Below are 70,705 nucleotides of genomic sequence, written 5' to 3'. Positions count from 1 at the left end.
AATAAATCCTTTTCCATCCAATTAACCTACTCATATATACTTATACAATTCTATATAGTCTTCAATATCAATCTTTCCACAAATTCTTTCAAAGATTTTTCCATCTGCATTGAAATTTGGCAAAGATTGACAAATATCTATCCAACCAAAAAAGTAAGGGAAAAGGTGTGTCCTCAATTTTCATTAATATAGTTACATTTGCTCTTACTTTCACTATGCATTGTTAATTTTGTTCTTTACTTTCATGGATATGCAATATGTTGCTCTATGTTTGTAACTTACACATGGAACTTTTGATGGAGACAAAGGAAATATTTACGGATCTTTTTATTGAAATTTATTAAGTGGTGACTACCAAGTGTGGCTATTTCTGAAAAGTTATAGGAAAATGAATTTGAAGGAAAAATAGGAATCTCTTTATCCAAATTTAGATTAGGTTATTTTTAAGGATATTTAGGCATTAACATTAGCTAGAATGTTCATATAGTTTTTAGTGTCGGTCCAACATTTACTGAGGTCTATAGCAAAATTGTGTAAGAATTTTTAAAAATTAAAAATAGTATTTTATAAAAGAGTTATATTTTGCTTTTGAAATTTGAACTATTTTATTTTTGGGCGGTGGCTAGAATGGTTCCATTTATAGATGAGTCCATGATGGGGAAATTAATATGATCCATAGATATAATAATAATGGCTAAGATTATTTAAGGGATACCTACTAGTTAAGTAAATTAGCAAGAATCATATATTTTCAATTCAATCCCTATATATAGATAGGACCACCATGATCATACACAATTAGGGCACCGAGCTAAACGTCACTTGTTTCTGGTCCTTGCTACCATTTCTCTATATGTACTTTGTTTATTGATGTCTTCTCTTTGTGCTCAACATATTTAAATATTTGGAAACTAAAAAAAACTACTATGCATTCCAAACTCAAGGACGGAGATTTTTGGAGTACCAAAGTTAGCTAGAATTTTTTAATGGGTAATTAATTTATTAATCATCCATAAGCTTTGTACATATAGAGCATTTTTACTCATTTTTGTCATTCTTTCATCAATTTACAAAATATAGAGCACCGAGGTTTTCAATTGAGGTGGGGACAAGGGCAGAGGTGGGGACAAATATATTGATACTCCTACTCGTTCCCAAAAAAAAAATTACTCATTTTTTTTTTCAATGTTAATATTGTGCAATAAATATGTTTTTACTTTATTAATTATTATCATACAAGTCTTCGTTGCCTAAAAAAATCATATAAGTCTCCATGAACATAACCCGATTGATAGAGACAATACATTATAATATGCAGGGATCGATGTTCAAACTAAGACATCCCACTTATTTGTATTAAAAGTAAATTCTAATCATTATGCTAGTTAACTAAAAAAGTTATCGTCATATTTTTCACTTCTTCTTTTCTATGTAAGTTGATAAGGGTGGTCGATCCACCCCATTGGCATATCTACTAGGACACCCTACTCTTTCAAGTTTGGTTTTTATGATATTTATGATTTTTTTTTTTAATTTCTCTTATATTCATTTCATTTGAGGTCATCCATATTCAAACTTTTAATCAATACAAATTAAGAAAACATGGAAATTGATTTATGGAGTTCAATATATATATATATATATATATATATATATATATATATATATATATATTTCATGTCTATAAAATTGGAAAAGTATTTTAGCATATCTATAAAAAAATTATCATTCGTGTCCCTATAACGAACAATAGTGTGCTTTTATAACATATAGTTTTCGTATTTGTTTAGAGACTACAAAATAATCAATATTTTGTAGAAAGTAAAACAAAGTTTTATAGGTTTTATGTCAAAGATATACTCAACCTTAATTAGTTTGATTGTCACAATGCACCGATTTTACTTTTTTGAAAGAAAGAACAAGTCAAATGCCTTTGACCATAAAATGAAGCTAAATTCATATATAATAACTAAGTGTTTTTGGTTAAATTAAATATAAAAGAAAATGCGACAATCTTAGGATGGCAATAGGTATCTCATGGGTAGGATACTATAGTACCCTTTCTCATATCCGTATTTGTAAAAAATATATGTACCCAAATCCGTACCATTGTGGGCAACAATTTTAGTTCCCTTTCGCCCGTACTCTCTGGGCACCTGAATGCCCATACCCGCACTTTAACTATGAAAAGACAATAAAAAAACATCACAATTGAAATAAAACTATGATCCAAAAAATTTCAAATAAATTAACTACTTTTTAGGCTTAGGTTTAAACTTAAATAGCTGAATAAATTAATTACTTGTACACTAAAAATAAATAAATCATTTATCATATTATATAAATACATATACGCGGGTTGCGGGACTGGGTTATAGTGCCAATACCTGAGCTCACACCTATTTAAATTTGCGAGTAATTACCCAAACCCATGAAAATGGGGTTTTACCCTATCCATTACGGGTGTCTATCAGGTCTGGGTCCAATTGTCATCCCTTATCTTAATTTCAAAAAATAAGAAGTTAACTTCAGAAGTTCGTTTGGTGGTGTAGGAAACTTAAAGAGTATGCTCCTCTCTAAATCTTAGTTTTGAATTTTTAAAGTGTCAACAATTCTCGTATATGATCAGTCCAAATAAAGTCTTGTATATTTACAACTTTCTAGTGATTTTGTCAAAAAAAAAACTTTCTAGTGATTAAAACATAGAAACAAAATCAAAAGTATTTATTGTATATTTACCAAGACAAAAACATAAAAATCCAGAGGCTAAAATAAAAAACTATTGATATTTGTGCATATCATTTGCATATTTTGGAAAAATTTCACTTGTTGCCCCTTAATTTAATTTTTGATAACGATTACGTCAGTTATTTTTTTCACGTCAGTTTGTCCTTTTAATTCGTTTGCATATGAATCTTCAAGAATCAAATCTAAAATTCATATGAAAAAATGAGTTAAGGACCATGGACTTGAACACTAAGAACTCATATTGAAATAGAATCATGTATTTGAATATTGAAAATTCATATGTAAATTAACCAAATGGACGAAAATAACGTGAAAAAAGAAGAAGACAAAAGACAAATTCATACATGAAATTAAATTAAAGGACGACAAGTACGACCTAGTTCATCCTTCTCCAACAAGTTGACCCTAGTTTTCTCTGTCTAGGTTCTCTCTATTTTAATCTAAGTAAATGATTTTCACATAGATCTAGTTTTTTTTTAGTGATTTTGTCATCTGAGTGTGGTGTTGTGTCGTTCGTGGTCTTGTGTGACATTATTTGATTTCTCATCTTGCTGCGGTGTTCATTAGTTTTTATTGAAATATCGATTATGCAGTCAATAATTTGGACTTCAACGTTTTAGATCTGAAAGCATGAGTATTTCAGTAACTTTAAATTTATTATATTATTTGTAAGCATTTTGTCGTTGTACGATATTTACTTGAACGTTGTCAGTTTATTTACACATTCATCCTTTACGTTTTTAGGGATGTTGAATGATGAAAGCTATCAATTTAAATGAATAAATATTGTTTTACTTTTATAAAAAAATGTTTAAAGGACAACAAAAATAATTTTTCCACGTGTTTAAATCAAATAAAAGAAATATAGATAATGATGCACTAAAGTAATATTGATTTCCTAGACATATTTATAAAGAGGGAAAAAAGATAAACACCTTTGACCTGAAAATAGATTTCACCATAAAAGGATAAATAATAAATTTATTATATTTCCGAAATTAATAACATTAAATAAGGTCTCTGCTTCAAAGTTTGTGCATTCTGGTCCTTTTCTTTTTATCTCTATCACCTTTTTTCTTTCACTTTCTCTCTATCATTCTCACACTTTCTCTGCAGAACAAAAACTTCCAACATGGTTGTGACAGCCAAATTAGCTCGTAACGTTGTTGGTGTCATAGGTTTGTGTTTCACACTTTCATGCCATGTTTTTTTTTTTATTTCTTATAGTATTAACTTTTGCATGAAAAACATATACTTCTATATAAAATTAAAATAATAACGTGTATAGTTTGATTCATTTTTGCTTTGTTTATTTGTTCTTGTTGTTGCAGGCAATGTCATCTCTTTCGGCTTGTTTTTCTCACCAGCGTAAACTCTTTTCTCTATTTACTCTGTTTTTCTCTGTTTTTCATCATCATTCCAATCATCCAAACCCATTTCATTTTTATTTTCAAGATGAAACATATTTCATCAATAGGTCGGTAAGACCTAGTTCAACTGACGATGTTGTTAGGCTCGACATTTTTGATATAGGAGTTTGCTTAGTTTTGAATCTGAGAAATTTTGCTTTGTGTGAATGAATTTTCAAGTGATATTTTGTCACTCGGTTAGGAATGAAAATATTTCATTAATATTAAGTTGTTGTGATTAATTTCGGTTAAGATCAAATCAATCGAAAATGTCTGAATCGGTGTTTTAATGTTTTATAGAATAGTGTTTAACTTCTACATGGTAATGTATGATTAGATGACCATTAGATTATATCTATTAAACTGAAAATAATATTATCATAATTTTTATATTTTCTTTTTACTGTGTTAATATGTTTTTGTTTTCAGTTATTTTGGATGGTTTACTATAGATTTTAATGGATCACGTGAACTCTTGTATACTATGCATATTTTTTGAAGTATTCTGGTGGTTATAAATTCATTTCATAATATATATTTGTTTGCGATTATTTTTTATTTGTTCGAACTCCAACATATTACATGCAATGTCTCTATCAATTTAACGAAGCTTACGAAGACTAAACATATCATCTTTATTATAATTTTATATTTTTTATAAGAATTAATTTAATTTTTGTTTCATTAACGTATTTTTTTTTGTCAAGTAGTTTAATGTCCAAAATTCCACCATTTTAAGATTAACAAATAGAAAATCAGCGGTTTAAACCTATGCAATGTCCTGCCAAGCTATGAGGGCTCATTAACGTTTTTTATTTGATTGGAAATGTGTTTCTTAATTTCATTTATTGTAATATTTTGCACAATTCCAGAAGTGCAAAATAAAATGACTAATTTTAACTTATAAATTTAAATGTTGATGTACTATAACAAATAAAATGACACAAATAAAAGTGTTTCTTAATTCTATTTATTCACCATTCAAAAAGTCAAAATAATCTTCACCATCCAAATATCTAATTTTAAAATATAATATTATCAAAATACATAATTTAGAAAAATAGTAAAAAAGTTAACACATTTAAATCCTTCAAAAAAATTCAACATATTTTACAGTTTACTAGCTACGGTCTCAAATATAAGCAAATTGATTCAACAAAAGTGGATTAAATTTTGGTCAAATACATTAAATTTTGTTAACTTAACTTTTACTTATATTTGAGATCGAAAGGGAATACAACAACCTAAAAAACACACACACATTGTTTTCATTTACTAACATTTAATAATTGAACTGGTCCTTGACCAGGTAAATAAAAAATAATTTAACTAGTCAACAATGTTTGAATTATGACCAGGAGAGATAATATGTGCTCTATAATTTTCAAAAAGGATTATTACTATTGGAGGGAATTTAGGAAAAACAAATATCAGTCAACAAAATACTTTTGGAGGAGATATATTATATTTAAAAAAAATACGTGTACACCCTCCGGTCACAAATATAAGTAAAAATTCACTTTTTAGGTTCATCCAATAAATGATGTATGTAGACTATTAAATAGACCACATACATCATTTATTGAATGAACCTAAAAAGTAAATTTTTGCTTATATTTGTGACCGGAGGGTGTATTTTATTATTTTTTTAAGAGGGTAACTAATGTATTTTTTTTGATATTTTACTAATGAACTATATATTTATTTTACTGCAACAAAATTAATTCATTTCATTCATTAGAGTAGTAATAATACATGATAAAATATAATAAAAAATTTGACAACTAATGTAAGATAATGTCATTATATTATAACTAGTAAATGAACCACATATTTGCTTGCATTTGATAAAACTTATTCTAAAGTTTTTTGAGGAGAAAACTTATCCTAAAGTTATTAAAACAATTATATATCATTTAATACATATCAAACAAAATAACTTTCATAAAAAAGATCGTATATTTTGAAATTGGTTTGTCATAGATTAATCTTTTTATTGTGAACTTAGGAATGTACTAGTAGGAATACAATAGAAGCTACACCCGTGATTTATAATGCACTTTATCCATTTCTCCTAAAAAAAGTACTTTATCTATTTATCTTGTATTCTCTATTTCCATGTGTGTCTATAGTGTGAATTCAATCTCTTTATTCTTTTCTATTTATTTGCTTGTAAAAAAAATTGGTAATAGATGGATGTGATATATTTATTGGACTGTAATTGATGCATGGTTGGTGTAATTTATTAATTAATCAATTTAAAATCCAATAAATTTGAATTAAACAAATTCAGTACTCTATAATTTATTTTATAAAAAAAAACTATCTAATCCCTAAGCTAAGAACTTTTAGTGGATGAATATGATTGTTTATCACTTCTAGGTAAATGAATGAATGAATGGTTTAACATGAATTTATTGCAGTCCAACTTTCTATGGAATTATAAAGAAGAAGGCTGTGGAAGAGTTTAAACCAGATCCATACTTAGCAACATTGTTGAATTGTGCATTTTGGGTGTTTTATGGAATGCCTTTTGTGCACCCAAACAGCACTCTAGTTCTCTCTATCAATAGTGTTGGAGTTCTCTTTGAGGTTGTCTATCTTACCATCTTTTTCATCTATGCCACCAAAAGTGGACGGGTAAGTGTACATTTTCCCCCCTCTAGTTACATCATTGATTGATTCAATAGAACATATGATTCATAGTCATATGATTAAATGGATTGAAAGTATAGGGTCAATTTTTATTTGGGCACAACCCCAAATCAAAATTATTTAGGTATATATACACACAAATGAAAACAATTGAATGTTGTTTCATAGTCAAATATTATATGATTTATGTTAGAGTAATGACATTCATACATCAATTATGTTGAACTTGTTATATGATTCCATTTTGAGTAATGATATTAAACCACTTGACTACTAGTTAATCATGTTTAAAAATGTGGTTAATTCAGTTGAATAGACTATTAATTCAATTTAAAGTCAAAATTTTGGTTAATTAAACCACATATGATTGACAATGATTTTACAATTTTAGTTAATCATGTTTAATCATGCTTACGAAGACTATTAATTCATATTCTCAATTGAGCTAACCACAATTTTGCATGTGATTAACCATGTATCTTAGGTGTAGAAAAAATGAGTGTCCATAAACATTTTTGTGTTCCTATATTATGTAACTAATCGTTCTCTCTTCTCAATAATTTCAGAAAAAGTTGTTGCTTTATCTTCTCATTGAGGCTATTTTCTTTGCCGCCATTGTTCTAATAACAATGTTGGCACTTCATGGTACTAAAAAAAGATCGTTAATTGTTGGTGTTCTATGTGATGTCTTCAATGTCATGATGTATGCATCTCCTCTTACAATCATGGTAAATCTCAATTAATTCCATGATCATTTAAATTTGTATATTGTAAAATTGTGTCATCCTATTTTAATTACATATATCTCTTGATGTATATAATGAACAGGCAAAGGTTATAAAAACCAAGAGTGTGAAATACATGCCATTTTGGCTCTCTCTAACCAACTTCCTCAATGGTTTGTGCTGGACAACATATGCTCTCATCCACCCATTGGATATTTATGTCTTGGTAATTAATTTACTAGCTACATATTTATCATTTATCTTTGTTTTCCCTTTTATTTCATATACTACTAGAAAATTGAATTATCAATGGGATGACAATACATCGTGCCAACCAACATGAGCCTGTGACTTAGCTAAAATCGAACGTATACTAAACTATTTTAAAAATAAATAAGGTCGAAAAGTTCATTTAACTAAACATGTCAGGCTCAAGCCACCAAAAATGTCATATAGATTTGTCAGGTCGGCCTACTTAAATAAATAATGTTTTTAAACTTTTGTGCATTATATTCTTGTAGGTAAGCAATGGTATAGGAGTGGTTTCTGGAGTTGTTCAACTCATACTATATGCTTGCTATTTCTCTCGCAAAGGTGAAAACGATGATGATGGTGATTTTGAGTTGAAACCAACTGGAGTTCGTGAGATCTCCTCAAATGGAAGAGCTACAGCATGATGATGAATAACCCTATAACATCATAGCTTTATTTCTTCTGTATTATGTTTTTACATCTTTTTGCTATATACTTTGTCATGTCCTTTCATTTTCAATCATTTGGCACACTTATCAACTATTTACAATGGTAAAAATACTTCTTATATGAAAAATTTCACATAAAGTGAGTTTGATTGGCAAAGTAAAGATACTACATGGATCGACAGATATGCTGCGGCGGTTACAGAGAACCATCTCCGTTAAAGAAATGGTGGCTTGAACCACCGCGGTTAGCCCTTTCAACCGTTGATGTTAGCCTTTTTTTTGGGTTAAGAGCCATTTTTATATAGTGAGAGAGGGTGTCTTTCTTTTTGAGATACAATTTAGATTTATGATAATAAACAACCTTTTTTTATTCTTGAAAGCAAAACTAGTGATTGAAATCTCTGTGATTGTCACGACACATTTTTTTGTTGGGGTCTGTAGACGAAAAACTCACACACATTGTTTTGTTGGGGTCTGTAGACGAAAAACTCACACACATTGTGATGGTTGAGTTCGAACCCGGTGAAAAGATCTAACATAACAATTTCGTTTTGTCAGTTGAGTTAGACTTTACACACGCTTCAACAATAAATTTCGAGACATGTTTAGAGTTAGACTTTACATACGCCTTCACACTGAATTTAAACCCTAATTAAAAAAGATGGTAAAATCACAAATTACTCGAAGAATGAATCCCAAGGTTTTTCAACAAAGTTGCAAGTAGAGAGATGCTAAACAAGCTAAATTAAAAGTAACTTAACATGGTCGATACATAAAGCTTTGACATACATATAGGTTATGAAAATGGTGCTAAGCCCAACCCTATATGGATGCGGATGCATGCTTGGTTGGCTGATCTGACTTGTAATATATTTATTTATATCTTTTTTGAAATGTTAGTTAAGAGGATTTTTTAATTTATTCAGCAATGTAGATTGAGGTTAATGAAAGGAGTTAGATTTCTATAACATGACGAACTGAGTTGGAATCCTAATTGAAATAGGTTCTCATATTTAGTGTATGACACGTCTCAAATATGATTTCTATATTATGATTCAATTGCTAAAAAAAATTGAGGAGATTCAATTGCTAATTTTTTTTGAGTAGGAATAGAAAAATTTCTGAAAGATTTCTATATTGGTATTTTGTTCAATATCTCCTCAATAAAAACCAATTTCATTTCATAAATACTTCATTTTGACATTTTCTGATATAAGTTAATAGATTTCAACTAAAATTATAGTAACTTGTTTTTACCATTCACAACCCAAAGTAGCATCTCAAAACATCAATAAACTAATGACGTAGTTTATATATTAACATATATTTTTTAGGAAATATATATATTTTTTAGGTAAGATCATAGCTTATATACAAGTTATTTGCCAGCCTTTTTTTTCCCTAATCATCAACCTCTTATTTCTCGCATAATCACGTTAGCCACGCCAGCATCTCATCCATATAACTAAACAACTCGTGATCTTAGCTCAGTTGTTTGAGACAATGCATAAAATATGTAAGGTCCGGGGTTCAAACCCCGACCACTACCAAAAAACAACTCCTATATTTTCTAAATATGTTAGAAAATTCGTACTAATATCATAATAACCAAAAAAAGTATTTGAGACTGAAACTGAAGTAGAATTTTGCATACTGAGCAGCTTTTTATGTTTTATAAGTTAGGTATGCATCTATAATTTAGAATATATTTTAGTGGTCTTTACATTCGAGAAAAAACGAAATGGGCGGTTGTTTACTTCAAAAAAGGAAATGAAATGGGTGGTTATTTAAAAAAAAGTTGTACATCATATGCGAGAAAATTAAGCTTTAGTCTTTTTTATTATTCTTTCAAAAAAAAAAAGTCTTTTTGATTATTTTTTTTAGGGTTTTTTTTGTCATTATAATTAAGCTTAATTAAAAATAGACCACTTAATTAAAGCTTAATTTTCATTAGGTGTACAACTTATTTCTTTTTTTGAAATAATTACCCATTTTGTTTTTTACAAATAATCCACACTGATGAAAGCCAAATAATATTCAAACCCAATTGAACCTTTGACGAAAATCTCCCTAGACCTTTGAAAGTGCACGAGATGGTCATAAAGGTAACCATGAGAAACAGTTTTAAAGCTTAACCAATTTGCAACCAATGGCCATAATCTACTGAAAAAATCACATCTTACAAATAAGTGATCCCTGTCTTCATTGACACCACACCCTCCTGTGCATATTTGAATTTGATCATTCTAATTAAGAACATCCCTCTCGTGCAAGTTATTTTTAACGGGGATGCGATTGAGAAACAAACTCCAAACAAAAAGAGAGATTTTCAGTGGAACCACTTTTAACCAAAGAATGTTATTGTTGTCCTGTGAATTGTTTACCTCCGTCTCGATCAAGTAATTATAAGCACTACTAACTGAATAACATTTAGAAGAATGGAACTTCCAAACCCATGTATCTGCCACATTGTCTTGCAAAACAAGATGTGACCAACTCACTACATTTCCTCACCTGCTCTTCCTTCCTCCCATGCAAACTACCTCCTACGCCACTTTCACGCCTCTCTGCTCATCCCATCCTAATGAATACATCCACTATTATGGCTAATTTGTTCTCAACTAACTCACATAACCTTCTGAGCGTAACACTAAATGGCGTTCCCTCCAGCCAAGCATCCTTTCAAAATAGGGCAGAAAGATAAAAGTATGTTTAACTCAAAATTAACTTATCATATATTTTACCATCTAATCTTGCCTATGATCTCAAGCCCGGGTAAAAAGAGAAGATTGTGTTACATCTCGATAACCAACGTAAAATTTTGTAAAATTTTTGTGACATATACTTTTATAATAAAATTTTCAGCTAAAGTTATAGCTTAATTTTACCAATCTCAATTCAAATTAGCATCTAAGAAAGAAAAAAACTAGTAGCAAGTGAGATGCTACTAGAGCATATAAGCTAGTTTTAAGAGTCTTATTACATTATCCTATTTACAATTTTCTAAACATTTATGAACTTATTTCAAAAACTTATTAAAACAGGTATGACATTTTAATATATTGTTTTCAACTTTTTTTATAAGCTCTCAAAGATAGATTTATTTTTATTTTATCTTTTGTTATAAAAATAACTTTTGTATAAGCTGTTAATTAGGTCGTGTATCCTCACATGACCTTAATTTTTTTTATTTTATTTTGTGTTAACATTTGGTTTTTATGGGAGGAGAATCATAGTAATCCGAAGTTCGGATAACGAAAGTATGATCAATATTATTCTCATCGAAAGTCAAACTCGTCTTAGGAGGAGTCCGTTAACCTTAATATAATTTAATTTAAGTAAAAAATATAAGTGTTGAGCTTGTTTTTTTTGCCTAATCATGGACACGTTAGTTGCACGCCAGCATCTCAATATCCATGTAACTAACCAACCGCTAGATTTCCGCTATGGAATCAAAATCATTCAAACTCTAAAAATCCTAAATTTAATTAAACTAAAAGATAATATATAAGAAGTAATTAAAGAAACAGAATTCATCGAGAATTTCTCATCACACACGCTTATCTCATTGCCAAAAATTTAAATTTGGATGAGCTTAAATAACAACAACAATAATATTGGATTTTTTCTTCAAAAAAAAAAAAAACAATAATATAGGATTTTCTCTACCCCTCAAAAAAATGGATTTTCTTTTGTAACAAACAAATAAATATAGATTTACTCTACACACATTTACGTCGACTTGTCGATGACTGTATAAATGTTTAATAGAGATCAGACTATTCAAATTTTTTAATTAGAAATTTTAATATTTAAAAAAAATTTAAATTTGTTTAATATTTGAACCGTTCGATTTCGATCAAACAATTCCTCAATTACCAGTTTCATGAACGCATGCAGTCGAGCTAATCCAATTTTCATAATAATAAAGAGATAACTTATAATTTAAACTCCCTCAAAAAAAACTTATAATTTAAACAAAAACAAAGTAAATCCGTTTAATATTTGAATCGTCTGATCTCGATCAGATAATTCCGCTCCGCGTGTAGTCGAGCTAATCCAATTTTCATAATAAAGAGATAACTTCAAATTTAAAAACAAAATAAAAAAACAAACTATCACCGAAGATAATCGATCGCAACAAACTATGAGTAAAGATAATCACAAATTTTCGAAAACAAACTTTTTATTCAAGCAAAAGAAACACTATATAACCATCCTATAGTTTCACTCTTCTTCTACGCTCACACTTTCCACTCCTCTTTCTCTCTCTAAAATCCTCTCTCTCTAAAATCCTCTCTCTCTTTTCTCTCTCTCCTCTTTCAGTGTGTTTTCTGTTTCACATTCTTTGTGCAGAAAAAATGGTGAACCAGTCAGTGATTCGTAACGTTGTTGGTATCATAGGTTTGTTAATCACTTTTTCTTCTCTTTTGTTGATTTTAACTTTTTCTCATAATCGATTATCATGCATGCATGCATAAAGTATAATTTTAACTTTTTCTGATAATCGATTACACAAGTTTCTTAGTTCAGTTACGAACGATTGATTTTAGCTTTTTATGTTAATCGATTAATCATGCATGTTTCTGATTGATTTTTGTGAAATTTGAATGCAGGGAATGTTATCTCGTTCTTCTTGTTCTTCTCACCAGCGTAACTAATTAAACTCTCTCTTTCTCTGTTTACGTGAATATAGTTGTTTTGGTTTAATCTATGAAGTTTAATTATTATTAATTAATCATAGATCTATAATTATTAAATTGTTATTAATAAACTACATGAAAATTTGTTGTGCTGTAGTTTTGAATCGTTGCTATATCTGTGATTTTTTTTTTTGGTCAAGTTATATTTGTGATTTTTATTATTATGATTTTGTGGTATTTTATTCTATTTTAATGAAAGTATCATACTCTATTTTAAAGAAAGAATCAACCTTAAGTATACCAGCTATATTTAGATCAACGATGAGTTTGACATAACCATGGTTTATCGGTCGTCTTTTCAAAGCTTCAATAAAAAAACAATGTCACGTGGTGATTTCGTCAAACTCATCGTGATTGTAAAGATAAACTTCGAAAGCATACACTTGTACTATTAATTTTCAAAGCTTCAATAAAATAATGTTGTGACTTTGATTTCATCAAACTCATCGTGATTTTAATTAGTTTTCAAAGCTTTGCACTATTAGTTTTCAACTAGGTAAGAGATATAGGGTGTACTGTTTAATTAAAATAAAACTAGATTAAGATATTGTTTTCAACTTTTGGCATTGGAAAATGATAATGTGTTAACTATTGATTTGTTTGGCACTTCAACTTAAGGATTACTAATGAATTATTTGAATGAAATGCAGTCCAACTTTCTACAAGATTATCAAGAAGAAGGATGTGGAAGAGTTCAGCCCAGATCCATACTTAGCAACATTGTTGAATTGTGCATTTTGGGTATTCTATGGAATGCCTTTTGTGCACCCAAACAGCCTTTTGGTCGTCACCATCAATGGTGTTGGACTTGTTTTCGAGATTTTCTATCTTACCATCTTTTTTATCTATTCCAAGAATTCCAAGAAGAAAGGAAGGGTGCGTATGCTTTTGAATGTTCTGTTTTTTCTTTTGATCACCTAATTAGTTCATGATGTGTTAGGTTATTCACATAATAGAGTTGATTTGCTTCTTTGTTAATGTAACTATTTATATTCTTCTGCTACTCACTACTTTTTTTTTTCTCTAATTTCAGAAGTATATGGGGATTATTCTTCTCATTGAGGCTGTTTTCTTTGCTGCCATTGTTCTGATAACAGAGTTGGCACTACATGGCCATACCCAAAGGTCTTTAATTGTTGGTATTTTATGTGATTTCTTCAACATATTGATGTATGCTTCTCCTCTTACGATCATGGTAAGTAACTTCTATTCCATTAATTTATATTCAGATCATATGAAGATTATACTGTATTGTATAAAGTATTTTCTCTAAACTTGTTACATATGATGAACAGGCAACCGTTATAAAAACCAAGAGTGTGAAATACATGCCATTCTGGCTCTCTCTGGCTAACTTCTGCAATGGACTTTGCTGGACAACATATGCTCTGCTCCACCCCTTTGACCTTTATGTTCTGGTAATTTATTTAATTTATGTTCCTATATTATTGCTGTGACTTGTGAGTTAATAATCATATTTAGTTCAATTGGATGAAAGATCTATACTTAACCCATATTAATTAATATACATTTTTACTGAATATTGCAGATCAGCAATGGTATTGGAGTAATCTCTGGAACTATTCAGCTCATACTATATGGCTATTACTGGTGCAGGGGAGGAAATCAGATTGATGATGATAAGGGTGGTCCAGGTCCAGCTCCAGTTGCGACTGCAGTCTGATCTGATTATGGCACTTCTTTTTTTCAATTTTCAAATTAGGATGACATTACAAATTTGATTAGAGGTTTTATCTAGGTGATTTCTTTTACAATATGCATGTTAGACATGCATATAATTGAGAAGGATTGGCTATTCTTTACTTTTCCAGTTTCATTGAATTTATAGTTAATTTTTCAGAACCATGATTCCCATTTTTTAGATATATATCCCAAGTAACCTTCTTATAAGCATATTATATATTGATCTACACTCTCATATTCCAAGGTTTTGTTGAATATAACATCTAATATTTTATTAGTTAATGAAACACTAATAACAATCTAAAGGTGGTGGGTGTGCTGCACCATAAATGTCTTTTGATAATCTATGTTTCTTTTCAGAGATAAAAAGTTAGAGCTTAAGCATAGATTCAACTAGTGATATATTAATAGTATCCACCTAGTAGTATCTACACTTGAGGTACCATTCTGTGGACACAATGTTTTAATGGCCAGACTAGAATAGGTGAAATTTCCTTGATAATTTTTGTCAGAACAGCAACTCTGATTCAAAAGAACACATATATCATATAAAAAATGCAAACATCTCTGACTAAGTGGCTGCAGTTCCTTTCTATTATTCAAGCTTAGGGTTACAGATTACAACTTGTGTTTAAATACTATAGTCCAGTTTACACTTTACAAGATTACCCCTAAATCACGCCGCAGGGAGAAAGCCATTAACATTTTCTTAGCATGAGCCATACCAAACAATTTTCTTAGCATACTCTCTTTTGTCTATAAGGTTAGATCAATAGGTAGTCTTTTGCATATATGCAAGAGACTCACAGAGAAACTTGATATTTTCATTGCATTTCCTTGACCAAGATTCTTAATAGCTGCATAAAAACATCCATAAAACCGTTTCTTCTGAAACCTTTTCTAATAATTTCTCTGTTCAGCAATACTTAGAGTATTTCGTATTTCAAGTAGTGTTGCCGAACAGAGGCTATAATGTTATAGCGCTACAGCATAGCGGAGTTTGAACAAATCGCCATTACTCCGTGATACGCTATTTAGTACAAAGGCTGCACCTTTCACAACCTCTGTCATGGGGCGTACATCCATGCTCTTAGGTGAGAGTAGTTTTGTTCTTCAAGCTGTTCCTCCAATAACCTAAGTGGTCATTGGAAATAAACAAATTTCTATAAAATAAGTATATGTTTATTTGGAAAAGTGCATAAGTTTCCATTCATTGAAATATAACCTAAGTTCACAATAGAAAAAACAAAGCACTAATGCATCCATAAAATCATCAGATTCAATTCCATCTCTTTCATCTCCATCTAGTAAATGACTAGATATTTCTACTTCACAGCCTCAAAAAACTACTTTGTCTCAATTTGAAAATAAAAAAAACCACATGTTGGGAAAGGAAAATATGAAGCTCATAAACAAGGGGGGGAGTGTTATAAAATAATGTAAATAGGATAAAAATCCAAATTATGTCTCTCATCTAATTAAACTTATAGACATATTGGAAATTCATCGTACACATAAAATGCAGCCATCCTAAATGACATTTGCAAGAGAAGGACAAAAAAACTAAACTCAATGCAGCACCGACACTTTAGATTGAAGACGTGTTCAATGTCCAACATGTGTGAGAGTTGGACACTGAGACATATAATTATATTAAGTCACTTTCGTTTCGTTAAGTTATTACCGTGTCTATGTGTTAGTGTCGTGTATAATGCCCGATCTTCATCGACTAAGCTCCTCTAAAAAGTAAAATATATCCTTATTTTCCTTCAAAATTTATTATATGGTAAAAAAAACCAGCAATGATGAACTATGAAGCATTGACACATACTACAAGGTATGATAAAACTTATGGACTGGATGTAAAAAATAAAAATAATATGCATGATACAACATACTCCATCCGGTTACATTTATAAGCAAAAAACAACTTTTTAGGTACATTGAATAATTAATGTATCTAACCTATAAAGGTGACCGGATACATTAATTATTCAATGTACCTAAAAAGTCATTTTTTGCTTATAAATGTGACTGGAGGGAGTATCTTACTTATACACTATAGAATTAGTCTATCTCTAATATCTTTTTGTACGTACTATTTAAAATTAAACCCCGTCACTAATAAGTTTTAAGAGGTTTGCAAAAATGGCTTCACCAGACCATACGATGATATGGTCCCATAATTGAGCCATCATGGCCTACTAAGTTGATTAGGTATGTTTTAGTTGATTATATATGAGAACCACATTCTAACATAAGTAGCTGATGCGCGTGGTGTCAGTGTAGACGTTGTTAAGAACCAAATCAATGATCTAATGTGTCCGATGATTCAATCGAAATAAATTAAATTGATTTGATTTTTTTTTTCATTTGTTGAGGTCTAAATTGAATCAAAATAAGCAAAACAAATTATTACACTCCTATGTGAGTATTGTAAATTCCAAAGTACCACAATTAATTTTTATTGATGAAAAAATAAGTTGATTTGATATGATTATGTGGGACCATAAATAATTACTTGTGTTTTAGTTGTGTAAACTTAACCGGTAAAACCTGAATGACCTAACGACTCACATTTCAATTTATCATTTGAAATTGATATGTTAAGAAGCCATTTAAATATCCTTCCAACAATTTTGATTTAAAGAATATATAGTTATTCTGAATTTTCATGTACATGTACTTGTAGTTTAAGTAACAAGCTCTTTTATGAATTTGAATGAAAAAAGGAAGCACACTTTTCCATTTTTTCACCAATGTTAGTCATATGAATTGAATCTTTGACCATATATGCAATTCATCTTTTTCTTACGAACAAAAATCAAAAGCAGAATCAAAGCAAAAGGCATGAAGAAAAACTCACGATATTCTATCGATAAAACCAAATTTACATGTGAGATGTAGTTGATATGAGTTTAGTATACTTCATGATCACCCAACATTTACTCCTTCCATTAATTTAAGATTTAATTTTTTATGTTTGCGTTATGTTTTGAAGTTTTCTGAAAAACTATTTTGTTAACAAAATACTTTTTTAAGCTGAAAAATGAAATAGCTATTCTTATTAGCTTTTGGAGAATTTTGGTTTTAATAGACGAAAGAGAAAAACATAGTATATATATGGTGTCTATTATTTTCAATCATATTAATAAAAGCTATTATAACAGTAGTTCGGATTTGCCACTTCTACACACTTTAAAAGTGTTTGATTTAACCACTAGACTACAATAAAAAAAAAACTATTTTAGCATGCATAATTTTCAACTTGAATGTTTTTTCAACCACATTTATGTTTTTTTTAAATCTCTAAAGAATAATCTCCAAATTATTTCTATTTATAAAAAAAAACAAATTCAAATACCAATAAGTCAATTCAATCAAGATAAGAAAATACAAAACTTGATCACAACAAGAAAAATCATGATTTAATGGTGGCTTACTTCCGCCGCTAAGGCTATATTTGAGAGTTTGGAGGGTTTTAAATATAAGGGAAAATTGAAAAACCTTTCACATTTTTTAAAAGAGTATTGTTTTAGAGAATGATACATCAATGTTTAGGATTAATATATTTTTAATTTTACGAATATTATACTGACATAGATTAAATTTGAAGATTTTATATAAATCCTCCAAACCCCCAAAAACCCTCATTTAATATAATTTTTGAGTTCCACCAAATGAGGAGTAAGTAGAAAAATAAACCCCCAAAGCCCTTCCCTCTCAATGTCATCTATTTCTTTCACTTACTCCTTCCTTTTTTTCGTTCTTTTTCTTTCCAAACCTCTCATTTCCATTCCTTCCAAACTCGCAAACAAAGCCTAAAACACAAGTCATCGTGAGTTTAGCTCAGTTGGTGTGGACAATGCATAATATATGCAAAGTCCGGTGTTCAAACCCCGACCACCACAAAAAAAGCCTAAAACACAAAATCTATCAGTAATTTGCCATTACTTGGTGGATCATCGGCAATTGTGTTTTGTTAATATACGTTTATATATATATATATATATATATATATATATATATATATATATATATATATATATAAACCCTTAAACGATACATATATAGATATTAAAAATTTTGGTATTTTTTAAACGGTTTGAACCCCGGTAACAACGTCTAATCAAAACCATTTCATTGTCATAAATTCCTTGTAAGGCATATATGTACCAACCCCTTTCATATTAAGTCAATGCTCAATGGTTTCTTTCAAATACTTTCTAACTTTTGGAATCACGTCAAGGAAACAAAAAGGATTACAATTCACTGATCACATATCATTGATCAGTGAATACTTTCTTCCTTGTAAGACATATCATTGATTCACTGATCTCAATTCCTTTGTAAAAAACACTCACTTACGAGGACTTTTTTTTACTTTGCAATATAACCAAAAAGGATTTCAAATCCAACAGATACCACACTCAATGCTTGATACACGGAGTTTGTTAGAAATTAAAAAGCTAACTAACTATCCCTCCAAAAACATAACTAAATATCCCTCCAAAAAATAACTAACTAACCAACCACGTAATATCAAACTCTAACCAACTAACTACAATTCTCCTACATTCAACTTGAAGCTCACAATCATGTCTCTAATTTTTCTTTCATTAGTTTACTGGTTGATCTCCTTAGCAGCGATCACCTATGGTCCCTCTAATCTCAATTTCCATGTAACTGAGCTTCTCTCACAAAGTTCAACCTCACAATAAACAACACCTTATCTTACAAATTAAAAGCCAAGATTGCATCAAAAAACCCTAACAAGAAAGTCATTGTGCATTATCGGGTTATCAGTGCATATGCAAAGGACACACATACTAACTTTGCTAGCTTGAATTTGACATCTTTTGATCAAGGGCAAAAGAATACCACTTCTATTAATCTAGAGTTTGAAGGGAAGAGTGTGATCAAACTCAAACCTCAACAACTTGTTGAGTATAATGAATGGACACGTTTAGGTCTATCATCACTTGGCTATTGATTTGGATTTTACGATCACTTATAAGTTTGGATTTCACAATACTAGTCGTTTCAATCCACCAATTGTGTATTGCAGTCTTTCCATGACTACTGGTAACTCATCATCACCACTTTTATTTATTTATAGGGCATGAATTAATATCACCATGTCATAGAAAATTGACCGACAAAAATTAAACTCTAATTCATGTTAGGCGTATATCACATAATTATGAACGATAATGAATGAGTCAAATTTGATTAAAAAGTATAAGTAAGGTTTACTTGATTTCTTACAGAATAATTATTGAATCGGATTAAGTTACTTTATATCTTTTAAGGTGCTTTGAAAACAATGTCAAGTAACAACAATTTAACTCAGAAATTTAAGATTTATATTTATTTTGCCTGTAGATTCATATTTGAAATCAAACTCTTCCAGATATTAATTCACAAACAAATTTAAAGGATGATGACGTTTAACATGGACTAGATGCAAATGTGAACCTTGCTATCCTTATTATTTATTAATCTATCTATATATAAAAGTTGTCCCAAGCCTATTTTGAAGCCCTAATTTTTCCAAAACCCTAATGGCTACAATTACTGTTTTACCCTAACTAAATTGTTAATTATGAAGAAAAAAAAAAAAGGAAATCACAGGATAAACATAAAACCCTAATAAAAGGAAATCAAGGAAACAAATTGGACGGATAAACATCACAACAAAAAAAACGCCAATCACGGTTCTATATTGTTTCCTATTTTGTTTCCACACTAAACTATCTGCTTCTATAACAAATAAAGCCCCTAATAAAAGGAAATCATGGAAACAAATTGGTCGGATAAACATCACAACAAAAAAAAACGTAAATCACGGTTCTATATTGTTTCCTATTTTGTTTCCACATTAAACTATCTGCTTCTATAACAAATAAAGCCGCAAATCAGAAATCCTTTCTCCAATTCTTGACCTATGGCTGGAAGAACCATGGAAACTCTCCTCTCCTATCTATCTATATATAAAAGTTGTCCCAAGCCTATTTTGAAGCCCTAATTTTTCCAAAACCCTAATGGCTACAATTACTGTTTTACCCTAACTAAATTGTTAATTATGAAAAAAAAAAAAAGGAAATCACAGGATAAACATAAAACCCTAATAAAAGGAAATCAAGGAAACAAATTGGACGGATAAACATCACAACAAAAAAAACGCCAATCACGGTTCTATATTGTTTCCTATTTTGTTTCCACACTAAACTATCTGCTTCTATAACAAATAAAGCCCCTAATAAAAGGAAATCATGGAAACAAATTGGACGGATAAACATCACAACAACAAAAAAAACGTAAATCACGGTTCTATATTGTTTCCTATTTTGTTTCCACACTAAACTATCTGCTTCTATAACAAATAAAGCCGCAAATCAGAAATCCTTTCTCCAATTCTTGACCTATGGCTGGAAGAACCATGGAAACTCTCCTCTCCTATCTATCTATATATAAAAGTTGTCCCAAGCCTATTTTGAAGCCCTAATTTTTCCAAAACCCTAATGGCTACAATTACTGTTTTACCCTAACTAAATTGTTAATTATGAAAAGAAAAAAAAAGGAAATCACAGGATAAACATAAAACCCTAATAAAAGGAAATCAAGGAAACAAATTGGACGGATAAACATCACAACAAAAAAAACGCCAATCACGGTTCTATATTGTTTCCTATTTTGTTTCCACACTAAACTATCTGCTTCTATAACAAATAAAGCCCCTAATAAAAGGAAATCATGGAAACAAATTGGACGGATAAACATCACAACAAAAAAAAAACGTAAATCACGGTTCTATATTGTTTCCTATTTTGTTTCCACACTAAACTATCTGCTTCTATAACAAATAAAGCCGCAAATCAGAAATCCTTTCTCCAATTCTTGACCTATGGCTGGAAGAACCATGGAAACTCTCCTCTCCTATCACTGCCTAACTGGTAGACACTTCAACACATATTCCTAAATGTTTAACTCTTTGTTTTGTTTATATTTTTTTTTTTTGCCGTTTATACATAACAAAATTTCACTTTCGTTCCTTGCCAGGTCCTCTATTGAAAAACCCAGTTTCAGAATATGACAAGGCAATTAACAAGCTACAACTCAAATACAGAACATACATCGTCGAGTATGACTTCGAAACTGTGAGTATACTTTCCTTTTCTTTGACCTATCCTTTTGACAGTAAAATATCTTTTATTTTAGTATGTATTCTTTTGTATTTATTTCGCAATTAATCTTATTGATTTAGACATTATTTGTCTAATGTTATTGTAGTGATTGACTTTTTTTATATATTTCGTTGCCATCAATAACACCTTTGGTTAGAAACCCCAATATATTATTTCGTTGCCATCAATAACACCTTTGCCATCAATAATGCTGGTTTAGATATTATTTTAGCATAGAAACCAAGTCTTTAATGTTTATCCCAAATCAAGATATTAAACAATTGAACATATTTGGAGTTCATTCCATAGCTAACATATTAGGGTATTTAGATAGAAGAACCACCATAGCGCACATGTTAAAAAAAGAGAACCTAACAGAATACGTTTATAGCAATTACAATTTGGATCACAGAATATATTTCGTTGCCAGATAGTCATGGAATATAAGTTAGTAGGATCCATTTTTTTGCCTTTATAAAAATCCATTTTTTTGCTTATAATGTGTTGCACTTCTATAGTTTTGGTCTCTTATTTAATTTTTGGTGTGCACTTCTATATAATGATTTTTAGTGTGCACTATCCGTGTTGCTTATATAATTTTTCTTTCCTTATTTTGGTGTTCTTTGCTTATCATTTTTGCTCATTGTTTTGTCTGCTCTCTTTTCTGTTTTTGCTTATTATTTTTGTTCTTCCTTGCATATATAATTTTTTGTGTTGTTTGATTCTTATACTGAACAGAAATCAAAATTATATGTTCTTTGCTTATTATTATGATGCCGAGTACAATTTTGTGTGGGTCTGTTCCTTGCTTAATATTTTTTATGTCGTTTGATTCTTATACTGCCTGCATTTAAAAACAAACAACATGGATATCATTGATGGATCTTATAATTCTATAATTTATATTTATGGTGGTGTCTGAAATGGTAGAATATAACAATTTGTTCCGTTCAAGTTAATATTAAGTTCGTGGCTATGGAAATTTATGGTACAATTGTTCACTAAATGAATGGAAACCATTCACTAAGAAGTATAGTTAAATAAGCAGTTGTTTTTGGAAATCAGAATGCTATATATTTGTCTTCCTAATTTAAGACCACCATCTGCCTACTTGCTCATGATTTTGTTGTTTTCACCAGGGTGCCATATGCTCGCCGAGAATGTTTGGCGGTGATTTTGGAGATCGGATTGGACGCTTTGCAACATTGACTGATCCAAAGCGCAATCAATTTGAGGTCTTGGTCGATGCCTTCAATGGTAACTTTTTTTTAACAAAGGGATGGAAAGCAATTCGCGACTTTTATGGTATTGGTCTAGGTGCGTGGGTTACTCTGATTTTTGTTGGTGATGAACGATTTGATATGAAGCTGACTGATAGGTTTCACAATACTATCAACTATCCTGTTTTTGATCCACCCATGAATTTCCTTATTGACAAAACTAATGTCACGTCAACTTTCAACCAACATCTCCAGCCGAGAACATCTCTTCTCTGTTATCGTCACAATATTAGTGATATGCTTATAAGTTTCGAAAAAAATTATCTCAATATGATGTGACAAGGGGTGCTTTGGTACGATGCACTTTTCCTATAAACTTCATTTTGTTGTTAGTTTTTCATTTACTAGATGTAAATTCCTTCCATCTTTGGTTTTTGCAGATTCTCATTTACACTGAAAATATTGCTCAAATGCTGGATACTTCTTCTACCAATGTGAAGATTGTGGATGATTCCGGTAACGTATGGGACTGTGACTTAATTTTTGGTACTCTTCCTTACGAACACTGCAGGATTGGTGGGCAGTGGAAGAGGTTTGTGGAGGCTCGAAGGCTGCGTGAAGGTGTGAAAATCAGATTGGGAGCTCTGAAGGCAGGAATGAATGAGTTAATTTATCTCGATGTTGTTTACAATTAGACAATGTTTATATAATTGCTTGAGAACCTTGCAAACAATTTCTTTTAGCAGATCCACCATGTTATTTTAATTGCTTCGGAACCTTGCAAGCATTTACTTCTATCAGATCCTTCTAATTTTTAGATTTAAATTTTTGAAGTCTTTTCCATGTTCCAAACACTATCTATTATCTTCTTGCTGCATAGCAAAGTATCTCCTTTTTGGTGTCAAACTATTGTTCATAATGACACATCCCTACGTGCTTGACTTCAGATGTTATTTTTATGTATGCATTTAATGGACTCAAAATTTGTTGTGTGCTTAATATTTGTCAAAGATGGTGGTTTTTGGTGCTATTGAAAATACTTAATTTTAAAAAACAGGTGCACGTGTTTTTTGACATCACTGAATTATAAAATTTAACCAATTCCCATGCTTTTTCTTCTCATGATTTTGTTTTGGAGAATAATACCAAACTAAAAAAAAGGCATCCGATGCAATCCTTTCCTGCTTTTTCTTCTGATGCAATCTGTTCCTAACTAACAAAATGTGCTATTGTTCCTAATTTTTTGTCAAGAGATAATAGAAAAATTAGGAAATCATAACTGGACTGTGAAGAGATAAAAACAAAATGCAGCGTATGTGAAGATTCCTCTCCTACTTAACAATATTTCCTCTTTTTTATGGATGTCGACCATGACTTCGGAACAACGTAATGTATATGATACAATCATTACAATAGTCAGGGAAGACAAGCCTAGGTTTTTTTTCCTGTATGGTTATGGTGGTACGGGGAAGACATTTATTTGGAGGGCATTGTCAGCTGCATTGAGGTCTGAGGGTGAGATTGTTTTGGCATGTGCATCCAGTGGGATTGCTGCCTTGCTTATACCCGGTGGAAGAACTGCACATTCAAGATTCGGTCTCCCTTTTATAATCGACGAGACCTCAATGTGTGGAGTTACCCCAAATACACCGTTGGCATCGCTGGTGATTAAGGCTAAACTTATCATATGGGATGAAGCGCCAATGATGCACAGGCATTGTTTCGAAGCACTGGATCGATCCTTGAGAGATGTTCTAAGGACCGTAGATGAGAGAAACAAGGACATACCATTTGGTGGTAAGGTTGTTGTCTTAGGTGGAGATTTCAGACAGATATTACCGGTCATGCCCAAAGCTACCAGGCCAGAGATTGTCTACGGTGCAGTTAACTCATCTAATTTATGGAGGTATTGTGAAGTCCTTACGCTTACAAAAAATATGAGGGTTTTAAGCGGCGCATCTGAAGCAGACATTGAAGAGAGGAAGTTGTTTTCTGACTGGGTTTTAAGCATTGGGGATGGTACAACTGGGGTAATCAATGATGTCATATCCGTTGAAATCCCGTCCGACTTGCTTATTCCAAGTTCAGGTAATCCTATTGCATCTATTGTTGAAAGCACTTACCCAAATTTGTTAGGAAACATTGGTAAATCAGAATATTTTCAAAGTAGAGCAATATTGGCTCCAAAGAATACAATTGTTGATCAGGTTAATGATTATGTGTTAGACTTGATTCCTGGTGAGGAGAAAATTTATTTGAGTTATGATACACCTTATCATAAAAATCTAGGCGGTGACGCACTAGACGACATCCACACGCTTGAATTTCTCAACACCATTGTTGCCTCTGGATTGCTAAACCATAGGATTCGATTGAAAGTAGGAGTACCTGTGATGTTATTGAGGACCATAGATCAAAATTTGGGCTTATGTAACGGTACAAGATTGATTATTACAAAGATGGGTAAATTTGTGCTCGAGGCAGAGATAATATCTGGGTCTAATATAGGTGAAAAGGTGTTTATTCCAAGGTTATCACTAGAACCGTCTGATGCTAGAATTTCGTTCAAGTTTAAACGAAGGCAGTTTCCGTTGTCTGTCTCATTTGCAATGACTATTAACAAGAGTCAAGGTCAGTCTTTGAAAAATGTTGGTGTCTATCTACCGTCTCCTGTTTTTTCACATGGACAATTGTACGTCGCAGTATCGAGGGTTACTTCGAGGGATGGTTTAAAGATGTTGATCAATGACGAGGACGGTCAAGATACTGATGTGACATCAAATGTGGTCTACAAAGAAGTTTTCCGTAATGTGTAGCACTTGGTTTTGTAGTAATGTTTTTATTGCATTTTGGTACTATTTTTATGTCGACAGACGTTGGATTTTCTTTTTTCAATAAACTATGTCATTAAATTAATATGTCATGTTACCGTAACAGGGTCGATGTCGTGGAAATTGTTTAATATGGTGCATTACAAAGGTTTCTAACAATTTATTTTATGAATTGAATTATACTATTTTTTTGTTTCAAGTAAAATGATCCCTTTCACATTTGCGCTATAATTTTTCTTTTGTATGACCCGTGCGTTAGCACGGGTCGATGGTCTAGTTTTGTTAAATCTGCAACAACTAAACCTAATATTTTCTCTCCTAATACTAACCCTAATTTTTTTAGGTTTTGTTATTTTTACGTTTTGTTACATCCCTCAAATATTTTAACAAGCAACAAATTTTACTACTAGGAAGGGATTTACAATTTATGCAAATTTGTTTTTGTCATATTTGTTTTAGATTTTTTCGTTCTTCTATTCTTATATAGTTTATAATAAGTTATTCAACTTACCATCAATTTAATTTATTCGGCCATAATTATGTTAGTTGTTTTGGGAGTTAAACATATTACTATAACAAGCAGTGGTAGGATGATTTACAGTAGGATAGTTGACGTACGATAATTTACAAGGAAAATTATCATTAAAACGAAGTGCACAATATAAATGACATAAATATAGAAGGGAAATGTTAACGAGTGTTCCCATGACACTCTTTAAGCACTTTAAATAGGAAGTTTTTAATGAAAATTTGTATTTTGAATGCATTGGAAATTGTAATTGTTGACTTTTTACAAGAATAATTACTAAATTTAGGTTGCTTAAAGAGTGTCTCGGGGGCACTGGTTAACAAGACCCTTTAGAATCATGACAGATATTGTAAACTTACATACAGAACTGATAGGAATCAAAATACATTTGCTTTGTTTCAGTAATTTATAATTTGTGTGGTGTTTTTGCCAAAATCTCTTTCGTTAAAAAAATTATGGATTGCAGCTCAATGTCGCTAAAAATATTTTGAATCAATTGCATAATTTGCTTTTATAGTTTTATTTAAAATTATGACATTAAAAATATAAGTTGGGATTGTACTATAAAATTTTGCTTTTGTCTACTACATTTATAATGTCCTAAAAATATTATTAACAGATGACAATGAGGATTGTATTAACACCACTTCAAATGTTTTTATGTCTTCAAAAAAAAACACCACTTCAAATGTAGTGTATAAGGAGATTTTCCAAAATGTGTGAACAACCATTGTATGTTCTAAATTCTTTTATTATCTATGTAATGGATCATATCACAATATATTAGCTCCTCCATTTTTTATGACCCGGGCGGTAGCACGGGTAAAAGTTCTAGTTTTAATGAATTTTAATAACTTTTTGTTTGGTTATCATAAAATTATTTTTTACTAAAAATGAGAATTTTTTTTTGAAGGAAAAAATGAGAAATATTAGATTGTGCTTTGAAGAATATTAGAAATATCATATCATAGTTGGTTAAATTTGAAGAGTTTTAAATCCCTGATCACATAAGCAACCCTTATTACTAAACTGCTTTATAAGCAAAAAAATTAATCGACACTGTGCAATTATAACGTACAAACTTGGATATTCATAATAGCCTTAGAAACTTACAAACTTGTTTAGTACCATCACCACACAAATCACCTAATATTAATTACTTCAAATAAAAGTAACTATTGTAGTCAATACCAGAGAAAAAGGACAACTAAATACTAGCAATCAAATATTTACAGGTTTATTATACAAAGTCATGAATAGAAAGTTGGATCTTCACCATAGCAAGCACACTTTCTAGCAAAATCTTGATTTGACTATAGCAAGCACTCTTTCTATATCATCAATATTAGCTGTTAAGAGTCCCACATCGGGTTAAGAGTTGGCCTGACAATTTATTTATAAGTGAGAGCAATCCTCACAACGGTTTTGTGGGGTTGTGTTAGGCCCAACCACGATTTCTAAGATTAGCAACACGTTTAGCAAGGACATACAAATTCATTGTTCCATTAACACTAGATTTAGTGAGCATTTCCATTGCACCTTCATCATTTTGTAACTCTTTAACTATCCCATCAATCTTGTAATGCATTGATAGAACTTCGGGGTAACATTTATCTTTGAAAATGACCAAAATCTCATAATATAACCAGGAAACAGGATCACACGATAATTTACGGTCAATCTCCATCTTATACTCAAAATTATATTTTGAGTTCCAAAAGAAATCAGTTGTGTGGATCCTGACATTTAACAAACCAACAAGAGTCTTGTCTCCTTAAACTACATGAATAACAATGAAGAAGATAACTTCAGAAAATCGTGATTAGAAATCCTAATGTGATAACCTCACTATATCAAATGAAAAACCCTAAAGAAAAATTAGATTACAAAAAAAGAAAACCTATTAAAAATATGTATTACGACATTCAAGCACTAAGATGGTGAAGAAAAGAGAATTAAGGTTTTAATTCTAATTTTAGATTTCAATTTTAAATTTAGTGGAATTTCGTGGTATTGGCTCGGGATCTGGGAGTGTGCTCCTCCTCGAGGTCTCTGGTTTGATTCTCATCGGTGTCAATTTAGGTGGACTAATTTAGATTCTTCAATATGATAGTTTTCAATAGGATAGTTTTTCTAAAAGAAATTTGATTCCTAATGAATAAAATTTTAAGACGCATTGAATTTCAAAATGAATTTTGACCATTGGGGCCCACAATTATATAAGAACTCCTCCCTCGGCTTTTCTTTTTAAGTGTCGTTCATTTTTGCACATTTTCTTTTTATTATACCCTCGTTTTAATCTACCAATATATTCTTATTTTTTTCACACACTTTCTCCTTCCAACAAATTTAATATGTTATATTTCTCTCGTTGCAAACATTTGTTAGTTACTATCTTTTTCTCCAACAAATTCATTTTTTTTTGCTCACTCTCTTTCATAACAAACAATTGTCAATTTTCTAAATATTGTGCACTTCTCTTTAATTAATTAATTTAAGTCAATATTAAAATTATTTCAACTTCACATTAATTAAAAGCTAAGAAAAAAATTAACTTTCACTTTTATTTTATTTTTCTCTCAGATTTATCTTTTACTTTTCACTTGAAATTTTTAACCTTGAAATTTTTAACAATTACTACTCATCTTATTTATAGAATTTTAACTATTCACGTAACAATTATTGTACGTAACAAAATTTTGTTTAAATTTTAAGATAACAAAAAACAAATTTTGTTTAAAAAATAAAAAAAAAACTTTATTTAAAAATAACAAACTTTAATTTTCCAAATATACGAAATTAACTAGTTTTATTGAAAAAAGATTAAAGTAACACTAAATGTTACCTTTAAAATACCAGAACGGCAGTTAAATGTTAAATAGTAACGCTACATCCGCGAAGAAAAGGAAGGGACTAGGGAGGGAGTATATATAATATAAGAGTAGCTTGTTTCATTCTTCTTCTTAGTCTTCGCTCATTCAAGCTTTCTGTTTTCTTCTCTCTCCAAAATATCTCTCTTTCTCTCTAGAAAAGATGGTGAACGTTACGAGTCAGTAGTTCGTAACGCTGTTGGAATTATAGGTTTGTTAATCGCTTCTTCATCTTCGTCTTTCTCTTTGAATCGCTTCAATAATTTTGATTTGAGATTTTCACTGCAACGATTCACGTCGTGTGTTTGTTATGATTTAGCGTTAATTTGATCGATTTCAGAAATTTTTTAGTTTAGTTGAAGTTGATTTTAGCTTATTTTTGTTCATAATCTATTAATCATGCTTGCATGCATGTATGTATGAAGAGTAATATTATAACTTTTTCAGTTAATCGATTCCAGAAGTTTCTTAGTTCAGTTACGGTTTAACTTATTCTAATGGATGTTCTGTGTTTTGGATGCAGGGAATGTGATCTCCCTCGGATTGTTCCTCTCACCAGCGTAATCAAACTTTCTCTTTATCTTACTCTCTTTTGAACTTTTGTGATTCATGCATTTTGCACTGTGATACATAGTGTACTCGACACCGACACCACACGACACTCACACCACACGAACACGATGAAATTTTGAGAAAATACATAATTCAATGTAATTACAAGTGTCGTGTAAGTGTCACTGTGTCAGACACCCCAGACACGGCTTCAATCAAAAGTGTTTGTGCAACCGAGTAGGATATAGACTATAGTGTATATATACTTATTTAGTAGATTAGTTGATAGTCTCTAAATAACTACATACATTCGCATTTAAGAACTATAAACACTCTAAACAGTTTTTAGGAATTTTATTACATTTTGCCTAATTAGATACATAATAATATTTATAACATTATTCTTATTGCATGTTTAAACTATCATAATATAGAATTTCATTTAAACTATCATAAAATTATATGCACTTCTAAAACTATTGTGCATCTACATTTTCTTAATGAAATATTTGTGTATCTACATGACTAAACTGTGATTTTGTCAAATACACCTTGATTTGATTTATTTGGAAATTGAATGAATGAATGGTTTAATATGAATGTATTGCAGACCAACTTCCTATGGAATTATTAAGAAGAAGGCTGTGGAATATGTCAAACCAGGTCCACACTTGTTGAATTGTGCTTTTTGGGTGTTTTATGGAATGCCTTTTGTGCACCCAAACAGCACTCTAGTTCTCTCTATCAATAGTGTTGGAATTCTCTTTGAGGTTGTCTATCTTACTATCTTTTTTATCTATGCCAACAAAAATGGACGGGTAAGTGTGCCTTATGTTCCCCTCTAGTTACATCAATGATTGATTCACTGTGATTATAGTATTCCTTCATGAGCAATGCTATATCTCTAGAAAAATAACATCAAGAATTCTTCAAGAATAAAGAGCAGCCAATCACAATGCACTATTTGCCACAATTCAAGGAGGTGTGGCTGAAAAATAGGAAGTGGACAAATAAATCATCCAATTAAAATTTGCTGTGTTACTCTAACTTACTTGAAACTATTTTTCTTGAGACTATTTTTCTTGAGAAGTAGCATTTTCTTGAGAAGTAGCATTTTCCTTGAGAAGTAGCATTTTCCTCTAGTTACTCTAACTTACTTGAAACTATTTTTCTTGAGAAGTAGCATTTTCCTTCATGAATTCATGAAAATTTGCTGATTTTATTAGTAGATATCAAATATATATATGTAATCTTACTAATATGTTTTATGAATGTTCTGATTTTTTCCTTTTATGTCCATACCAAACTATTCATTGAGTTATTAGAGAATATCACTTTCAGTGATAACAGGTTTTTTGATTACCTAACGTTTGGTTAATTTGAAATCCCTACGAAAACCAAGTTGCTAATCGAATGGTTAAGGCGCTTTTTGTTAATGTAAACCATTACCATTCCTGTTATGCTACTAACTATTCTAAATTTTTGTCTAATTTCAGAACAAGTTGCTGATTGATCTTCTCATTGAGGCTGTTTTCTTTGCTACCATTGTTCTGATAACAATGTTGATACTACCTGACACTACCAAAAGGTCTTTAATTGTTGGTATTATATGTAATATCAACATGTTGATGATGTATGTCTCTCATCTTATCATCATGGTAAGTAACTTCTATTCCATTAGTTTATATTCAGATCACATCATATTTGATAAAATATTTTCACTAAACTCAATTTGATATTTTGTTACATATAATGAACAGGCATACGTTATAAAGACCAAGAGTGTGAAATACATGCCATTTTGGTTCTTTCTGGCATACTTCCTCAATCGACTTTGCTGGACTACATATGCTCTACTCCACCCCTTTGACATCTATGTCCTGGTAATTTATCTAATATGTATTCCTATATTATTGTAGTTCAATTGGGATGAAAGATTTATACTTAACTTAACCCATGTTAATTAATATACATTTGTATTTGTACTGAATATTGCAGATCAGCAATGGTATTGGAGCAATCTTTGGAGCTGTTCATCTCATACTATATGCTTATTACTGGTGCATGGAAAAAAATCAACATTGCAAATCTTTGGAGCTGTTCAGCTCATACTATATGCTTATTGATGATGATAACGATGTTCCAGTTCCGGTTGTGAATGTAGTCGATCTGATTATGGCACATTTTTTTTACAAATTAGGATGACATTACAAATTTTATTTGGGAACTATCTAGGTGATTTCTTTTTATAATATGCATGTAAGACATGCATATAGTTGAGAATTAGGATTGAATTTGTAGATGATTTCTCATAACCATGTTTCCCTTTTTTTAGATATATATATCCCAAGCAACTTTCTTATAAGCATATCATATATTGTTCAACAATTTCATATTGCAAGGTTTTGTTGGATATAGCAACTAGTATTCAATTATTTTTGAAAGGAAACATCCAATTATTTGACACCACCTCTTTTAAATTAATCTAGTATGTTTTCTTGATAGAAAGTAAAGTTATTTGAAGAGTGAAAGGTATTAAATGGTTACCTCTAACATTCTGAATTCATCCAATTATTTTTCTAGCAAAATAACTTGTTATGAAGTTTTAGAGAGAAATTGAGAGAGAAAAGAAATAGATACAAATGGGTTGTAATTCAATATTCTCATTTTTTTTTTGACAAAATTCAATATTCTCATTAGTAAATGAAAAGTGAACATTGCAATCATTTATGCTAAGTATATGTAATTAACTTGCAAAGCAAGTAATAAATTCTCTTACTAACTTCCTCAAAAGTTGTTAATCAAACCTAACTGTTTTAACTAACTTGAATTAAAATACAACATATTCTCCATCACCTTATTGATTGTCTTTCTCCTTTTACCACTAGATCAAATTAACCCTTGGAGTTAGGCCAAATTGATTTTGTAAAGAGAAGATAAAAAAGAGTTAATTGATTACTAACGGCATGCATCATCTTTTAATATTATTGTTAATATTAATTATTAACCATAAAATTCATGCACGTGCTCTTCTTATACTATTTATTGAAATATCGAAAGATAGTTAGCAAAGAAAGATTATGTGATCACTCCAAATTCCATTTCTAATTGTGAATTGCTGATTCAACTCAATCGACAATGGTATGATCCACTCTTCTCTAATCTTATCTAATCTATCCTTTATATTATCTTTCTGAAGAAATCTATTTAAGAAGTTGAACTCTCCTTCTTTTTATACAACTTAACATAGATCGAACCCTAGATCAAATGATTTTTCACTTTTGTTACAATATTATTATTTTTTAAAACACTTCTGTCATAACTCGCAATATGTTGCTTCAACAATTTACTTTCTATCACAAAAAAAAAAAAATTACTTTCGAATTTCTTATAACAAACTGTTAATCTTTACTTGATTTTTTTGGTAAAATCATGCATGTTCCCTTTATTTGATTATCTTGTAAGTTCACACTACCTTTCTTTAACCAGCCGTCTAAATTTAGAGGAGATTCCAAGAGGTTCAACAATAAACCAAGACAACCAGCAAATAATTTGACACGTCATCAAACATTCCAAATTAAGGAAGCTTTTCATATAAGCGACTTAAATCGCTCAGGTTTTTTTAAATACACTTTAGTATCAAAAACCTAATCAAATACTTTTTTTTCCTAAAGTATTTTTTCTTTTGAATGATTTTTAGGTACTCTTGATGCTGTCAAAGAGCTGATTCATGCCACCAGGTATTGTTATTTATTCCTAAGGTCAAAATGTTAATTATTAGTATTATCCTATGCGGTGTTTGTTTCCAGATTAATAAATTTGTTCTTAGGAATAACTTTTCTCGGAATAAAAGGATTGGTGTTTTATTTGAAGGTATTTTTAAAAAATGATGTTTGGTTAATGTTATACTATTCTCATAAACTTTTAGAATAGAGAGGTTAAAAGGTTGTGGTATATCAATTTATTCTCGTCTTTATAAGAATTTTATTCTCACATTTTCTCGGGAAAATTTTCTATTCCCTGTAATATTTTATACCTAGGAATAAAATTTGATAAACTTATAACAAACATACTTCTATCATTTTATTCTTTTTTTTTGGTCAAGTAGCCTAGTGGCTAGAAAAATTCACCTTAAAGATGAATAAGTGGGGTGTCCAGGGTTCGAACCCCGGCCCCTGCACATATTGTGCATTATCCCTTACCAAATGAGCTAAGCTCATGGGGACTTCTATCATTTTATTCTAAGCAATCTACAAAAATAACTTGAAACAAACACACCAATATTAGGTCAAAATGTTTATATCATATTAATTAATTTACTTTTTTTTAGGAATATTAATTAATTTACTAGGTTGTTTTCATAATACACATCTTATTTGTGTAGGACACTTGGATTTGAAATGACAGAAGAGGTATTATATTTGGAGTGAAGTTATAATTAGTTTTTCTTATTGAGTAAGAAAACCTTCTTATAATATTTGAAACTAACTCACCTAAATTTTTATTTATTCAAAAAATACTAATTATTTTTTCTATTGGTTGTTGCCTAGAAAAATAACTCCCAGTCTTTGTAAATGTCACAAGGAGTGGAGCCAAATCTCTCCCTGTCTCATAAACCAACCTCTTTAATTACAGGACAAATTGTCATTGACTAAACTAACCTTTATTTACATGACAAATTGTCATTTATAAAAAAAAAAAAAAAATCTGCTAAAACTTTTTAACTATTTAGAATGTCATCACCTCAATTCAATTCTACAATGATATTGAACACTTATCATCTAAAATGCACGGGATAAGTGGACATTGAATACAATTTTGTAGATAACTGAAATTCATGGTAGAAGTGGACATTGACTAAAATTTTAAAAGTAACACAAATTCACGGGATAAGTTGCCGCTAACTAAACTAACTTTGATACACGATATTTATAAAAAAGTGTTCCTGCAAAAACGTTCAAGCTATTTATAATGTCACCTCACTTCGATTCTATAATGATATTGAACCTTGATAAACTAAAATGCACGGGATAAGTGAACATTGACTAAAATTTCAAAAATAAATCAAATACACAAGATAAGTTGTCATTGACTAAACTAACCTTGATTTAAACAACAAGCTATCATTTATAAAAAAAAATGTTCCTGCTAAAATGTTTAAACTATTTAGAATATCATCACCTCAATTCAATTCTAAAATGATATTCAACACCTATCGACTAAAATGCACGAGATAAGTGGATATTCATTATAAAAATTGTAGATTCTGAAATACTTTGGAGAAGTGGGCATCGACTAAAATTTCAAAAGTAATGTAAATGCTCGGGATAAATTGTCGCTAACTAAACTAACTTTGATGCAGAAAATTCGTTGTTATCTATAAAAAAATTGTTCTTTCTATTTATAATATCACCACATTTCAATTCTATAAAGATATTGAACCCCCATAAACTAAAATGCACGGGATAAGTTAGCATTGACTAAAATTTCTTAAATAAAATAAAACACACGAGATAAGTTGTCATTGACTAAACTAACATTGTTTTATAGGACAAGTTGTTAGTTATTAAATTAAAAATTGTTCCAGCTAAATCGTTTTAAACTATTTAGAATATCATCAATGTGACAATTCATTACTAATACATATGATAAAATTATTATTATACACAGGACAAGTTATCACTCCTTAAAAGTTTAAATAATAATTATACACCAAACATTTTGTCACCGATAAAATTTTAAAATGATTATTATACACATGACCAAGTTGACAAACATATTCTAAAATTATATAAGTCGATATTTTTTTGGATAAAAATATATAAATTGATATTATTATTGTTAACTTGCATTTAAAAAGTAATGATAGTATCTTTTCTTAAAAAAAAGCAATGACTTTATCTAATTCCTATACTTTTCAAAGTTAATATTAATTAACTTTTAAATGGTCTAAATTTAAACTTTCACAAGTACATAATGTCGAATTCAAACTGCATAAAATCATCCACGACCAACCAGTACCCGTGCGGATGCACGGGTATGTTACTAGTATTAGGTCAAAATGTTTATATCATATTAATTAATTTACTTTTTTTTAGGAATATTAATTAATTTACTAGGTTGTTTTCATAATACACATCTTATTTGTGTAGGACACTTGGATTTGAAATGACAGAAGAGGTATTATATTTGGAGTGAAGTTATAATTAGTTTTTCTTATTGAGTAAGAAAACCTTCTTATAATATTTGAAACTAACTCACCTAAATTTTTATTTATTCAAAAAATACTAATTATTTTTTCTATTGGTTGTTGCCAAGAAAAATAACTCCCAGTCTTTGTAAATGTCACAAGGAGTGGAGCCAAATCTCTCCCTGTCTCATAAACCAACCTCTTTAATTGTTTTTAACATTTTTGTTTCGGTTGCCCTTCTCCTTAGAAACATTTTGTTAAATAATCAGTTTCTTAAAAAAAGAATCACTTTCATTTTTTGAAATAATGAATTTTGAAAGATCTCATAGGTTTGTTATAATTTTAAAAAAAAAACAAATTTTTTAAAAACAACCTTCAAATAAGAAGATATTTTTAGTAGTTTTTCTTAAAAACTGTTTTTAATACATGATTATTTTATAAGAAAAAAAAAAGTTATTTTCATCACGGTGGACACCCAAACACAAAAAAGCTTCTACTTTTTTTAAAAGTATTATCAAATTATCATTTTTTATATAATTTATTACAAACAAACCTATGTTAATTCAGAATAGGGATCAGAGGCTAATGGAATCCTTATTGCAGAATATCAATGTATATTACCAATAACATTGTCAAAATTTTCGGATGCCATTCTTTGTTAGAGTTATATATGCCTCTATCTATCTAATAGATTATCCACCACATCATTTCAGGAAATTGAAGAAATGAAGACAATTATGGATACAAATGGGAATGAAATAATCGAATTTATTGAATTTGAGGACATGATGGCGATCAAAATAATAGAAAGGGACGCTGAAGAGAAGCTTGTGAAAGCTTTTCATATTATTGATCAATATAAATATAAATATGTGAATCCTTTTATCTCTATACATCACTGGTATCTACAATATTAAAATCAAGAGTTTAAGCAAACTCGTTTGTCTAAATGAGGTTGTTCGTAGGCTCGTACGAGTTTATCTCATAGTAAAATAATATTTAAACAAACGAGTATATACATGACATACACTTAATACCATAATTACATCAGTAGTTTGAACTTACATTTTTGTCCTAACAAGGAATCTCAAATCCCCAAAAAAGGGTCATCATGTTGCAAAAAATAAAATAAAATAATAGTGTTGTACTTATAGATTTCTTCAAAATGTGAAGCAGTTATAACGAGTTAGGTCATAAATGAGATTCACTTTTTTATAAATACTTATCACTTATGGTTCTTAAAGAATGTTTATGAGGCAGTCGTTAACATTTTCTTTTAAAAAAGGTGTAAGTTGGCAGACTTGTAAGAGTCTAATTGAGTTTAGTGAATTAGTTGTGTAATTTCTGCAAGATTCAGTTGTGTCATTTCTGCAAGATTCAAATTGGTTTCATGTACAAGTTTGCATGCAGTGTGACTCGAATTTGATACCTAAATAGGGTCAGTGGCAGTAAGAGACCTATATCAAAGGCCTCAAAATGTTGAGGGCCAACAACATTTCCTTTTTGTTAGGGTCTCAATTTTTAAGATTAGAACATGGTTTCTAAAGTGTTTAAGACGACATTGTACCTTAACATGGGGAATAATGTGATTCCATGAATTAAAACACGATTTTAAAAACTTTGTTGTTTCTTCTTGTTTCTCATTGCTTATTTGTTGTCATTTGCAGGGTAATTTGTTGTCATTTGCAGGGTAAGATATCTGCAAAAGACATCAAGCACAGTGCAAAAAAACTAATGTGTCAAAATTTTAGAGAAAAAGAGATATGGGAGATGGCTGATGAAGTTTGCCGAAATAGTAAGTTACTATGTATATCTTTGCTAACTCTCCCGTTATTCTCTATCAAATAAATAATTAAGGTTAGTATTGATAAATAATAGTTTCGGAAATGATATTTGTCCCGAATAATCTAAAATATATACTCCCTTCGGTCACTATTATAAGCAAATTTCTACTTTTTAGATTCATTCAATAAATGATGTATGTAGTCTACAATATAGACCACATACATTATTTATTGAATGAATCTAAAAAGTCAAAATTTGTTTATAATAGTGACCGGATGGAGTATAGTTTATTAAGATATTTATGCCATATAAAAAATCAATTTAAAGAAAAATATGAAATTAATAAAATAATTATATGAATGTTGACCTTTTAAATAGAGTTTAGAGGGTTTCCTAAAAAAATAAAAAGATATTTAAGGTTTGAACCATCAATCTGTTCCTAGGGCTTAAGCGTGTCCCAATAGGTTTCTAGAAGCTTCTAGGGCGCTGTAAAATGACTTAAGACCCAGATTACTTGGGGCTTAAGTCACGCGAAAACAAGCCTATGAATGGCTATAAATATCCTTTTTGAGGGAACTCTCAAGGTATCATAAAAGCAGATTAAACCCTAGTTTCTAACATTGAACTCACTGCAAGTACAGGGTTTTACCAAATACCAACCCTAGTTTCCAATATTTCACTACCGGATTCAGTTCTCACCCATCACAATGTCACTACAGCTATCAAAGCGGCTGCAGCTTTCAATTTCAGGAGAAGACAGAATTAGTGCTCTTCCAGATTCACTTCTTCATCACATCCTTTCCTTCTTTCCAACCAAATTTGCAGCTACCACAAGCATCCTCTCAAAGAGGTGGAAAACACTATGGCTCTCACAACTCATCCTCAAATTCAATGACCGAAACTTTCGACGGGCTTCCACATTTTCCAACTTCATCAACTCAGTCATTGACCGTCGAGATAAAACCCTACCCATCCTCTCATTCCACCTCAAATGTCGACACTACCCTAACAATGATGATATCCACAATTTTCTTTATACCGCAGTTCAACTAGGAGTTCAAAACCTCGACATTGATCTCTGCTCCTTAAAGTTAAACTACACCGTGCCTTCTTTCATTCTAACGACCAAAAACTTGTCAGTTCTCAGATTGAAGGGCATAACATTGAATAAAATGTCAGAAGTTGATCTTCCCTTGCTCAAAGTCCTTAACTTGCGTTATATCACTTTCGCCTATTATGAAAATATCTCGAAGCTTTTATCCGGCTGCCCCATTCTACAGAATTTGGAAACAATATCTTTACAAGTAAAGTCACCTTATTCGGAGAAAAATAGACAAGTTATAAGTTTACCAAATTTGGTCACAGCAAATATTTTTAATCAATTTACTATTGAGTTTGATTGGTTTCATAATGAGGAAATTCTACGGTGCAGTCACCCAAATGACTTTTCCAATAAAGTCAAATCTTTTAAATCAGTTTGTCCAAAAACCGGCTTTAAAAGTCTAAATAAAATATGGAATTTATTAAAGGACCAACAGGGAAGTGTATTTTACAACCCTTTATTTTATGTCCAAACTATCAAGATATTACATTAGTTAAAGCACAAATTAGATGGTGTGATACAACGGCTGAATATTTTTTAGACAAATATTTATATGAAAGCCATGAAAATGAAGATCATTTTTTATATAATGAATATAAAGGATTAGCTCAAGATTTAAGGAATAAACTTAAAGAATTAGCTAGATGAGTGAAGAAAACAATACACTCACAACCAGAGTTAAAGCTTTGCTTGACGAAACCAAGAAATTAAATGAGAGATTTGAAAGACAAATTTCTTTTCTTGAAAACTTACCTCAAATTTATAAACAAAATAATTTGTTTACGAAAGATTATGAGCAAGGATTAGAAAGGCCCCATGAAACTTGGGTAAATATGGAAAAAGATTTTCCGTGTTACAATAAAAATGAGAACCATAAATACCCTCATATATATCATTCTTTTAATCCTCAGTTAAACAATATCACTGATATGATTAATTATTTAATAAAAAATTGTTGTAAACAACATCTTTCTCTTCAAGAAGGGGGGAAGAATAAGGAAAAAATCGAAATCAAAGAAAAAACCTTATTTGCTAACTATAAAAGATGAGTATAGAAGAAAACATAGAGTATCAACTCGAAAAATTAGATCAACTTATGGCTACTTTAGACATAAGTGAAAAAGATTCCATTAAGGAAGAACCTGAACCTAAAGATCTAGAAGATTTTGTCTACGACTTTAGTTCTGATGATGATTCAAAAGACGATGGAAATTTCGTTAAAATAGAACAATTAGAAATGGGCGAAAGCTCAGGAACAAAAAGAGGACCCTCTTATAATTGGAATACAGAATTCCATAGAGAATTTTCCCAAGCTAAATACCAAAGAATTCCTATGAATTATATTCCCAAACATAGTGTAAATGATGGAAGTGGAATTTTAAATATTGATTGTGTTGACAATCTTGTTCAAGCCATAAGAAGTTGGTATAATAAAAATACTATCCAAATACAGTTAGATAGTGATTTAAAAGGTCTAAGCCCAAAACAAATTTTTAATTATCTTTTGTGTAGAACAGAAGGTAATGCATATAAATTTCTGGCTGAAAAACCTGAAGAAGAACAAACTGCAGAAAACAGTATGGGAATGATCAATAAAATCTTTGAATGGCTTTTAAATGAATTCAAAGGATGGCAAGATACGGTAGATTCAAATACCGCCTTTAACACTGAAAAATTATGGAGAATAATGAATTTATCCATATGTAATCCTTGTTACATAGAAAATTATATTTGTGAATTTTCACAATTATATTATGACTTAAATAAGGACACTAGAGAAAACCAAAAGGTTGTCGAATTATTTTACCAAAAATTACCTATGTCAATGTCCCAAATAATTCAAACTGAATTTAACAGTGCAGTATCCTCAGGAACGGTTAAAAATACTTTAGGAGCTAGAATTTCTATCCTTAGAAATTGGATACAAGAACAGTGCCTAAACAAACAATCAAAACGAGATGCACGAATAGGGTTGTGCTGCGATAGAATCCAAGGGAAAATTGGAGCATATGGTTGTGAAAAAACTAGGAGAAAAAGAAAATATCCTAGAAAAAAGAAATTTAAAAGATTTTACTATGATAAAAAGAAACATAGGAAGAAAAGATTCTATAGAAGAAAAAGGGAGTACCCTAGAAAAAATAAAACCTGTCCTAAAGGTAAAAAATCATGCACATGTTGGCTATGCCATGAAACAGGACATTATGCTAATGAATGTCCAAAGAAAGTTTCTAAAGAAAAGAAACAAGTTTTAAACATGATTTATAGAATAGGTTATGAACCAGTAGAATCAGATTCAGATTCTGATTGGGAGCAACAAAGTTTCTATGAACTTTGTACAGATTCCGAAGATGAGCAAAACCAAGATTTTGAGTAAAGGGAACCCTAGTGCTACCTTTATCAAAATAAAACTTCGAAAGAAGGAAATTTTAGCCTATTTAGATACAGGCGCAACATTATGTTTCGGTAGACGAAGCATATCAAGAGATTGGAAAAGGTTAGAAAAACCCAAAGAAATAATTGTTGCAGACAAATCAAAACATCAAATATGGTTTGTTTTGAGAGACATTTCAATCACCATAGAAGGTTATGAATTTTTTATTCCAACAATTTATCTCCATGATTCAGGATTAGATTTAATCATTGGAAATAACTTTTTAAAGTTATATGCACCGTTTCTGCAAAATGTAAAAACTATTTCTTTACTTTGGAAAAATTTAGCAAACCCCAAAGAAAAGACCAAAGTTATAACTACAAAAATTATAACTAGAAATGAGATTATTCAATTAATTTCTGAAAATCTTATAAACCTAAAGAGTATTTGGGAGGAAGGAAAATTCTTTTTAAATCTTGAAGAAATAGAACAAAAACTTGATACTGTATGTTCAGAAGATCCTTTGGATAATCTGAAAAATACAAATCATGAACTTGTTACAATTAAATTACGAGATCCCAATAAGGAGATTAATGTAAGATATAAAATGCCTTATTCGGTACAAGATAAATTAGAATTTCAAAAAGATATAAAAGAACTTCAAGAAAAGAAGTTAATTACTCCATCTGCAAGTCCACATTCAGCACCCGCTTTTTATGTGACAAATCACAATGAAATAAAAAGAGGAAAATCTAGAATGGTGATAAATTATAAGAAACTCAACGATGCTACAATCGGAGATTCTTATAAATTACCACGAAAGGATTATATTTTACAAAAAATAAAGGGATGTGATTGGTTTTCATCTTTTGATGCAAAATCAGGATACTATCAAATCAGACTTTCAGAAGGAACTAAGCCTTTAACAGCTTTTTCATGTCCACAAGGTCATTACCAATGGAATGTCCTTCCATTTGGACTAAAACAAGCACCATCTATATACCAAAGATTTATGGATAATGCTCTTAGAGGATTAGAACATATATGTTTGGCATATATTGATGACATTTTAGTTTTTACAAAAGGAACTAAAGAACAACATCTTAAAGATGTAGAAATTGTTTTAAACAGAATTTCAGAAAAAGGAATTGTTATTTCAAAAAGAAATCACAATTAGCCAAAAAAGAAATCGAGTATTTAGGCCTTATTTTTAAAGAAAATGGCACTCTCGATTTATCTCCACATGTTCAGGAAAAGATTCAAGCTTTCCCTGATGAATTAAAAGATCGAAAACAAATTCAAAGATTTTTAGGATGTTTGAATTATATTGCCAATGAAGGATTTTTCAAAAATTTGGCAACTGAAAGAAAGATTTTACAGAAAAAGATATCTGAAAAAGTTCCATGGTCATGGACTGAACAAGATACTTTAACTGTAAAAACTATTAAAAGAAAAATTAAAGTTTTACCCAGCTTATACAATCCAACATAAAATGATTTTTTAATTGTTGAGATTGATGCTGATAAAACAACCTGGGCAGGTTGTATGAGAGCTCTACCTAATGGTAAAGCGATACTGAATCTTGATGATTTGGGAAACTATGTTGGTGATATAACCCATCAACAAGGAATGAAAGATACTGGAGCAACCCAGTACGCTAAGTCTAGTAGCTCAAAAGAGAAATTGGACAAACAATCTGATTTATCAGAAAAATTAGTATCAAAAGATACTAAGATTGATTATTCTTATGAAAATATTAAAAATAAGATAAAAGATGAAGATCTTTTACTTTGTAAATATGTTTCAGGATCATTTACAGATACCGAAACAAGGTATCCAATTCATGAATTAGAAACATTAAGTTGTGTTAAAGTTTTAACAAAATGGCAAATGGAATTAATTCCAACCAGATTTTTATTAAGAACAGATTCCAAATATGTAACCGGATGTTGGAAATATGACCTTCGCGTCAATTATAAATATGGAAGACTTGTAAGATGGCAGATGAAACTCCAACCGTTTCACCCATATATTGAATATATAAAATCTGAAAAGAATTGCTTTGCAGATGCATTGACAAGAGAATGGAAGCAGCTATAAAGACGCTACAGAATTCTCTCAGACAAAAACAGGAGCAAATTGCCTCTGCAAAAAATCGTCTAGAAACTCTTCTTTCTGAAGAGGGGGAGATGATATTAACAATTCAAAACCTTGAAAAACTTAGTAAAAAAGAAACATCAATAGTTTCAGAATCTAAAAATAGTGAAAACTGGGATCTGCTAGGTCAAGATTCTGGAAAATTCAACTACTATGTAAAATACTCAGCTCCAAAAGAGTCAAAAATCCCAATTGAATCAATAGAACCAAATGGATGGAATCCAACAAAAAAATCCTCAACAAACCCAACAACTGTCCTTGCAGAATTACCAAAGACATCTTGGGCTGACAAAGTCGAAGAAGATGAAAGAAAAAATGGAAAAGAAGAAGAATCCATTGATCAGCAAATAAGCCAAAAAATTGATAGTCAACTTGGAGGCAAAAAAATGGCTTATGTAGTTTTTGATGGACCCATGAAAGGAATCTACCAAAACTGGGAAACCACAAAACTTCACACACAAGGCAAAAATGTCAGATACAAGGGTTATGAAACTCTTGAGAAAGCAAAAGCAGCCTACAACGCTGTTTACAAAGAAGTTGCAACAGCCAATAACATAGTCCAACCATCAAAAATGGAGACAAAAAAGAAGATATCTGTAGATAAAATTATCTATGGAGAAAGACAGTTCGTCAAAGAAGTCACTATTGGAGACTACTACAAAAACTGGAGATGGCTAACCAACTATTCAGAAGAATTAAAAGCAGAATGTTTTTATCCTAGCAACAATGGGATAGAAGTCAAAGCTGTAACAGTTCCAGGCATAGGCAAGGAATTGGTAAGATCATTCTATGATTGTGGAATGATTAAAACAATGTATCTTCAAGAAAACACAGGAAAGAAGATCCATGAATTAGAACTTCTTCCAAAAGATATAGGCGATATCGCTTATAAATTCAACAATAACTTTGCAAAAGGTAAAGAGTTCTTTTTATCCTTTACTTCAACTTATCCATGGTTTGAAGACGATGAAGTTATTAAAGCCAGACACTTAATAAAGATTGGCATTTCAAATCATTCATATCCAACAAATGATGGAAGAGATGTAGATCCAAGACCAGAATGTTTTCTGCATCAAATGGAAAAATTCTATGATACTCTCATCAGATTTGGAGTAAAATTACCAAACTTCAGGGTAATAACTGCAAAAGAAAGTTTTCTAGTCTACAGTGACTCAAGAAAACAAGCAAGAGAAGAACACCTTCAGCAAATTCTAAAGTTCGAAGAAAACTTTAGTGGGCTTGAAGCAGACTTGGGCCGTCTACCCGACCCAATCCAACAGGAGTGCTGCCGACACTTTCAAAAATACAAAGGACACCAATGCAAGTGGTGTGCAAAAGACATAAATAACGTGGCAGACAAAGAATCGTTGTATGACAGTGACGTTTCACCAAACAACGAAGAAAATGTAGAAAATTAGTGGGCATGGGACCCATTTAGAGATAAGCCTTATCTCTAAGGCAATTATGTAATATAATTTTCTTTGTCGCTTTCTTCTTTCTGTCATGTCATTTCTTTTCCGTGTGCTGTAAAGGAAAGAGACGTTGTGCCAACTATGAAGGCCAACTTGTGAGTCTCTCATCCTATAAATAAGGGCCTCGAAGCTCATTTGTATTCACCATGAATTGAAGCAATATAAGTTATATCATTTGATATGAGCTTGCCTCTTAGTTTTAAGAACTAGTGGTCCTATAGTGGTAAAACACTATAGCTGAGAATTCTTGAGGTAATACTCTGGAGGAATTCGCCCTGAGTTGGGAAAAACTCAACACAAGCAGAAAAAACTGCTGAAGAAATCAAATTGCTGAAGCAAAAATCAACCATATTTCTGAAGAAAAAATCAGGTATGAATTTATTACGAATTATTATAAAACATGTCTGAAGTTTCATATTTTGAAGGAACATCTAGTTATTATGCTGATAGCATAATAGATAATAAAATTGAAGAAGCAGATTTATCTTTAACTGCTGAAGAAAATTTTAAAAGAAAGTTTAGTAAACTTAAAGAATTTTTATCAAGAAAAAATATTCTAAAATTTGGAATAATGGTAGGAGAGGAAGCAATTCCAATTGAAACAACTAATGGGAAAATAGTAATATCAACTATAGATAAACAACAAATCGATAGAAGACTTGAAAAATTTTCTGAAAATGAAAGAAGAAAGATTGGTTATATTCATATTTCAACCATTCAAATTCTAATCAAAAGTACCTTTATGAAAGGTATTGATTCACCTTTAAAAATAGCTCTAGAAGATTCTAGAATTAGAAATAAGAAACAAGCTGTAATTGCAAAAGGAAAATGTAATCTAAAATATGGAAAGATAAAATTTGATATAAATTTACAAATGGGATTATCCCTGAAAGATATAGATCTAAATAAATCTATAGTTTTTCATTATAAATTAGAAGACTCAACATTTATGAAGGAAGGTAATCATCTTTTTACAATTTACTACAGAATTAATTATGCTTTGAGTAATTCACATCATAGCATAGAATTCATAGGAAAAGATACAATTCATATTGATGAATTATTTACACCATTAATTACTTTGGAAACACCAATATTTAAAAATATCACAAGAAATAGTTTTTCTTTGATAGAAGCAGAAAAAAATATGTTTGAAGAAACAGAAAAACCGTTGTTTAGAAGCCAAAGTCTTCGAATAACATCACCAAACAGAGATCAAAAAGATTTTAGCAAATCATTAAGTTCTCGAACTATATTTGAAGATGATGCTTCATCCTCATTCGAACCACCTAGAAAGGATTTCGAAATTAAAGAAGAAAGTGAGCTGAAAAAGCTACAAGACTCTATAAAAACTCTATCGATACAGGTTAATAAGATTAATCAAAGACTATAAAAAGTCAAAATGCCTGGATTAAATCTAAAAACAGAGTTACAACTCTATAAGCAAAAACTAGAAGAAATAATTTCTGAAATAAATTATCAAAATACAAGAATTATGTTAAAACAAATTCTTTTTGCTTCACAAGATTTAATAATCTACCATGTAGATTCTATTTCTAAGTTATTAGAAGAAATAGAAGAATTGAATACTCTTACAAGTATTCAGCAAGAAAAAGCAAAAATGCTTTTAGAACCCTTTCAAGGTCTAGCAAAAATCGAAGAAATGTTAAAACAAATAAAAACTGAACAAATGTTAGAACAAGAAAACCTCCGCTGGAGAATCAACAATTAGATATGCCTGGTTTAACTCTTAAATCAGAATTAATACTTTTTAAAACTAGGTTGCAACATCTAGTAAGTGATATAGAATGGTATTATGATCTAATAACATACAAACAAATAATATATAAAGCTCAAACTTTAATGAGATCTCATATAGATTTAATTGAAGATCTGGTAGAAGAAATGCAAGAAAATCTCACAGAGATTCAAAAGAAAAGAGCAAAAATTCTTTTAGAACCTTTTCGGGGTTTAGAAAGAATTGAACAACTTATAAATGAAGCTCGAGCTCGAGAAAATTCCGCAAAAAAAACCCCACTCAAAATCTGGTATCAGAGCCAGGAACACAATCCTAAAGGATAATAATGAAAACAAAAATAAAAAAGAAATTAAAAATATCTTTTTTCTTAAAACAAAAGCTTTTTAAAATCGTTTTTCCAAATAACCGATTTAAAAAGACATCCACGTGGCACTCTCCCATCAAGCCACATAAGCGACTTTTCCAAAAAAGTCACAAAAGTAACTTCACCATAGAAGCCCCCTTCATAATGTGGAGCGTTTACGTGCAAATGTGAAGGTACGTATGAATATCAGCATATGCATATAATTTATGTGATCAATTTCTTATTACTATATATATATATATATATATATATTCTATTTTTGCAGCTCCAGAAGAAGTTTCTCTATACACTAGACCACATTGCCATGTTTCATAATTTAATTCACATGGAGCTTATCTTCCTCACTCCAATGTGGAAGTTTACGTCTCTCATAAAGTTGCTTGAATATTGTCCCAGGCCTCAAAGTCTTATCATTGACGAGGTTTGTAATGTGAAGTATTTTTCAATTCTACTTCCATATATGTGAGTGTAATTAGACTTATTTGACTCTATTGATTGTTATCAGATTCTTAAACCAATGGAATTTTGTGATGAAGATTGGGAGGAACCACAGATTATTCCTAAATGTCTTTTATCACATCTAACAACATGTTCACTTAAAAATTACAAAGACATCACTAGCGAGCTCCACTTTGCAGAATATATTATGAAGAATTCAAAAGTACTAAGAGCTATGACAATTCAAAGTGCCAAATTTGTAGATACAAATACAAAGCTTCAAATGTTAATGAAATTATCTTTGTGCCTAAGGAATTCAGCCACATGTAAACTTTTATTTATTTGACTGCTAATGATAATGGAGATATTGGATAGACCATACTTGGAATAGTTCTAATCTTTAAGAAAGACATGAAATTTCTCTCTAGTTTATAGTAGCTTTATGAACTATTTACAATTATGCTAAAAGAAATTGATTTAGTTTATTAGTATTGGTGTTTTTCTGTCTTTCTATTCTACTACCTATTCTTGTTTGCATCTACCAATATGGAAGTTCACAATATGAGAATTGAGAACAAATTATACATTTCATATTTATGATTTTTTTTTAAAGATGTCTTATGCTAAATTGTCGTCCAAAAATCAATTATTATTTAGATATTATGTATAAGAAGTGTATTATGTTGATGGTACCTATTATGAAGTAAAACAAATATGAATGAAACTGAAAATTCTCATTATTGATAAAATGATTACAAGCTTATTTATAGATGTATTAAGGTACACCATAGTAATCATAGGGTAATAACATCTAATAAACCCTAATCACTGAGCTTGCATGCTAAGATTTCATCTTCACACTGGTTGTGTAATAGCCCCCCACAAGGTGGAGGTTGATAGAGATCTAGCAAACGCAGCTTGGATAAGAGAATGCCAAAAGGTTGAGGCAACAAGGGCTTTGTGAAGAAACCTGCCAACTGGTCTTGTGAAGAAACAGGCAGAAGTTTGAAAATCCCAGCAAGAAGCTTCTCTCTGACTATATGACAATCAATATCTAGATGTTTGGTTCTTTCATGAAAAATAGGATTGGCAGCAATGTGAAGGGCACTTTGATTGTCACAGAATAAAACTGGTGGTTTTGAACACTTGACATGCAAATCCCTGAGTAAATAGAGAAGCCATTGCATTTCACAAGCAGCTGAGGCCAAAGCTCTATACTTTGCTTCAGAAGAAGATCTGGAAACAGTCATTTGTTTCTTAGTTCTCCAGGAAATTAAACTATTTCCAAGAAAGAAGCATTGGCCACTGATTGATCTTCTGGTTTCAATACACCTTGCCCAATCAGCATCAGAAAAGCCTTGCAGGTGTAGAGAAGAGCTTCTGGGAAAGAAGAGTCCTTTACCAGGACACCCTTTTAAGTATCTGAGAACTCTCAAAGCAGCATGATGATGAGTTTGAGTAGGTTTAGAGAGAAATTGACTAAGTTGTTGTGTGATGAATGTGATGTCTGGTCTGGTAGTAATCAAGTATAATAATCTGCCAACCAATCTTCTGTAAGAAGGAATGTCTTCATAAGGCAGGAAAGAATCATTGTGAAGCTTAATGGATGGATCAGAAGGTGTGGAGACAGGCTTAGAGTTGATAGAGCCTGAATCAGACAAGAGATCCAAACAATATTTTCTCTGACATAAAGAGATGCCCTGTGAAGAATGTGCAACTTCCAGACCAAGAAAATATTTGAGTTGACCAAGATTTTTGATTTTAAAAGAGTTGTGTAAGATGGATTTAATGTGATCAAACTCTGTCAAAGAGTTGCCAGCAAGTATGATATCATCTACATACACAGTAAAAGAGTAAATGATGAAGCAGTTTCCTTAATGAATAAGGAATGATCAGATGGTGCTTGGATGTAGTGATGATGTAATAATACTGAAGTCAATTTCTCAAACCATTTTCTGCTTGCTTGTTTAAGACCATATAAGGACTTCATCAACTTGCAAACCTGATTAGGTTTAGATGATGAGACACCTGGTGGGAGAGTCATGTATACATCCTCTTGTAAATCACCATGTAAGAAAGCATTGTTTACATCAAGTTGATGTAAATTCCAATGATTGATAGAAGCCAAAGCAAGAACTAATCTTACTGTGGTCATTTTGGCTACTGGTGAAAAGGTGTCAAAGAAGTCAAGTCCCTCAATTTGGTTGTAACCTTTAGCCACAAGCCTGACTTTTGTATCTCTCAATAGAGCCATCTGCATGATACTTGACTCTGTAGATCCATTTACAACCAATAGGTTTGACATGTTCTGGCAAATCAACAAGTTTCCAGGTACCAGTGGACTCAAGAGCAGTCAGTTCAGCTTACATTGCTTGCTTTCAGCAATCAAATTTGTTTGCCTCAGTGAAAGATTTAGGTTCAGGATTGGAATGTAAAGAGAGAACAAAAGAAGCATGCTGGTTAGACAGTTTATTATGGGAAACATAATTTGTAATAGGATAAAGAGAAACATGAGAACTATTACAGACATAGTCTTGCAAATAAGCAGGAGTATTAGATATTCTAGTGGACTGTCTAGTGGAAACAGGTAAAGGAGGAGGAGGGGTGATGTCATCAGGAGAATTGATGAAAGGAGGGTCATCAATAGTAGGTGGAGGAACAGAAATGACATCAGGAGAAGTGGAAGGAGGTGTGTTTGAATGAGAAGGAAAATATTCCCATTGTGAAGTGATGGAGTCAGAACCGTGGGGATATGGAAGAATGTGTTCATGGAATATGACATGTCTAGAAATGAAAATGGCTCTAGACTGTAGATCTAATAGAATGAAACCCTTATAGCCAGATTTGTAACCAAGAAATATGGACTTTCTAGCTCTGGGATGGAGCTTGGTTCTATTGGACTGTAATAATGAAGCATAACACAAACAGCCAAAAACCTTAAAAGAAGAGATATCAGGTAGTTTGTTATATAAAATTTGAAAAGGAGAGTGATTGTTAAGGATAGGGGTAGTGATTCTATTTATGAGAAACACTGCATGGAGAATGGCATATGACCAATAAGAAGATGGGAGTTTGGATTGAAAAAGGAGGGCTCTACCAACATTGAGGATGTGTTGGTGTTTTCTTTCAACTCTGGCATTTTGTCGAGGAGTCTCAACACAAGACTTTTGATGTAAAATGCCAAAAGAGGCATAAAAATAAGAAAGCATAAATTCAGGTCCATTGTCAGACCTAATAGTTTGAGGGGTGATGTGAAACTGGTTCTGGATCATGGTAATAAAGGATTTGACATGATGGGGAACCTCAGCTTTAGTTTTGAGCAAGATAACCCATAAGAATCTACTATGATCATCAACAATAGTTAAAAAATATTTGTGACCATGGACAGAGGGAATGGACAAGGGACCCCAGATGTCAAGATGTAGCAATGCAAATTTAGAAGATGCATGAGAAAAACTAGAAGTAAAAGGAATATGCCTTTGTTTGGCAAATGTCACAAGTTGCTTTATTATCATTGATTATAGAAGAGTACAAAGATGACATTTTATCCATTCTTTGATGGGATAAATGTCCCAATCTGAAATGCCATAAGGCTTTAACAGGAATGAAATGACTTGAATTACAAGTAACTGTAGAAACAGAAGTGCAAGGTACATTTATTGAATTGGAAACAGAATTGATAGAAGCTAAATTTGAACTAGAAAACTTATAGAGGCCATCTTGTTGACTAGCCAAACCAATCATCTTCAATGACATTGTGTCCTGTATAAGACATTGTTTGTCAGAAAAGTGAAATATACAAGAAAGAGACTTGCAAAATTTAGCAACAGACATGAGGTTTAACTTGAAGTTTGGACAATAGAGAACATTGGTAAGGTAAAATTGAGGAGTAAAAATGATATTGCCAGCTTGATGAATAACAACAGTGGTGTTATTTGGTAAATTAACAGTGACAGGTGTAATAGAGTAAAGAGATGACAAATAAGGTAAATGACTACAAATATGCTCATTTGCACCTGAATCAAGAATCCAATATGAATTTGAAGGTAAAGAGCAGGAGTTAACACTATATATACCTGCAGAAGAGGAGGAAGCAGATTGGCCAGAAGAGATGAAAGGAGAAACAGTAATTTGGTTAGTGGTAGGTCCAGGAGAGGGAGAAGGAAGTGAGGAAACCAAATTTGCTTGTTGAAGCAAGAATACAAGCTGATCAAGCTGATCCTGAGCCAAACCAATATTACCAGAAACATTGCCAATACCACCAGAAACATTAGTAGCACCACCAGAAGTATTGCTAGCATCAGAATGTTCAACTGAAGAAACATTAGCTTGTGAATTACCAGCAGTCTGTGGTTGAGCATGAGATTTGTTGGGGAAACCATGCTTCAGATAACAATACTCAATAGTATGATTGTATATGTTACAAAAAGAACAATATCCAGCAGAAGGTTTGTTATAAGAGCCTATACCACGCCCTTGAGGTCTTCTTGCCTCTGAAGCATTCACAAGAACAGAGCCTTCTTCTAGAGAAGGAAGAGAAGGAACCAAGACATTGTTGCTTTCTTCCTGAATAACCAAGGAAAATACCTTGTTTAATGAAGGTAAAGGATCAAGTAAGAGTACTTGAGTTTTCACAACTGAAAACTGATCATTGAGACCAGTTAGAAACTGAATGATCTGGTCTTCAACACGATACTCTTTGTTAGCTCGCATTGCAGCACATCTACATTGAACTGGACAAGTGCAATTAGGAAGAGGACGGTGTGAATAAAGTTCTTCCCATAATGCTTTCAACTAAGTGAAATATTCCAAAACAGATTTGGATCCTTGTTTAAGATTGTTAATGGAAGAACGTAAATTTGCAATTCTAATACGATCAACCTTTGAGAAACGTTCCTTAAGATCTTGCCAAACATCAAAGGTTGTGTCATGAAATACAATAGTTTGTGCAATGGAGTCAGAAACTGAAGAAATTATCCAAGATTGCACAAGGTGATTGCACCTTTCCCAAGCATTTTTGTTGAGATCATCATCATCTGGAACAGGGAGAGATCCATTGATGAAAGGTAACTTGTTCTTCGCGCCAAGAGCACGCTGCATAGATATACTCCATGCAAGATAGTTGGAACCATTGAATTTAGGGGAAATTATCACAGAGTGAGGACCTTCACTCGGATGAACATAAAATGGTGATTCAGTATCTTCACGTTGATTACGAACCATGATTAATCAAGAAAAACGCAAAGAATTGAAGAAACAAGAGGAATGAATCTCGAGAAATGTGAAGAAAAGAAGAATCTCAATGAGAAATTGAGAACAGAAATGAGAAGAAGAAAGCGAAACAAGAACGAATCGCAAAGAAAATTGAAGAAAACAGAGCAACGATGAAGCTTGAGCTTCAAGCTTCAATGGCGGAAAACGGTTAGAACTGGATCGTAACTAACTCTCTCTCTCTTGAAGAGAGAAACTGATACCATATTATGAAGTAAAACAAATATGAATGAAACTGAAAATTCTCATTATTGATAAAATGATTACAAGCTTATTTATAGATGTATTAAGGTACACCATAGTAATCATAGGGTAATAACATCTAATAAACCCTAATCACTGAGCTTGCATGCTAAGATTTCATCTTCACACTGGTTGTGTAATAGTACCTTCGTCTCATTTTTATTTATTGGTCATTTTAAACCGCGCACATCAACCATGCAACCTATCCTACGTAAGCCACCTTTCATCTTTCTCAACGAATACGAATAGCCACCGAAAAACACAGGAGAAGAAACATGTGAAGAATAAAATTTGAAAATGCAAAAATAAACAAAAATAGAAGAAAACTCATACTACTACAATACTACTAACCTTAAATTGAGATGCTCTCAAAAATGAAGAGCCTCCAAAGAAAGAGAATGACATAATATATGAGAGGTGAGAGTATGAAAGAAGGATTTGAAAGTTCGGTCAAAAATAAAAAAGGTTTGGAAAAGGTGACAAATAAATGAAGGGTTTTTCTATCATGTGCAAATTTGCACATGTTAAGAAATTTAAAATAGTAAGTTTATCTTGGAACTTGTGTATTTTATGTTAAAATATAACTTTTTAATAAATAATTTGCACTATGAGACGTTTTTTAGTTAAGGGACTATTTTGAGACAAACAATTAAGTTAAGGGACCAGTGGATCGAATAAGCCATAAATTAATGAGAGGAGAGAGGGTAAAATTGTACTGTTTGTTATTTGGACACCTTGTTAGTAAATTGTGTATAACTTAAGCTACATATATCCTTTGAGAGTGAAACTTGAATCATTAGAAAGTAGACGAAATTATCTACATAATTGGTGTAACAGTGTTGGAAAAATGGAAGCAATTTAAATGATAATTGGATTGATAAATAAAGAAGGATCACTTTCCTAAAAGAAAGGATCTGAGCAATACAATAAGAACAGAAGAATCAGAGAGAAGAGAGTTCAGATAGAAAAGAAGATTTTGACATCACAATTTCCATTCCTTTTTTCCCTTTGACCTTCTCTTATTTATAAGAGTCCACATTCACATTTCCCATATTGCCCTTTCAACTATTTGACTCATTACAATTGGTACCAAAAACGTGGGATTTCAATAAGTATAATGGGGCAAAACCCTGATTATAAGTTGAATACAAATTGTTGTCATGTTTCTAGACCTGTATATGCTCTTTAATAAAACTGTACAAATTGGATAAGTAAACACCAAAACTAAAATTATATTTATAATCTTGACATTCTAAGCATTTCATGGAATGTTCGTTTACTCAATTCGAACTTCGTTTAATATTTTAATTAAATAGAAGAAGTTGAAGTTTGTCCACTAAAAAAACTGAATTTTTGGATTGGTTTTGTAGAATTGCACGCGGGTATGATGTTTGATGAAATAATAGTTAATATGGGACTCACGATTTAATGCACACATTGTGTATGTATGTTCTATAATTCTTGGGTAACTAAGTATTAAGATGAATTATTAGCATTTGTAGAGTTGGAGTGATAACATGATAAGGTCAATGTTACGTAAAGAATATATAAAGTTAACCATTTTAGTTGTCCTTTGAATATTATTAAATAATATAATTTGACACTGGTGATTGTTAATCACGTGTGTAAGTACAGATAAAAGGAAATGAGTAATCAATTGTTGTAGTATACTTTGTTATTAATGGATAAAGAAGTTACAAGATTTATATACAATCTTGAAAGTAGATCTTGTTTATGAATCTTGATCTAGTAAAGAATCATTAATGTGATTAGTTAATACTCATACTTTATGTACTTGAGTATAAGTAAAGCATAATAATAATTTGTGGAGGTTACACCGGAAAAGGTTTGATTCCACCTAGTGGGTTTACTCGAATAGGGATTTGATTCATCACGAAGGGCAATGACTCTTGAGAATACTTATACTCAAGGAGATTAGAAGTAAAATTTGACAAGATAATGTGTGTGTTTGGTTCGGTGGTGGAGATAATTGATTTTGATAAAATTGAGTTTGAGAGAATTGATTTTGGTTAAAAGTGAGTTGAATGTGAATTGATTATGTTTGGATACATTTTAATAGAAGTGATTCTTATGAGTTGATGTTGTTTGGATATCTTGAATCAAAATTGATTTTGAATGTGTAATGACTAAATTATCCTTTTAATTAAAACTAAATATTTCATTCTTACTTAAAATAATTATTTGAAGTTATCTAAAATCATAATAGGATTTTTATTGGTTCAGAAATTTATTTAAAAATAATTTCAGATTATAAGAGTTTTTTTTTTAATAAAATTTATTAGTTTTTTTTAAAAAAAAATGGATCAATTGAGCTGTTATTTTTAATACTCCTTCACGTCCTCCTTATTCTATTTCTCCAGCTTCATTACACTCCAACACTTCTTCTATTTCCATCTTTTTCTCCACCTCTCACTACTTTTCCTTCCGCATTTCACTATTTTTCTTTCTCAGCCTCCAGATCCATTACTCCAACCCTTCTTCTAACCTTTCCCCTTCACCAATTAAGAACAGATCTGCAAATCTAACCCTCCAGATCTAACCCTTCTGTTCCTTTTCTTTATTTTAAGTTATATTATTATTATTTTTTTTGCCCTCGTCTCCCTGTTTCATCTGCAAATCTGATAAAATTAGGATAGATTTGCAAAAATAAAGAACAAAGATGTTACTTTTAAGGAAGAAGAAGAAAAAAGATGTTTATTAGTAGGAAATTGGAGAAGAAAACATGGGTATATTGGTAACTATATATGTCATTGAAATCAAAACTGAGTTTCACAAAAGTAGAAGCTAGGAATACCAGCTTCAGTTGTACTGGCGTTTTGAGGTCAAAACTGAGTTTTGTGGAAGCACTTTTCATTCACCCAAACAAGATAAAAATCTGGAAACTGGCGTTTGAAAAAGCAAACGCAGGTTTGGCTACTGCAAACGTATTGCCAAACACATACAATATATTGTGTACTAGATATTATGAGACATTGCATGACAAACCTGGATAAATTAAGATATCCAGTAGAAAGACGAATCCTAAACGCTTAGTTGTTAATAGTTAAGAATTGCATGGCAAATCTGGATTAATCAAGAAATCCAACAAAAAGGAAAATCATGAGTACTTAGTAAACAAAAGAGTTTAATGCTAAAGTATATATTATTGTGTTTTATGGTCATAATCCTCCAGACTTATAATTAACTGTTATTTTTATAATTTGCATACTATGTTTTATCCTGAGTTTGGGAACTCACTCACAACAGCAATCGAATGCCAATCCTCGGGCTTTATTTGTAAAGTCTCTATTCCTTAGTAATCAAAACCCAAAGATCTATGAACTATTCCGTGTTTGACTAGCCAAGCAGACAAATGACCCTGCATTTTTTTTACTTCTAAGATGGTGAGGAGAGAGAATTAAGGTATTAATTCTAATTTTAAATTTAAATTTTGTGGAAACAATTTTCGAAATTTTTAAAATGTTTTTTTTTTTAAAATAGGATTGTTTTTCTAAAATAAATTTGATTCGAAATGAATAAAATTTTAAGACGCATTGAATTTAAAATTGAATTTGACTGTTGGGACCCACATTTATATAAGAACTATATAACACTCACTTGTTTCATTCTTCTTCTTCACCACGCTTTCTTTCTGTTTTCTTCTCTCTCTCTCTCTCTCTCTCTCTCTCTCTCTAAAATCTCTCTCTCTAGAAAAGATGGTGAACCAATCAGTAATTCGTAACGTTGTTGGAATTATAGGTTTGTTAATCACTTCATCTTCTTCTTTCTTTGATTTAATTAGCGTTAATTTGATCATTTTCAGAAATTTTTTAGTTTAGTTGAAGTTGATTTTAGCTTTTTTTTCATAATCGATTAATCATGCATGCATGCATGTATGAACAATAATGATTATAATTTTTTCAGTTAATCGATTCCAGAAATTTCTTAATTCAGTTACGGTTGATTTTAGCTTATTCTAATGGATATTCTGTGTTTGGATGCAGGGAATTTTATCTCCTTCGGATTGTTCTTCTCACCAGCGTAATCAAACTTTCTCTTAATCTCATAATAATCACTCTGTTTTGAACTTTTGTGATTCATGCATTTTGCATAATGGTATAGTGTACTTGACACTGACACCGGCACCACACGACACTGACACGGACACCGGCACCACACGACACTGACACGTCGACACCAATAAAATTTTGAGAAAATATATAATTCACTGTAATTACGAGTGTAGTGTAGATGCCGGATAACCGGACACGCTTTCAATCAGAAGTGTTCGTGCATTAGATGAGGATATAGTGTATATACTTGTTTCGTAGATTAATTGATAGTCTCTAAATAACTACATACATTCGCATTTAAGAACTATAAAACTATGAACACTATAAACAGTTTTTAGAAATTTTATTACATTTTGCCTAATTGGATACATAATAATATTTATAGCATTATTCTTAATGCATGTTTAAGCTATCATAATGTAGAATTTCATTTAAAATATCATCAAAATATATGAACTTCTAAAACTATTGTGCATCTACATTTTCTTAATGAAAAATTTGTGTATCTGCATGACAGATATAGAGTGTGTATAAGTTCAAAAATAAATAAAACTAAGTTTTGGTTTTCAATTTTTTTGTCACATTTTTTATTTGTACAGTGTTTTTTGGCATTGGACATTTTAATTTAATTAGGATAATGTGTTAACTATAGATTAATTATTCGATAACGAATTGCAGTCCAACTTTCTATGGAATTATAAAGAAGAAGGATGTGGAGAAGGTCAATCCAGGTCCATACTTGGCAACATTGATGAATTGTGCTTTTTGGGTGTTTTATGGAATGCCTTTTGTGCACCCAAACAGCACTCTAGTTCTCTCTATCAATAGTGTTGGAGTTCTCTTGGAGGTTGTCTATCTTGCCATCTTTTTTATCTATGCCAACAAACGTGGACGGGTAAGTGTACATTCTTTCCCCCCTAGTAACATCATTGATTGATTCACTGTGATTATAGTATTCATGAATTCATGAAAATTTGCTGATTTTATTAGTAGATATCAAATATATGCAATCTTATTAATATGTTTTATGAATGTTCTGTTTTTTTTTCCTTTTATGTCCAAACTATCAGTGATAACAGATTTTTTGATTACCTAATGTTTGGTTAATTTGAAATCCCTACGAAAACCAAGTTGCTAATCGAATGGTTAAGGCGCTTCTTGATAATGTAAACCATTCCTGTTATGCTACTAACTATTCTAAATTTTTGTCTAATTTCAGAAGAAGTTGCTGATTAATCTTCTCATTGAGGCTGTTTTCTTTGCTGCCATTGTTCTGATAACAATGTTGACACTACATGACACTACCAACAGGTCTTCTATTGTTGGTATGAAATGTGATATCAACATGTTGATGATGTATGTCTCTCATCTTATCATCATGGTAAGTAACTTCTATTCCATTAGTTTATATTCAGATCATATTATATTTGATAAAATATTTTCACTAAACTCAATTTGATATTTTGTTACATATAATGAACAGGCAAAGGTTATAAAGACTAAGAGTATGAAATACATGCCATTTTGGTTCTCTATGACTAACTTCCTCAATGGACTTTGCTGGACTACATATGCTCTACTCCACCCCTTTGACATCTATGTCCTGGTAACTTATCTAACATATTCCTATATTATTGTAGTTCAATTGGATGAAAGATTTATACTTAACTTAACCCATGTTAATTAATATACATTTGTATTGAATATTGCAGATCGGCAATGGTATTGGAGCAATCTTTGGAGCTGTTCAGCTCATACTACATGCTTATTACTGGTGCAAGAGAGAAAATCAACATTGCAAATCAGATTGATGATGATAATCATATTCCAGTTCCAGTTGTGACATGCAGTCTGATCTGATTATGGCACTTCTTTTTTACAAATTAGTATGACATTACAAATTTTATTTGGGAACTATCTAGGTGATTTCTTTTATAATATGCATGTAAGACATGCATATAATTGACAAGGATTGAATTTGTAGATAATTTCTCAGAACCTCTTTTTTTAGATATATACCCCAAGCAACTTTCTTATAAGCATATTATATATTGTTCAACAATCTCATATTACAAGGTTTTGTTGGATATAGCAACTTACATCCAATTATTTTTGAGAGCAAACATCTAATTATTTGACACCACCTCATTTTAAATTAATGGAGCATGTTTCCGTGATAGAAAGTAAAGTTATTTGAAGAGTGAAAGGTATTAAATTACCTCTAACATTATGAATTTGAACAATGATTTGTCGTATTTTAGGACTCTAAACCTTATTCAATTTTCTTTTGGTCCGATATACTTTTTTTAGGAGTATTGAGTACTTTGATACACCCTTATGGTATGTTTATATAATCACCAATTAATTTTGTTCCCCTTTGTATATAGTATGAAAAAAAAACTTAATTTTTTTAAGGAATTATTTAATTTGTTAAATAATGATTAAGTAACGAACAAAGTTAAGTAAATGATAAAATTAATCAAAAGTTGATATCTCCTGTGTGTGTAGATAAAGTTTTGGTAGCGACATAATCAACCCTTTTTTTTTCCCCTTACAAATAATCATTTGTAATCTCCTTACAAATAATCACCAGTTCTCTATTTTAGAGAAGAAAAAAAAATCCCTAGAGTTTTTATAAGAATAAATTTCAAAATGAATCGGTAAACTTTATGTTAAAAGGTCATAGATATGTTCTCGTGATCATAACCATCGGTTGGTTGGGACGATGCAGTATTCAGGGGCTCCACTAGTTCACTTTAAAGGATGAATGTATAGATATTGAGTTATTTGACCCCAAAAAAAAAGTCGTTATACATTGTTTTCTTAGGAACGCCTCTTAATCATAAGCAGTTTTTGCTCTCTTTTTAGAAGCAAATTACTTCTACTCTACGTCACCTTGTTGACTAATGTTCTTCTCCTTTTGTTGATGGAAATAAACATGAAACCAGTGTTAGATGGTCTCCTTCATATGATGGAAGGTTGCAATTTAATTAATTGTATTACCCAAAAATGAAACATTTGTTTTGGTTTTTATATTCATTGAATATATCAGTGTAGAGGGCCATAACTTGTGGATGAAATTGTCGTGGGACAATATATATTATGTTGACATGTTTCAGCAAAGGTTTGTGATACCAGGGTAAGCAAATTTGAGTTGTGTGCATAAAGCAGCAAAAGGTGATGGAGGATGATGGAAAGTGAGGTGTAGTAACCGCCAACAGAGGCCCTGACATGTTTGAGACATTGTCACATACTAATAGCTAGAATTTGTGGCGGAGTCTACTGTGCATTGTGACCGTGTTTTTTAAAAAAAAAAAAAAAAAAAAAACACATGGTAAATGTGGACACCTTTCCTAACAGATATTCAAACATTAGATCATCATGTTGTGGAACACTAATTCCTTTCGCAGAAACCAACTTATTTTGGAGAATCCATTTCCGGTTATAATACCTTTGCTTGGTTTGTCTAAATATTATGGATCCCCTGCAATTTCATATTTCATTATCAGAATTATTTAAACATTTTTTGTCAATCTTTTTCCAAACTAAGACAAATTTTAGGAGTTGAGATCCCTTTAGTTTGATGAAACCTTGACACTTTTGCCTAAAGTGTTTTTGTTTTTGTTTTGGGTAGAGAAAGATATAAGAGAAGAAGCACTGCAAAAAACAAATGATAGCAGTATGCTGAACCATTGACTACTGGTCCTATAAAACCAACTAGTATACTAGTACATGTAAATAACTCGAACGATAGACATTAAAAATATACATTCTACTGAACTATCTGATTAGGCATGGTTGACTATGGGGTCAATTCACCTGAAATTTCTCTCTTCCTTTGCTTCAAGGATATCAACTTCCTCGTTGGATAGAAGATCCACATTGGGTTCATATACATCCCACTCCTTTCTTTTCCTGATGCATTCAACCAAAACAGCCAAAGCATATGAAATTCTCATTTTTAACTTAATAAATAAAGCCATAAAATAAAATAAAATACAAACATAATCTTAACAGAGATGCGTATTTTTTAACCAAAAATTACAAATAAGTTTGAACCAAACAAACAAGTAGCCTTACACCAAGCGAACAATTAGTAAAGCAGACAAAAGACAAGCGAACGGAACAATTAGTAAAGCAGTTCACATTGTCTCAAAAATTCCACAATAGTCCTTACACCAATCAGCAAATTTGTTTATAAAAATGAAGTAACAGGTATTAATAGGCTTACACATGTAAATATATATTACACTCATTTCCCTTAAGAGATGCTTAAACTACAGTCCTCTCCTCTAATTGTAAAAAATACACTCCCATTAGAGAAATGAAATGTGCTGCACTTTTCTCCATTATGATGTAAACGAACCTTTTAAAACAAGTCTTCCAACTTCGAAAAACATGTGTATAATTTTCAATGTCATTGATGGTAGCCAAGTACGTAAATTTGAATACATTATTTATTTGGAAACTTAAGATTCAAAGAGATATATTCAAACATGTGTAAATTTGAATACATTATATATTCATCATGGGGGAAAGAGTGTAAATTAGTTTTAAAGGGATGATAAGAATATATGGCCTTTTTGGATTGACTAATTTGAACTTAAGAATTAACATAAAAGCTTATTTATCTGCATGACCTATTTTTCATAAGGTAAAAAATAAGTCAAGTCAATCCAAACGGGCCTTATATGTTGGCGATAAACACTTACGAAACTGTTCGGAGGTACTTATAAAAAGAAAACCTATGGCATGTTCATTGTTTTCAGCTTATTTCCATGAGTTGTCCAATATGGCTTATAAAAATAATCTGACTGCATTCAATAAACATCTTATCCATGATCGTTTATTCAATGATCATGCAATGCAATGAGGGAAACCAACCGATGCTATCTTATGTTCGTTCAGTTGTTCACCAGGAACCAAATTAATTAATTAATTAATCTTTAGAATGTATTAAAATCAAATCAAATCAAAATTAAAATAAAAACAAATCAAATCTTCTCCATTGGGGTTATTTTGGTATCTTCACTATGTTGAAGAGAAATTTGTGAAATAAGAAGAAAAGCAAAATCCATTGACGAAGTTGGGCCTGTCGGGTGGGTCAGCCCATTTAATAGAATAGAGGAGTAATAAATATAAGTAACTGCAAACTCTAGAAGACCATGTATTTCAACTTCATCTCTCTCTTTCTCGATCAAATCTCACTCTCTATTCCATCGACTATCGATCGTAAATCGTAAATCGTTGATCGTAAATTCCTTCTGTTGATTTTCAGAAGCTTCCTACAATGGTTGATTTTCAGAACCTTGTTTCGGATTCGAATTCGAATGGTAACTGTTGTTTTTGTTTCATGTTTTTAATGCATTCATTACTATGTTGCTTTCTTTTCTTACTTTCGGAAGTGTTAAAAGTTTTGATATTTGTTGTGTAGGACCCAGTCCTTCGATTGAGGAGAAACTTGTTAAATCTCTTCCTCGTTTTCTTCGATGTCTAGTTAAGGACGATTCTCCTCAGGACCAGGTTTGTTTGTTTGTTTCAAACTTGTCTATTTTATTTTTATTTTTAGTTTGAAATTTTGTTGTTTTTTTGATTGGTTTTTTGTGTGACTTTGTTTAGTATTGCGCTGCTTTCGCACTTACAAACATAACAGCTGGAACTTCTGATCACACTAAGTTGGTAATTGATCATGGGGCTGTACCAATACTTGTCAACCTACTTAGTTCACCTAATCATGCTATTCGAAACCAGGTATATTTATTATACTAATATCTAGTAGTAGCAGTAGAACTGGGATTTTTATTATTATTATTTTTGCTCAACACTAAAACTCTGAAATTGTATTGTAGGCTGTGTTGTCATTGGGAAACATTTCCGCTGATTCCCCTAGTTGCCGCGATCTTGTTCTCAGTCATGGTGCCCTCATCCCTCTCTTATCCCACTTGAATGACCAAGCAGATAATCTTTCTATGCTCAGAAATGCCGCCTGGGCCCTGTCGAGCTTTTGCAGGGGCAAGCCACGACCCTCATTTGACCAGGTACTTGTTATCTTTTGTTAAATTATTAAAACTGAACCTGCAACAACACTTTTATATATATGTGTATTAATACTAGATAGATTTTTATGGACAGCTGGGGCCAGCACTTCCAGCTCTCAAGCGTTTGCTTCTATCCAATGATGCAGAAGTCCTCACAGATGCATGCTGGGCACTCTTCACTCTTTCTGATGGCACAAATGATAAAATCCAAGCGGTGATCGAGGCAGGTGTATGTAGCAGACTTGTGCAGCTCCTTCTGTAAGTACCGATTCTTCTATCCCTTGCTCAAAACCATATTCTTTTGCAATTCTTGATTATTTTGGCTCTAATTGTATCTGCATCTTTTGAAGGCACCCATCTCCTTCTGTGCTGCTTGCTGCACTTCGCACGGTGGGAAATATTGTAACTGGAGACGATATGCAGACTCAGGTAATAATAAGTTGCTTATTTCAAATTCAATTTAACTGCTATTGGGTAAAGTACTCAATTCCTGTTGTGTTAGTTATTTTGGAAATCAAATTAAAAGTTTAAATATTATAACCTGAAATTATTCATAGGTGAGTTTTGCAAGTAAGTATGCGGTTGTTAAAAATTGATTGCCAATCTTTGAAATATTAAAATTTGTTTTTTGAGGGGGGGTAGGGAATTTTATCTTGGGATGAATGATGGATAAAGTTTAGTTATACTTGCTAGTCATTGATAGTGATTCACTACTATTTATTACCATGAATCTAGTCTCTTCTCACCCCTTGTATAAGTATCATGTCATCTCATATGTCACCTGTGAGAATTACCTGATTTGGTGGGGCTTTTTTTGTCAGGTTGTTATCAATCATGGCTCGCTCCAATGCCTTTTGAGCCTGTTGACCCATGATCACAACAAAAGTATTAAGCAAGAAGCTTGCAGGACTGTATCAAACATTACAGCTGGTAACAGAGAGCAGATACAGGTAAGCAAATAAATCCCATCTTTTTTATACTCAAATGACGTCAAATATCATGGTTAATAAAGCGCAGTGAACTCTACCTTTTATTTATGTACGATGCAGGCTGTTATTGAAGCTGGTCTGATTGCTCCTCTGGTCAATCTTCTTCAAAATGCCGAGTTTGACATTCAAAAAGAAGCTGGATGGGCTCTCTCTAATGCTGCATCTGTCGGTACCCACGCACAAATCAAGTACGTGAAACTCGTTTTTAATTGTTATTTTCTTGCCCTGCTTCGTGCTGGCAACATTGAAAATTTACGCATTAACTTACCAAATGTTGCTGTTATTACAAGGTACTTGGCGAGCCAGGGTTGCATTAAGCCTCTGTGTGATTTACTTGTTTGCCCTGATTCAAGATTTGTCGCTGTCTGTTTAGAAGGTCTTGAGAATTTTCTGAAGGTTGTAGAAGCGGAGAAAAACTTTGCTAACACAGGAGACGTCAACTTGTATGCTCAGATGATAGATATTAACGAGGTATTGGAAAAGATTGGTAACTTGCGGAGTCACGACAACAGTGAAATTCATGAGAAGGCTGTTAAAATTATCAAGACATATTGGTTTGAAGATGAAGATGAGACACTACCTCCAGGCAATGGTTCTCAACCTGGTTTTAACTATGGAGGCAGTGACCTTCAGGCCCCACCAGACAGATTCTATTTCAGCAGAATGTGATCATTGTATTTTGTACAAGAAATATATTTTGTACAAGAAATATAATTTGACATTGGTGATTGTTAATCACGTGTGTAAGTAAAGATAAAAAGAAATGAGTAATCAATTGTTGTAGTATACTTTGTTATTAATGGATAAAGAAGTTACAAGATTTATATACAATCTTGAAAATAGATCTTGTTTATGAATCTTGATCTAGTTAAGAATCATTAATGTGATTAGTTAATACTCATACTTTATGTACTTGAGTATAAGTAAAGCATAATTTGAATATCTGCAGAGTTTGACTAGATGGGGCGGAGCTCTCTCTGATTCGGTAGGTCAAATGTTTTTTGAGTTGAAATTCTGAGTTTGTTTTGATTAAATAATTTTTGAAGTCTCTGGTTCATGTTTTTAATTAATTTTAGGAGAGCAACATTTAGATTACTTTTTCAAGATTGGTAAAAATATTTTTAATTCCACAACCACACATTTTTTATTTTATTTTTTATGTTTAATCATATTTTTATGCGTTAATATATCTTTTGCTGTGTGTATAAGTTATTAAACTGTTAATTTTTTCCTAACCAATGTACAAAAATCAGTGACATTAGCATAACTAATATTTAAGGTCTCCTCCAAAAATTAGTTTTATATGCACAAGTCATGACCGTTTTTTATGCCTTGAACAATTCATGATAGTTTTCTGTATATATTTATATATATTTTTGAATGTGTAATGTCTATTATGAATTGATTTTTATTTTATTTTTTCTTGTTGAGAAGCATGATAAAGTATTTGGTATGTGTTTATTATGAATTAAATTTTTTTGGTGTCCTAAATTTTAACAAATATAGGAGACAGATTTTGTTTTGTTCGAATATTCAGCTGTTTTGACCAAATCAATTTCAACACATTTCATAACTAATCAAATGTTTAACACATGTTGAAGTTTATAAAAAAATAAATGAAAACTAGTTAAAAATATAACCCAAAGTAAGAAATACAAAAGTTGTAACGAGTCGCAAAACCTTAAACGACTTTATAAACTTATCTTCTAACAAATTCAACATGAAAGTTTATAGAAAAATTGGTTAAAGCTATCATGTCTACACTCACTCTTTCATATTTAGCTTGATGATAAAATAACTTGTTGAAAAATGTTTAATTATTGGTATACCTACCGCCGGATAAATCTAACGGTAGTTAACTACCGTTGGGGGCAAATACGTCATTTAAATCAGGTTTTAGATTGTGCTCTTCAACAAATGTTACAATCAGAAAGCTTCCTTGTTGGTGGACGACCCACCTTGCTGCAAGGATTCCATAAAACCTTCACACTTCATTTCATGTGCCCCAAACGAATTTAAACAGGAGATAGAAGCATTTTAACTTATCATTCTTGTCACATCCTTGTCTTGCACTTGGTTGTTTTGCAGTTCCTATATTTCCAATCGTTTCAGACTTCATGCTCCACGGTAGTTAACTACCGTTGGAGCTTTTTATTTATTTTTTAAGCTGTGTATATTGGGTCTATTTTGGGGTGCTCTGCAACTGCGGCGCAAGTGTTTAATTTTAGTTTTTGTATAAATGGATGTATCTGTGTATAAACTGTTGGAAATTGTTGAAGTTGTTATTATGTGCGTATTATTCTCCTGTCATTAACAATAGTTTTCATCTGAAAATTATGCCCAGTGAATTATTTGGCTCTGTTTGCTCTTATTAGTTGTTATTTTTGAAACTTTTTTTAACTTCGGATTTTGTTATTTTGAATATCTGCAGAGTTTGACTAGATGGGGCGGAGCTCTCTCTGATTCGGTAGGTCAAATGTTTTTTGAGTTGAAATTCTGAGTTTGTTTTGATTAAATAATTTTTGAAGTCTCTGGTTCATGTTTTTGATTAATTTTAGGAGAGCAACATTTAGATTACTCTTTCAAGATTGGTAAAAATATTTTTAATTCCACAACCACACATTTTTTATTTTATTTTTTATGTTTAATCCTATTTTTATGTGTTTATATATCTTTTGTTGTGTGTATAAGTTATTAAACTGTTAATTTTTTCCTAACCAATGTACAAAAATCAATGACATTAGCATAACTAATATTTAAGGTCTCCTCCAAAAATTAGTTTTATATGCACAAGTCATGACCGTTTTTTATGCCTTGAACAATTCATGATAGTTTTCTGTATATATTTATATATATATTTTTGAATGTGTAATGTCTATTATGAATTGATTTTTATTTTATTTTTTCTTGTTGAGAAGCATGATAGAGTATTTGGTATGTGTTTATTATGAATTAAATTTTTTTGGTGTCCTAAATTTTAACAAATATAGGAGACAGATTTTGTTTTGTTCGAATATTCAGCTCTTTTGACCAAATCCATTTCAACACATTTCATAACTAATCAAATGTTTAATACATGTTGAAGTTTATAAAAAAATAAATGAAAACTAGTTAAAAATATAACCCAAGTAAGAAATACAAAAGTTGTAACGAGTCGCAAAACCTTAAACGACTTTATAAACTTATCTTCTAACAAATTCAACATGAAAGTTTATAGAAAAATTGGTTAAAGCTATCATGTCTACACTCACTCTTTCATATTTAGCTTGATGATAAAATAACTTGTTGAAAAATGTTTAATTATTGGTATACCTACCGCCGGATAAATCCAACGGTAGTTCAAATACATCATTTAAATCAGGTTTTAGATTGTGCTCTTCAACAAATGTTACAATCAGAAAGCTTCCCTGTTGGTGGACGACCCACCTTGCTGCAAGGATTCCATAAAACCTTCACACTTCATTTCATGTGCCCCAAACGAATTTAAACAGGAGATAGAAACATTTTAACTTATCATTCTTGTCACATCCTTGTCTTGCACTTGGTTGTTTTGCAGTTCCTATATTTCCAATCGTTTCAGACTTCATGCTCCACGGTAGTTAACTACCATTGGAGCTTTTTATTTATTTTTTAAGCTGTGTATATTGGCTCTATTTTGGTGTGCTCTGCAACTGCGGCGCAAGTGTTTAATTTTAGTTTTTGTATAAATGGATGTATCTGTGTATAAACTGTTGGAAATTGTTGAAGTTGTTATTATGTGCGTATTATTCTCCTGTCATTAACAATAGTTTTCATCTGAAAATTATGCCCAGTGAATTATTTGGCTCTGTTTGCTCTTATTAGTTGTTATTTTTGAAACTTTTTTTAACTTCGGATTTTGTTATTTTGAATATCTGCAAAGTTTGACTAGATGGGGAGGTGCTCTCTTTGATTCGGTAGGTCAAATGTTTTTTGAGTCGAAATTCTGAGTTTGTTTTGATTAAATAATTTTTGAAGTCTCTGGTTCATGTTTTTGATTAATTTTAGGAGAGCAACATTTAGATTACTCTTTCAAGATTGGTAAAAATATTTTTAATTCCACAACCACACATTTTTTATTTTATTTTTTATGTTTAATCCTATTTTTATGTGTTTATATATCTTTTGTTGTGTGTATAAGTTATTAAACTGTTAATTTTTTCCTAACCAATGTACAAAAATCAGTGACATTAGCATAACTAATATTTAAGGTCTCCTCCAAAAATTAGTTTTATATGCACAAGTCATGACCGTTTTTTATGCCTTGAACAATTCATGATAGTTTTCTGTATATATTTATATATATATTTTTGAATGTGTAATGTCTATTATGAATTGATTTTTATTTTATTTTTTCTTGTTGAGAAGCATGATAGAGTATTTGGTATGTGTTTATTATGAATTAAATTTTTTTGGTGTCCTAAATTTTAACAAATATAGGAGACAGATTTTGTTTTGTTCGAATATTCAGCTCTTTTGACCAAATCCATTTCAACACATTTCATAACTAATCAAATGTTTAATACATGTTGAAGTTTATAAAAAAATAAATGAAAACTAGTTAAAAATATAACCCAAGTAAGAAATACAAAAGTTGTAACGAGTCGCAAAACCTTAAACGACTTTATAAACTTATCTTCTAACAAATTCAACATGAAAGTTTATAGAAAAATTGGTTAAAGCTATCATGTCTACACTCACTCTTTCATATTTAGCTTGATGATAAAATAACTTGTTGAAAAATGTTTAATTATTGGTATACCTACCGCCGGATAAATCCAACGGTAGTTCAAATACATCATTTAAATCAGGTTTTAGATTGTGCTCTTCAACAAATGTTACAATCAGAAAGCTTCCCTGTTGGTGGACGACCCACCTTGCTGCAAGGATTCCATAAAACCTTCACACTTCATTTCATGTGCCCCAAACGAATTTAAACAGGAGATAGAAACATTTTAACTTATCATTCTTGTCACATCCTTGTCTTGCACTTGGTTGTTTTGCAGTTCCTATATTTCCAATCGTTTCAGACTTCATGCTCCACGGTAGTTAACTACCATTGGAGCTTTTTATTTATTTTTTAAGCTGTGTATATTGGCTCTATTTTGGTGTGCTCTGCAACTGCGGCGCAAGTGTTTAATTTTAGTTTTTGTATAAATGGATGTATCTGTGTATAAACTGTTGGAAATTGTTGAAGTTGTTATTATGTGCGTATTATTCTCCTGTCATTAACAATAGTTTTCATCTGAAAATTATGCCCAGTGAATTATTTGGCTCTGTTTGCTCTTATTAGTTGTTATTTTTGAAACTTTTTTTAACTTCGGATTTTGTTATTTTGAATATCTGCAGAGTTTGACTAGATGGGGAGGTGCTCTCTTTGATTCGGTAGGTCAAATGTTTTTTGAGTCGAAATTCTGAGTTTGTTTTGATTAAATAATTTTTGAAGTCTCTGGTTCATGTTTTTGATTAATTTTAGGAGAGCAACATTTAGATTACTCTTTCAAGATTGGTAAAAATATTTTTAATTCCACAACCACACATTTTTTATTTTATTTTTTATGTTTAATCCTATTTTTATGTGTTTATATATCTTTTGTTGTGTGTATAAGTTATTAAACTGTTAATTTTTTCCTAACCAATGTACAAAAATCAGTGACATTAGCATAACTAATATTTAAGGTCTCCTCCAAAAATTAGTTTTATATGCACAAGTCATGACCGTTTTTTATGCCTTGAACAATTCATGATAGTTTTCTGTATATATTTATATATATTTTTGAATGTGTAATGTCTATTATGAATTGATTTTTATTTTATTTTTTCTTGTTGAGAAGCATGATAGAGTATTTGGTATGTGTTTATTATGAATTAAATTTTTTTGGTGTCCTAAATTTTAACAAATATAGGAGACAGATTTTGTTTTGTTCGAATATTCAGCTCTTTTGACCAAATCCATTTCAACACATTTCATAACTAATCAAATGTTTAATACATGTTGAAGTTTATAAAAAAATAAATGAAAACTAGTTAAAAATATAACCCAAGTAAGAAAGACAAAAGTTGTAACGAGTCGCAAAACCTTAAACGACTTTATAAACTTATCTTCTAACAAATTCAACATGAAAGTTTATAGAAAAATTGGTTAAAGTTATCATGTACACTCACTCTTTCATATTTAGCTTGATGATAAAATAACTTGTTGAAAAATGTTTAATTATTGGTATACCTACTGCCGGATAAATCCAACGGTAGTTAACTACCGTTGGGGGCAAATACGTCATTTAAATCAGGTTTTAGATTGTGCTCTTCAACAAATGTTACAATCAGAAAGCTTCCTTGTTGGTGGACGACCCACCTTGCTGCAAGGATTCCATAAAACCTTCACACTTCATTTCATGTGCCCTAAACGAATTTAAACAGGAGATAGAAGCATTTTAACTTATCATTCTTGTCACATCCTTGTCTTGCACTTGGTTGTTTTGCAGTTCCTATATTTCCAATCGTTTCAGACTTCATGCTCCACGGTAGTTAACTACCATTGGAGCTTTTTATTTATTTTTTAAGCTGTGTATATTGGCTCTATTTTGGTGTGCTCTGCAAC

At 31.1% G+C, this 70,705-nt stretch overlaps 10 protein-coding genes and 1 pseudogene across 10 annotated transcripts; 9 read left to right on the top strand and 2 right to left on the bottom strand.

The window, feature by feature from the left end:
- The first annotated feature begins 3,766 nt into the window (after positions 1-3,766).
- Positions 3,767-8,381, top strand: LOC146912084 (bidirectional sugar transporter SWEET7b-like). Its single transcript, XM_085718859.1, has 6 exons — positions 3,767-3,926; positions 4,080-4,116; positions 6,581-6,797; positions 7,379-7,540; positions 7,641-7,763; positions 8,059-8,381. The coding sequence occupies exons 1-6, from the start codon at positions 3,881-3,883 to the stop codon at positions 8,212-8,214; spliced, it is 741 nt and encodes a 246-aa protein (XP_085574985.1). The 5' UTR covers positions 3,767-3,880; the 3' UTR covers positions 8,215-8,381.
- A 4,104-nt stretch (positions 8,382-12,485) lies between these two features.
- On the top strand, positions 12,486-14,888 carry LOC146912083 (bidirectional sugar transporter SWEET7b-like). Its single transcript, XM_085718853.1, has 6 exons — positions 12,486-12,642; positions 12,855-12,891; positions 13,592-13,817; positions 13,975-14,136; positions 14,237-14,359; positions 14,491-14,888. Exons 1-6 carry the CDS (start codon positions 12,600-12,602, stop codon positions 14,623-14,625), a joined length of 726 nt encoding a protein of 241 aa, XP_085574979.1. The 5' UTR covers positions 12,486-12,599; the 3' UTR covers positions 14,626-14,888.
- A 1,559-nt stretch (positions 14,889-16,447) lies between these two features.
- On the top strand, positions 16,448-19,771 carry LOC146912082 (NDR1/HIN1-like protein 3; annotated as a pseudogene).
- A 1,781-nt stretch (positions 19,772-21,552) lies between these two features.
- LOC146912081 (uncharacterized) lies at positions 21,553-23,747 on the top strand. Its single transcript, XM_085720684.1, has 4 exons — positions 21,553-21,601; positions 21,708-21,805; positions 22,972-23,277; positions 23,493-23,747. The coding sequence occupies exons 1-4, from the start codon at positions 21,553-21,555 to the stop codon at positions 23,745-23,747; spliced, it is 708 nt and encodes a 235-aa protein (XP_085576810.1).
- A 666-nt stretch (positions 23,748-24,413) lies between these two features.
- Positions 24,414-25,874, top strand: LOC146912080 (uncharacterized). Its single transcript, XM_085716403.1, has one exon. The coding sequence runs from the start codon at positions 24,414-24,416 to the stop codon at positions 25,866-25,868; it is 1,455 nt and encodes a 484-aa protein (XP_085572529.1). The 3' UTR covers positions 25,869-25,874.
- A 2,475-nt stretch (positions 25,875-28,349) lies between these two features.
- Positions 28,350-32,039, top strand: LOC146912079 (bidirectional sugar transporter SWEET5-like). Its single transcript, XM_085720683.1, has 7 exons — positions 28,350-28,372; positions 29,441-29,493; positions 29,806-29,842; positions 30,445-30,652; positions 31,331-31,492; positions 31,595-31,717; positions 31,833-32,039. The coding sequence occupies exons 1-7, from the start codon at positions 28,350-28,352 to the stop codon at positions 32,037-32,039; spliced, it is 813 nt and encodes a 270-aa protein (XP_085576809.1).
- Positions 32,040-38,516: 6,477 nt separating this feature from the next.
- LOC146912078 (FBD-associated F-box protein At4g10400-like) lies at positions 38,517-47,847 on the top strand. Its single transcript, XM_085720682.1, has 4 exons — positions 38,517-39,235; positions 46,891-46,912; positions 47,309-47,455; positions 47,540-47,847. Exons 1-4 carry the CDS (start codon positions 38,517-38,519, stop codon positions 47,816-47,818), a joined length of 1,167 nt encoding a protein of 388 aa, XP_085576808.1. The 3' UTR covers positions 47,819-47,847.
- A 2,003-nt stretch (positions 47,848-49,850) lies between these two features.
- On the bottom strand, positions 49,851-52,185 carry LOC146912077 (uncharacterized). Its single transcript, XM_085720681.1, has 4 exons — positions 51,549-52,185; positions 51,340-51,488; positions 51,127-51,234; positions 49,851-50,372 (listed from the first exon to the last, which is right to left on the bottom strand). The coding sequence occupies exons 1-4, from the start codon at positions 52,183-52,185 to the stop codon at positions 49,851-49,853; spliced, it is 1,416 nt and encodes a 471-aa protein (XP_085576807.1).
- An 81-nt stretch (positions 52,186-52,266) lies between these two features.
- LOC146912076 (uncharacterized) lies at positions 52,267-52,695 on the bottom strand. Its single transcript, XM_085720680.1, has one exon. The coding sequence runs from the start codon at positions 52,693-52,695 to the stop codon at positions 52,267-52,269; it is 429 nt and encodes a 142-aa protein (XP_085576806.1).
- Positions 52,696-56,633: 3,938 nt separating this feature from the next.
- Positions 56,634-59,098, top strand: LOC146912075 (bidirectional sugar transporter SWEET6b-like). The gene is made up of 6 exons (XM_085718827.1): positions 56,634-56,745; positions 56,991-57,027; positions 57,738-57,954; positions 58,279-58,440; positions 58,543-58,665; positions 58,772-59,098. Exons 1-6 carry the CDS (start codon positions 56,703-56,705, stop codon positions 58,868-58,870), a joined length of 681 nt encoding a protein of 226 aa, XP_085574953.1. The 5' UTR covers positions 56,634-56,702; the 3' UTR covers positions 58,871-59,098.
- A 3,126-nt stretch (positions 59,099-62,224) lies between these two features.
- Positions 62,225-64,917, top strand: LOC146912074 (importin subunit alpha-2-like). Its single transcript, XM_085718826.1, has 9 exons — positions 62,225-62,392; positions 62,494-62,582; positions 62,679-62,810; positions 62,909-63,097; positions 63,192-63,355; positions 63,448-63,526; positions 63,919-64,047; positions 64,147-64,274; positions 64,377-64,917. Exons 1-9 carry the CDS (start codon positions 62,350-62,352, stop codon positions 64,753-64,755), a joined length of 1,332 nt encoding a protein of 443 aa, XP_085574952.1. The 5' UTR covers positions 62,225-62,349; the 3' UTR covers positions 64,756-64,917.
- The last annotated feature ends 5,788 nt before the right edge of the window (positions 64,918-70,705 follow it).

This window comes from Medicago sativa, chromosome 6, assembly GCF_051527215.1.
Source record: "Medicago sativa cultivar Bolivia chromosome 6, Bolivia_mono, whole genome shotgun sequence".
Taxonomy (NCBI): domain Eukaryota; kingdom Viridiplantae; phylum Streptophyta; class Magnoliopsida; order Fabales; family Fabaceae; genus Medicago; species Medicago sativa.
This window is presented reverse-complemented; position numbering and strand designations above follow the sequence as displayed.

Coding starts and splice junctions, on each gene's coding strand:
- LOC146912076 (XM_085720680.1), bottom strand. CDS start 52,695: ATGGTTCGTAATCAACGTGAAGATACTGAATCACCATTTTATGTTCAT.
- LOC146912078 (XM_085720682.1), top strand. CDS start 38,517: ATGTCACTACAGCTATCAAAGCGGCTGCAGCTTTCAATTTCAGGAGAA. Junction 46,913..47,308: donor TTGAACAACTTATAAATGAA/GCTCGAGCTCGA, acceptor CAGCTCCAGAAG/AAGTTTCTCTATACACTAGA. Junction 47,456..47,539: donor AAAGTCTTATCATTGACGAG/GTTTGTAATGTG, acceptor GATTGTTATCAG/ATTCTTAAACCAATGGAATT.
- LOC146912083 (XM_085718853.1), top strand. CDS start 12,600: ATGGTGAACCAGTCAGTGATTCGTAACGTTGTTGGTATCATAG. Junction 13,818..13,974: donor ATTCCAAGAAGAAAGGAAGG/GTGCGTATGCTT, acceptor CTCTAATTTCAG/AAGTATATGGGGATTATTCT. Junction 14,137..14,236: donor CTTCTCCTCTTACGATCATG/GTAAGTAACTTC, acceptor TATGATGAACAG/GCAACCGTTATAAAAACCAA.
- LOC146912077 (XM_085720681.1), bottom strand. CDS start 52,185: ATGCGAGCTAACAAAGAGTATCGTGTTGAAGACCAGATCATTCAGTTT. Junction 51,489..51,548: donor TGCTTCCTCCTCTTCTGCAG/GTATATATAGTG, acceptor TTCTTGATTCAG/GTGCAAATGAGCATATTTGT. Junction 50,373..51,126: donor CTGTTTCCAATTCAATAAAT/GTACCTTGCACT, acceptor TCATTATTACAG/TCCAATAGAACCAAGCTCCA.
- LOC146912079 (XM_085720683.1), top strand. CDS start 28,350: ATGGTGAAGAAAAGAGAATTAAG. Junction 31,493..31,594: donor TCTCTCATCTTATCATCATG/GTAAGTAACTTC, acceptor TATAATGAACAG/GCATACGTTATAAAGACCAA. Junction 31,718..31,832: donor CCTTTGACATCTATGTCCTG/GTAATTTATCTA, acceptor TGAATATTGCAG/ATCAGCAATGGTATTGGAGC.
- LOC146912080 (XM_085716403.1), top strand. CDS start 24,414: ATGTCGACCATGACTTCGGAACAACGTAATGTATATGATACAATCATT.
- LOC146912081 (XM_085720684.1), top strand. CDS start 21,553: ATGGCTGGAAGAACCATGGAAACTCTCCTCTCCTATCACTGCCTAACT. Junction 21,602..21,707: donor CTCCTATCACTGCCTAACTG/GTAGACACTTCA, acceptor GTTCCTTGCCAG/GTCCTCTATTGAAAAACCCA. Junction 21,806..22,971: donor TCGAGTATGACTTCGAAACT/GTGAGTATACTT, acceptor TGTTTTCACCAG/GGTGCCATATGCTCGCCGAG.
- LOC146912075 (XM_085718827.1), top strand. CDS start 56,703: ATGGTGAACCAATCAGTAATTCGTAACGTTGTTGGAATTATAG. Junction 57,955..58,278: donor ATGCCAACAAACGTGGACGG/GTAAGTGTACAT, acceptor GTCTAATTTCAG/AAGAAGTTGCTGATTAATCT. Junction 58,441..58,542: donor TCTCTCATCTTATCATCATG/GTAAGTAACTTC, acceptor TATAATGAACAG/GCAAAGGTTATAAAGACTAA.
- LOC146912084 (XM_085718859.1), top strand. CDS start 3,881: ATGGTTGTGACAGCCAAATTAGCTCGTAACGTTGTTGGTGTCATAG. Junction 3,927..4,079: donor TAACGTTGTTGGTGTCATAG/GTTTGTGTTTCA, acceptor TTGTTGTTGCAG/GCAATGTCATCTCTTTCGGC. Junction 7,764..8,058: donor CATTGGATATTTATGTCTTG/GTAATTAATTTA, acceptor ATATTCTTGTAG/GTAAGCAATGGTATAGGAGT.
- LOC146912074 (XM_085718826.1), top strand. CDS start 62,350: ATGGTTGATTTTCAGAACCTTGTTTCGGATTCGAATTCGAATG. Junction 62,583..62,678: donor ACGATTCTCCTCAGGACCAG/GTTTGTTTGTTT, acceptor GACTTTGTTTAG/TATTGCGCTGCTTTCGCACT. Junction 62,811..62,908: donor ATCATGCTATTCGAAACCAG/GTATATTTATTA, acceptor ATTGTATTGTAG/GCTGTGTTGTCATTGGGAAA.